The following is a 59487-nucleotide window of genomic DNA, read 5'->3' as shown; positions in this document are numbered from 1 at the left end:
TGTTTGGCTGCTAATGCTGAACACCTTCCTAACACTGATTTAGTTACTCAGTCTCCAATAACACACATATGTTTGATATTTCTTGTCATTTCCTCTTTTTGATGGAACTCTTCCCTCTAGAAACCAATGATCAGCTAAGGACAGTTTATGTTGCTGGGATGTATCTATTAAGGGATTCCAGGTTTTAATCTCCTTATCTTCTTGTTTAAAAGTTAGAGATCTTATTCCTTCTTAATCTTCCATTGCTTAAAAATCACATAAAATATTTGGGGTTCAGGGAGTACACAATCTTGGGGTATCATTAGTGTAACTGCTACAGATTTCTTTTAATGAGGTATTAATTTATATCATTCTAGGAATGTTATCTAAATGATAATGAAGTGTCTATCCCCACCACTGATATAAGTGAATACACCCTTCCTTTAAAATTACCTAAAAAATGGCATGGTACAGAAGGCCTGACACTACTAACCTCACTCTGACACAGGAGCATAGTCTTACTACTCATTGATGGTCTACAGACCAGGACCTGAAGCACTAACATCACCAGGAGTTTGTTAGAATTGCTGGAATGCTAGAGATGTTAGAACCCCTGTTTGCAGGATCTGATGCTGCAGATTATGCACTTGTTGTAGGGTCATTTCTGGTCTAGATAGTTTTTTTCACCTGCTAACTACTGATAGTTGTGACATAATAAAATAGTTTTGGGCCTGGGGAGTCTCTGTCCTGTGGATTGTAGGTGTTTCACAGCAGCTTGTCTAAAACTGTCTTATATCTCCCCCTGGAAAAAACCTATATCTGGTTGAGAACCATTGCCCAGAGTTTGAGTCCTGGAAGTATCCTCACAGAACTGCAATTAAGGGTGTTCACTTTGATGGATTTAATTTTGGGCAGATGCCTAAACCCCTCCAAGACTCCAGTCTGCCTTAGAGGATAGAGTTCATAAATGTACTTTACAGGGAATGGATGTTACTAAAATTAATTCACAGAGAACCTATATTATTCTGATGTTTGTTTATAGTGGACATATCAACCTATGTAATATATAATTAAAAAAACACTATAGTGGGGCCTCCCCTGGTGGTGCAGCGGTTGAGCGCTGGGCTGCGAAGCTCCCCATAGCCTCTGCAGCGCCGGTTCAATCCCCGGCCACTGGCGGGGGTCCCACATGGCGCGCAGACCTCTCCTGCCGTCCGCTGCTCCCCTCAGCAGTGTATTTCGTCTCTCTGCCTGTTCTGTTCCCCGCTCTGGCTCTGGTGAATTCTCTCACCCTCCCGCGCTTCTGACTGTACCCAGTGTTTGTATAAACAAACAAACAAATAAATAAATCTTTAAAAAAAAAAAAAACACTATAGTGAGGGACTAAATTACAGCAATTAACATGCCTGAAGTAGGGCCTCCCTGGTGGCACAAGGAATTAAGCACAGATTTGAGGAGCTATCCACAGCCTCTGCAGCAAGAGTTCAATCCACGGCCAGGGAGGTGACCCACATGGCACAGCAGATCTCTCCTGTCATACCTGCTGGCCCCCTCAGCAGTGCATTTCAGTCATCTTCTTTTTCTGTGCCACATTCTGTCTCTGGTGAATCCTTTCACTGCCTGCACCTATGGCCTGTGCCCCAGTTCTTCTATGCATAAATAAATAAAACTTAAAGAAAAAAACATGATAGATGTAAAACCTTCTAATTGTTTTAACAAGGGTAATGAAGCTTATGAATTCAGCGCCATGTTCTATTATCATAAGAAGTCAGCTGGTTTCCTTGATGTGAAGGATGATAACAATGGTTTGAATACCAAAGTAATGTTCCCATCACAAGCCAAAGCTTTGAAGACACTAGGGACATAATCCACACCCATTCCTCAATCTTGGACTTGGTGAGAAAATTTCAACTCAGAAGTAAGAAAATGTACCAGGAAATTTAGAGATATTAAAAAGTGGCAAGTTCATAGCAGAGTGAAAAAGTGGAATTAGTTTGCTTTTTAAACTGACCTCTTGGGAAAGCTAATAGGGAGGAAAAGAGGCAAGTCCCCATGATAAATGGGACATGGAAGATGAAAGAGCAACTCTGGCAAACTGCCTAAAGATGAAAATTGCCATAAAGAGGACAAAAAGAGAGGAAAGCTCAGAACCCTGCTATCCTCCCCCACCCACAAAGCTGGCACACTCCCATCAACAGAAAGGAGAGAAAATAAAATAAAAAAAAATAACAAGAACAAACTACAGATCAAGCAGGACTGTGAGTGGAAAAGAACTATTGCAGGCACTGTACCCCAGGAACAGGAGCTGTGGAGAACCAGGTGGGAATCACCACAGACATGTGCAAATAGCTCTGGGTGCCTTAGAGGAAGATAAGGCCTCCTCAGAGAGATCTGCAAAGGCCAGTCTGTAAGCTTGTGCGGAAAAGTGCATGCACATTCGAAAAGCATAGAGGGATCGCAGCTGCCCAGGTCCCTGTGCCCATGAACTAAGTTCATGGGGAGAAGTGTGGGAACAGTCAATGAGTTGAATGTCCCTCAATGAGTAATTAAAAACCAGGCTCTAGGGCATGGGAGCATGGTACAAAAGGTACCATTTCTGTGGATACTAAAATGGACTACTGCCCACTTGCTGGATCTGAGGGCTTCAGAACTGAGAACCGGGGCATGAAATTCAAGGCATGGGATCCCCACAATGGTGGGGTTCAGGGAATATACAACATCCCACACCGCTGAGGTGTTCCACACAACCCCCACTCAGTTCCCCAGAGACCCACAGGGAAAAACCAGTCTGGAAGGATACTAGGGAAGATCTCTGGTGCCACCTAGTGATCAGAACAAAATCACCAACTTCCTGATAGTTGGAAGCCAGGATTTCCAAAACAACATTCAGACTCTGAGAAGGGGTGGGTCAGGCAAACTGGGGGAAGAAGGGAAGCAAGGCTTGGAGCAAGACCCTATTCTGAAACTGAGAGGCAGGTGCAGGATCAGGAGCATGGGATGTGCCATAGCAGCGGGCACTGCACAGGGTGACAGCCAGCATTTTGGATCTGATAGCCTTGGACTGAGACTCCAGAGCACAGAATTCAGGATGCGGGATCCACAAAGCCACGGGCAAGGCACTGAATGAACACAGGGCAGACACAGCACCCAGCTTGAACAAGAACCCCTGTGTTGTGGTGCTCCCCTCCACCCCCCCCCTCCATTTCTCAGAGAACCACTGGGAAAAAGCACAAGTCAGCAACTATGGGTCTCTGGAGCCACCTCATGACCAGAACAATATCACCAACTAGCGGATTCCCTGCTGGTACTGAGTAAATACAGAGGGAGAAACTGTAAGAGACGGTGCCCAGCAACACAGTATCAACACCCTGGTGGAGTTTTGACCTACAGTGCGTTTGGTCTAGTAAACAGTTTCCGACACACCTGAAGGAGCACTCCAAAGAGACGCCTGCCAACATCTGTGGCACAACAACCCAACACATAGAATTAATTAGAAAGCAAACAACAGGGAGAAGGAAAATATAAATAACCAAGCAAGCCCACAGGAGGACACAGCAAAAAGAAAAACATTCACTAGAGCTCAACAATGACATAGAAGAACTTCTTGTCCTGCCAAATAGAGAATTAATGATCATCGTGATTAAAAAGCAGAAAGAAAATGAAAAGGAAAAAAAATGATTTGAGACAATCACTGAACCAAAGAATGAAGTTGAGACCTTAAGAACGGAAAGAAAAGAAACACAGGAGATTAAAAAAAATTACTAGAGGAGATAAAGAACTCTGGGAAAAGCAATGAAAATAGAATCCATGAAATGGAAGAACAGATCAGTATTATCAAAGATACAGAAATAAAAGAGCCAAAAGAGAAAAGGATAGAGAAGTACAAATGAAGGAGTATGAGGATACTCTTAGAAAATTATCAGACTCCATGAAGAGAGAAAATATAAGAGTTATAGGCATTCCAGAAGGTGAGGAGACAGAGGATCTGAGAAATTATTCAAGGAGATAACTGAAAAAAATTCCAAAGTATGAGAAAAGGAGACAAATATAGACATACAAGAAGTGAGAACACCCAATTACCAAAATGAAAATAAAACTACAGCAAGACACATAATAGTAAAGCTTGCAAGAGTCCAAGACAATGTCTTGTACAGAAAATGCCAACCAAGAATACTTTACCCTGCAAAGCTCTTCTTCCTCTATGAAGAAAAATTATGGGCCTTCTCAGACAAACAGAAACTCCAGAAATTCATTACCACTAAACTCCCACTCCAAAAATTTCTACAAGAAGTCCTAAAGCCAAAAACAGCAGAGGAATGAACAAGAACAGAATAAAGTGAGGAACAAAATCACAAAAAATACAAACAAAATGACAAATTCAGATGCCAACATATCAATATTAACTCTAAATGTAAATGGATTAAACTCATTAATAAAAAGACAGAGTAGCAGGCTGGATTAATAAACAAAATCCAACCTTCTGCTGTCTCCAGGAATCACATTTAACCACAAAAGATGAACAAACTGAAATAAAAAGTTGGACCAAAAAAGAAACCAGGAACAGCAATAGTTATATCAGATGAAATAGACTTCAAATTAGAAAAGATAGAAAGAGACATAGACGGACACTACATTATGATCAAGGGACAATACACTAGGAAGATATAACACTTATCAACATATACTCACCAAATGAAAGAGCACTAAAACATATTAGACAATTATTATCAGCTCTGAAAACAGACATTAAAGAAAATAAATATATATATAGTGGGAGACTTCAATACCCCACTCTCACCAATGGACAACAATGAGACAAAAAAAAATATAAACAAAAACACTAGAGCACTAAATAAAGATATAGAATTCATGGACTTAATAGATATCTATAGGATACTGCACCCCCCAAAAATAGAATACACATTTTTCTCAAGTGCTCACAGATCTTTCTCCAGAATCGATTACATACTGGTCCACAAGACAAACATCAACAGATATGTGAAGATCAAAATCATTCCAACTATCTTCTCGAATCATAAAGACATCAAACTAGAAATGAATCATGAAAAGACAACAAGGAACCCTCCCACTTCATGGAGACTGAAATCCACACTACTGGAAGACCACTGGACTAATGAGGAGATCAAAGAAGAAATTAAAAAATCTTTGCGTTGAACAATAAGGAGGACACCACTTTCCAGAATATATAGGATGCAGCAAAAGTAGTAATAAGAGGAAATATATATAGCAATACAGGCTCACATCAAGAAACAAGAAAGAACTCAAAGAAACAAACTAATCTCACAACTCAAAGAGATAGAAAAAGAACAACAACAACAACAACAACAACAAAAACTAAAGCCAGTAGAAGAAAGGAAATAATAAAAATCAAAGCAGACAAAAATGAAATAGAAATTAAAAAAAAATCCAAAAGATCAATGAAACCAAAAGTTGGTTCTTTTTTTTCCTTATTGAGTTTCTTCTTTTTATTTTATACATTTTTACATCATTTTTCATTTTGCACAATGTATGCATTTTATTTTTTTTAATTAATAAATTTTATTTTTATATTCCCCATACAATTGCAATCCCCCCATTCTGATCCCAATCCCTCCCTCCCGCCCCCCACCCCCCAAAAAAGTGTCTCTGGTTCATAGTTTTTGCATTTTAATCTTGGTTATAGTCCCCATACAATTCCCACCCCCTTTGTTTTGATCTTATTCCCTCCTCCCCTCCCTTCAGTGTGTCTCTGGTTTATAGTTGCTTCTTGATTTTGATTTTTACTTTATTATAATTAGGTTTATCCTGATCCTTTATTTAGGTTTTCTAAATCCCTGCTATGATTGAGACAATCTGGTATTTTTCTTTTTCTTTCTGGTTTATTTCACTGAGCATAATCCCTTCCAGCTCCATCCATGTTGCTGCAAATTGCATGAGTTTATCTTTTTGGATAGCTGAGTAATATTCCATTGTGTATATGCACCAAATTTCTTGATCCTGACATCTATTTTTGGGCATTTGGGTTGTTTCCAAAGCTTATGTATTGTAAATAGTGCCACTATAAACCTAAATAAGGGACCAGGACAAATACTAATTATAATAAAGTAAAAATCAAAATCAACAAGCAACTATAAACCAGAGACACACCACAGGGGCAAGGGGCAGCAGGGGAGAAGGGAGTTGGATCAAAACAAGGGGGGTAGGAATTTTATGGGGACTATAATCAAGATGAAAATACATATATTGTGCAAAAATTAAAAAATGATGTAAAATATATAAAATTAAATTAAATTAAAAAAATTGGTAATGAAATACAGATTTGCAAGGAGTGTACATGGAAATGCACATTTTAACACAGATACTGACAAAATAGGTTAGAGTCATAGATGGCCTTAGCTATGATGAGAAAGTTTTTAGTCATATATTGTATTACCTTGGAAAAATATTTGTTCTTTACATATATATACACATGTATATAGTCTACTATATATATATATATATACACTATATAGTCTACTACTATATATATTGTAGTGTGTATGTGTGTATATATATATATATATATATATATATATACACACACACACATACTCACTTCTAGTCATATGCCAGAGAGAAATGAATAGATTGTAGACTGTTAGAATAGAAATAGAATATGAATGAATAAAAGTAGATTATTACAGCAAGGGCTAGGTGGAGGTATAACTGTAATTAACTGGTGACAACCTATTATGCTTTATAAAACTCCCATCGGGGCCTTACCTCATGGTGCAAGGGGTTAAGTCTCAGACTATGAAGCAATCTGCAGTGACTGCAGCATTAGTTCACTCTCTGACCAGGGAGCTAACCCACATGGCCAGCAGAACTCTCCTGGCTCCCCTGCTGCTTCCCTCAGCAGTGCATTTCAGTGAATTGTCCATTCTGCTCCACACTCAGTCTCTGATGAATCTTCTCACTCCTGCACATACGGCCTATACACGACTTTTTGTATGCATAAATAAATAAATCTTAAAAAAAATAAAAAACAACTCCCATCAGCAATAGTATTTGTACCCCATCCTGGCCAACATCTGATTTTTCCAGTCATTATTTTTGTGCATTATAGTAGGAAAAAAGTTGTACCTTAGTATATTATCGTGGTTTGAATATGCATCTCATGATAATGAATAATGTTTAATATCTACTCATGTGTTTTTGGCTGTTGTCATGTCTTTTTTTTTTTTTTGTAATGTATCTTCTCAATTCTTTTGATCATTAGTTTGAATTAGGTTGTGCCTGTTTTTATGACTGAGTTCTACACATACCTTTACCATTTCTGATGTAAATTGTCTGTTAATTATGTAAACATTTCCCCAAGTTTTGGCTTTCCTTTTTATTTTCTTAGTAGCATCTTTCAGGAAAAGGGTGTATACCATTGTTATTAATTTTTCTTTAAATAATTGGGAAACTTTACCAATAAATAAACCTGGGTCTGAAGTTTTGCAAGTTGGTAGGTTTTGAACTACACTGATACTAGGCCTTTATATCAACATGGGATAATCTCTGCGAGTAAGTATTTTGGTAGTTAAAATTTTGGAGTGATTGTCCAATTTTATGTATTCATTTGTTAAATTTGTGTATATAAGATAGTTCCTGATACTCTCTTATTAGCTCTTTAATATCTAAAATTCAAACAGTAATCACCAACTTTCATTCCTAATTTGTGTCTTCCCTCCTTTTTCTTTTTTTTTTTTTTTAATAAATTTTATTGTTATATTCCCCATACAATTGCAGCCCCCCCATTCTGACCCCAATCCCTCCCCTCCCACCCCCGCCCCCCTAAAAGTGTCTCTGGTTCATAGTTTTTTGTTGATTTTGATTTTCACTTTCTTGTAGTTATTCGTTTTCCTGGTCCCTTATTTAAGTTTTCTAGATTCCTGCTATGAGTGAGACCATCCGGTATTTTTCTTTTTCTTTTTGGCTTATTTCGCTGAGCATGATCCCTTCCAGTGCCATCCATGTTGCTGCAAATTGCATGTGTTTATCTTTTTTGAATGCTGAGTAATATTCCATGGTATATATGTACCACATCTTCTTGATCCAGTCATCTATTTTTGGGCATTTGGGTTGTTTCCAAAGCTTAGCTATTGTAAATAGTGCTGCTATAAACATAGGGGTGCAGGTGTTCTTTGGAATTGATGTTTCTGTGTCCTTTGGGTAAATACCTAGGAGTGGAATTGCTGGATCATATGGAAGCTCTATGTTTAGTAGGTCCAGAAATCTCCATACAGCTTTCCACAGTGGTTGGACCAGTTTGCACTCCCACCAACAGTGCACAAGAGTTCCTTTTTCTCCACACCCTCGCCAACATTTGTTGTTGCTAGTTTTTTTAATATGTGCCATTCTCACTGGTGTAAGATGGTATCTCATGGTAGTTTTGATTTGCATTTCCCTGATGACAAGTGATGTTGAACATTTTTTCATATGCCTGTTGGCCATTTGCATTTCCTCTTCAGAGAAGTTTCTTTTAAGCTCTTCTGCCCATTTTTTGACTGGATTATTTTCTTTGTTGTTGTTGAGTCTCATCAGCTCTTTGCAGATTTTTGTGATCAGTCCTTTATCATTAGTGTTGGGTGCAAAAATGTTCTCCCAGTTGGTGGGGTTTCTCTTTGTTTTTGTTATTGTCTCTTTTGCTGTGCAAAAGCTCTTTAATTTGATGTAGTCCCAGCTGTTTATCTTTGCCTTCACTATCACTGCTTTGGGTGATGTGTCTGTAAAGATGTCTTTGATGTGCAAATCACGTAGTGTTTCGCCTATATTTCCTTCTATATATTTTATGGTTTCAGGTCTTATGTCTAGTTCTTTAATCCATTTTGAGTTAATTTTTGTGTATGGTGTGAGGTGGTGGTCAAGCTTCATTCTTTTGCATGTAGCGACCCAGTTTTCCCAGCACCATTTATTGAACAAACTTTCTTTGCTCCAATGCATATTCTTTGCTCCTTTGTCAAAGATTAGTTGACCATAAATCTGTGGGTTTATTTCTGGATTTTCTATTCGATTCCATTGGTCTGTATGTCTGTTCTTGTTCCAATACCATGCAGTTTTGATGATTATGGCTTTGTAGTATAGTTTGAAGTCTGGGAGTCTGATGCCTCCATTCCCTTCTTTTTTTTTCAGGAGAGCTTTGGCTATTCGGGGTTTTTGGTGATTCCATATGAATTTCATCAATAATTGTTCTATTTCTTTGAAGAATGACATTGAAATTTTGATTGGAATAGCATTGAATCTGTATATTGCTTTTGGTAGGATGGCCATTTTAATAATGTTTATTCTTCCAATCCATGAGCAGGGGATGTCTCTCCATTTCTTTGTGTCTTCTTCTATTTCTTTTAACAGTGTTTTATAGTTTTCTTTGTATAGGTCCTTTACCTCTTTTGTTAGATTTATTCCCAAATATTTGATTTTTTTTTGTTTCAATAACAAAAGGGATGGTCTTTTTGATTTCTTCTTCTTCAGATTTATTGTTTGTGTATAGGAAGGCTACTGACTTTTGCGTGTTGATTTTGTATCCTGCCACTTTACTGAACTGATTGATGAGTTGAATTAGCTTTTCTGTGGAGTTTTTGGGGTTCTCTATGTATAATATCATATCGTCTGCAAATAGTGATAGTTTGACTTCTTCTTTTCCTATTTGGATTCCTTGGATGTCTTTCTCTTGTCTTATTGCCCTGGCTAGGATTTCCAGTATTATATTGAAAAGCAATGGTGAGAGTGGACATCCTTGTCTTGTTCCAGATCTTAATGGAATTGCTTTCAGCTTTTCACCATTGAGAATGATACTGGCTGTTGGCTTGTCATATATGGCCTTTATGATGTTGAGGTATGTTCCTTGTATCCCCAGAATTTCAAGGGCTTTTATCATGAATGGGTGTTGCACTTTGTCGAAAGCTTTCTCAGCATCTATTGATATTATCATATGGTTTTTATATTTCTTTTTGTTGATGTGTTGGATAACGTTGATTGATTTTCGGATGTTAAACCATCCTTGTGCCCCTGGAATGAATCCAACTTGGTCGTGGTGAATTATCTTATGGATACATTGTTGGATTCTGATAGCTAAAATTTTATTGAGGGTTTTTGCATCAGTGTTCATTAGGGAGATTGGCCTGTAGTTTTCCTTTTTTGTGTTGTCCTTGTTCGGTTTTGGTATTAGTGTAATGTTGGCTTCATAAAACGTGTTTGGTATTGTCCCTTCCTTCTCAATTTTTGGAAGAGTTTGTGAAGGATAGGCACTAATTCGTCTCTGAATGTTTGGTAGAATTCATTTGTAAATCCATCAGGTCTTGGGCTTTTGTTTTTGGGGAGGTTTTTTATTACCATTTCAATTTCGCTAATTGTAATTGGTCTGTTTAGGTGTTCTATTTCTTCTTTATCTAGCTTTGGGTGATTGTAGAGTTGTAGGAATTTGTCCATCTCCTCTAGATTGTTAAACTTGTTTCCATATAACTGTTCATAGTAGTTACTGATTATTCTTTTGATTTCTGCTGTGTCCGTTGTGATTTCTCCTCTTTCATTGATGATCCTATTTATTTGTGCTTTCTCCCTTTTTTCCTTTGTGAGCCTGGCTAGGGGTTTGTCTATTTTATTGATTTTTTCAAAAAACCAGCTCTTGGTTTCATTGATCTTTTGGATTGTTTTTTTAGTTTCAATTTCATTTATTTCTGCTTTGGTTTTTATTATTTCTTTTCTTCTACTGGTTTTGGGGTTTTTTTGTTGTTCTTTTTCTAGATCTTTGAGCTTCGAGATGAGGTTGTTTCTTTGCGTTCTTTCTTGTTTCTTGATGTGAGCTTCTATTGCTATATATTTTCCTCTTATTACTGCTTTTGCTGCATCCCATACATTTAGGATATTAGTGTCCTCCTTGTCGTTCAATTCAAAAAATTTTTTAATTTCTTCTTTGATCTCCTCATTAGTCCAATGGTCTTCCAGTAGTGTGGTTTTTAATCTCCATGAGGTAGGAAAGTTCCTTGCCTTCTTTTTATGGTTTATTTCTAGTTTGATGCCTTCATGGTCAGAAAAGATGGTTGATATGATTTCAATCTTGGTGTATCTGTTGATGTTTGTCTTGTGCCCCAGTATGTGATCGATCCTGGAGAATGATCCGTGTGCGCTTGAGAAAAATGTGTACTCCGTTTTTTGGGGGTTTAGTGTTCTATAGATGTCTGTTAAGCCTAATTGCTCTAGGTCCTTATTTAGAGCTTTGGTTTCTTTACTTATTTTTTGTCTTGTTGATCTATCCATTGTTGATAGTGGTGTGTTGAAGTCTCCCACTACGTATGTGTTTTCTCTGATGTCTGTTTTCAGAGAGGACAACAGTTGTCTGATATATTTTGGTGCTCCTTCGTTTGGTGAGTATATGTTAATGAGTGTTATTTCTTCTTGAAGTATTGTCCCCTTGATCATAATGTAGTGACCATTGGGGTCTCTTTTTATCTTTTTGAGTTTGAAATCTGTTTTATCTGATATAAGTATAGCTGTTCCTGCTTTCTTTTTTGGTCCATTTGCTTGTAGGATTGTTTTCCATCCTTTAACTTTGAGCCTATTTTTATCTTTTGTAGCTAAATGTGTTTCCTGGAGACAGCAAAAGGTTGGGTTTTGTTTCTTAATCCAGGCTGCCACTCTGTGTCTTTTTATTGAAGAGTTTAGTCCATTTACATTTAGAGTTAATATTGATGTGTTAACATCTGTATTTGCCATTGTGTTTGTCTTTCCTTTGATTTTATTTATTTATTCTTTTAATAACTTTTTTTTTTTGGCCTTCTTTCATTGTTATTCGTCCCTCTGAGGTTCTGGCTTTAGGACTCCTTGTAGTATTTTTTGGAGTGGGGGTTTAGTTGCAATGAAATTCCGGAGTTTCTGTTTGTCTGGGAAGGTCCATATTCTTTCTTCAAAGAGGAAGGAGAGCTTTGCGGGATAGAGTATTCTTGGTTGGCATCTGTTTTCTTGGAGTCTGTTGACTATGTCCCTCCACTCTCTCCTTGCCCGTAGTGTTTCTTCGGAGAAGTCTGATGTCAGCCTGATTGGTTTTCCTTTGAATGTTATCTGTTTCTTCCCTCTTGCCAGCTTCATTATTTTTTCCTTGTCCTGGATTCTTGGGAGCTTTACTATTATGTGTCTTGCTGTATTTTTCCTTTCGTCGTGGAAGTTTGGTGTTCTTCTTGCTTCTTGTATATCAATTTTCAGCTCCTTCTTCACATTTGGGAAGTTCTCTTCAATTATCTCTTTGAATATTTTCTCTGTTCCTACATCTCTCTCCTCTCCTTCTGGTATTCCTATAACTCTTATATTTCCTTTCCTCATGGAGTCAGATAGTTCCCGAAGTCTTTCTTCGTTCTTTTTCCTTCGTACTTCTCTTTCCTTTTCTGTTTTGGTTCTTTTTATTTCTGTGTCTTCAATATTACTTATTCGTTCTTCCATTTCGTCTATTCTGCTTTCATTGCTTTTCCCAGAATTCTTTAGTTCTTCCATTAATTCTTTGATCTCCTGCATTTCTTTACTTCCCTCTTTAGGGACTCAATTTCTTTCTTCTGACCATTGTTTTCCCTCTCTAGGGACTCAATTGCATTCTTCTGATCTTTGATTATTTTTCCCTTATCATTGTTTTCCTTTATGACTTCTGTCAGTTTTTTAATCACGGCAATTTTAAATTCTCTTTCTGGAAGGCTCAGAAATTCTTCCAAGTTATTGTCTTTGCAATCTGGGGGCTGGCTTTCTTTTTGTGGTGTGCTTTTTCTCTGGAGAGTTGCTAGGTTGCGTGTGGTTCTTCTCCTCCCTACTGTCTGTTTTCTAATTTGCCGTATGCGTTGGGACACTGTGTTGTTGGGACTGGCCGGCATCTTGGGTGGGCTTCTCTGTTCCCCTCTGGTTCTTCCAGGAGTCATCTGTCAGTTTCAAGCAGCCTTTAATGGAGAAAGGTCCCTGTTCTAAAATGCCGATGTGGGGACACACTCCCCTGTGCGCCTGGTCTGCCCCGGCGGTGGGTTCCTGCTCCCCTCTGGGCTTGGACTGCAGGCCAGAGGGGGTCTGGCGTGGGCGAACTTCCCCCGCTCACCTCTGGCTCCTGAGGAAGCCTTCGGCAGGTAGTCTTTACTGAAGAAATGTCCCTGTTCTAAAATGGTGATGTGGGACACACTCCCTGCGCATCTGGTCTCAGGCACACTCTTCTGCACGCCTGGTCTGCCCCGGCTGTGGGTGCTCGCTCTCCCTGTGGGCTCAGACTACTTGTTCGGAAGGAGCCAGGTGTGGGCTAACTCCCCAGCTGGCCACTAGCTCCTTCAGTAGCCTGTGCTGGGGTCAAGTCGCTAGGTGGCGCCAGAGATCTCTCCTAGAGCCCTTGGGGAGCTGATTTTCCACCCCGTGGGACAGGGAGCAGAGCGGGGATGGTAGGGTACACCTCAACGGCTTTGGGGTGCTGTGTCTGCCTTGTGCCCCACCGTCGTGGGGAACCCACGCCCCTAATTTCATGCCCCGGGTCTCAGTTCCAAAGCCCTCAGTTCCAGGACGCGGGCTGTAGCCCAGATCAGTGGCGCGGGAATGGCGCCTTTTGAATCCCGCTCCCCTGCCTGGGCGCCTTGTTCCTGCTCACTCAGGGAGGGCCTCCGCCTCCGTCTCCCCGCAAGCCTAGGTCGCAGGCGCGGGGACCTGGGCAGCTGCGATCCGGTCTGGATCCGCGCCACTTTCCGCGCAAGCTTACCGGGCGGCCGGGGCTGTGTGCTGGGGCTGGTCTCCTCCTGGGCGGGGCTCTCTTTAATGGCGCCTGGCGCTCACCTCCGCGGCGGATCCTGCAGGGTTCGCCTCAGCTCCCGTTCACGGGGTGTGGTGGCTGCAATAGTTCCTTTCCACTCACAGTCCCGCTTGCTGTGTCCGTTTTTCTTGTTGGCCGTTTTGGTTTGTTGTTTCCTCCTCTCTGCCGGTCGGAGAGTGCCGACTTTGTGGGCGGGGGAGGGGAGCAGGGTTCTGCGCTTCCCTCCCTTCTCGTCCTCTTTTATGGCAACTTTCTTCTTCGGGCAGTTTGCTGGAGTCGTCCGTTTATCTTCCGTGTCCCAGTTCTCACTGGGACCTGCTGCTTTTCCTCCCTATTAACTTTTTTTAATGGGAGATCTTACTCGCAGCGTCTCCTCGCCGCCATGTTGCTCCGCCCCCCCTGTTCCCTCCTTTTTCAATGGACATTCCAGCTTAGACTAAATTCAATCATCAATCACTTCAAAGATTCAGATTTAGGTTTTATTGATTTTTCTGCTTTGCATTTCATCAATTTTTGTGCTTATCAGTCTGCTATCTGTTTAATTTACTCACATTCTGTCTTCTTACGTCAATACTTATTAATTTCAGGGTTTCTTTTCTATTTTTAGCTTTTAAAACAATAAAATTTCCTCCAGTGCATTGATGTTGTTCTCTCTCAGGACCCTGGTTGAAACAGGTGAACAAATCCAAGCAGGTTTGCCTCAACAAGTTTTCCTTAGATCAGCCATTAATATATTAATTGCCCCCAATCAAGACCAGCAGAGACACTCCAGCTAATCCACCACTTGACTATGGACTCATAAGGGGACCAACAGATATCAGAACACCTCTGGACTATATAGACCCTTTAAAAATGAAATATATTGATCTAATTAATTTTAGAATGGCTTGATATAAAGCAATAGCTAACTGATTAAATGAGCAGAGTGAATAAAATGAAAGGAAATTATAATAACCTGCTACTTATTATTAGTAGCATTTGTCCTGATATTTGAAGACAACATTCATGATTATTCTGTTACTCACCTTTCTTTCAGACAACTGTATTAAAGGTGATTCTACTGAAGTTCTCTTCTAGGTAACCAAGAAAAAGAGGAAGTATATGCATATGTGCAGGAAAACATGTGACCTTTATTCTCATGTCTAAGAAGGACTTCAGGGCCTCCCCGGTGGCGCAGCGGTTGAGCGCTGGGTTGCGAAGCTGCCCGCGGCCTCTGCGGCGCCGGTTCAATCCCCGGCTGCTCCCCGGCCACTGGAGGAGGGTCCCACATGGCGCGCAGTCCTCTCCTGCCGCCCGCTGCTCCCCTCAGCAGTGTACTTTGGTCCTTCTGCCTGCTCTGCTCCCCGCTCTGGCTCTGGTGAATTCTCTCACCCTCCTGCGCTTCTGACTGTACCCAGTGCATGTATAAACAAAACAAACAAAAAACTAAATAAATAAATAAATAACATGCAAAAAATAAAAAAAAGAAGGACTTCAACTTTTGTGTTATTCATCCTTTGATTATGAAGATTTGTGATGATCCTCAGCCTAGAGGAGATGTATAAAGGATGCATATATATATATATATATATATATATATATATATATACACACACACACACACACACACACACACACACACATATGCTGATAATGTTCATCAGTTGCCCAATAGTGGTTATGCAAATTTAGAAAATGAGAGGTATTTCATTTAGGGAATGTAAAGACTTTTTTTTTTGTATTTCTTTCATTTATTTCTGTTCTTTTTTTTTAATAATAAATTTTATTTTTATATTCCCCCATACAATTGCAAAACCCCCATTCTGAACCCAATCCCTCCCCTCCCTCCCCCCACCCCCAAAAAAGTGTCTCTGGTTCATAGTTTTTTGTTGATTTTGATTTTCACTTTCTTATAGTTATTCATTTTCCTGGTCCCTTATTTAAGTTTTCTAGATTCCTGCTATGAGTGAGACCATCCGGTATTTTTCTTTTTCTTTTTGGCTTATTTCGCTGAGCATGATCCCTTCCAGTGCCATCCATGTTGCTGCAAATTGCATGTGTTTATCTTTTTTGAATGCTGAGTAATATTCCATGGTATATATGTACCACATCTTCTTGATCCAGTCATCTATTTTTGGGCATTTGGGCTGTCATCACTGGAAATTTTCAGACAAAAACAGGAATAGAAACAGAACATATACCAAACTTTTTAGACATTTTTTATTAATTGAATTACTATTGTAATTGGGGTTGTTTTCTCTTTTAATTGTATCTTTTTAAAAATTGAGATATATTACTTAGGAGATGTATGGCCATAATGTTTCAAAAATATGTTACCACACATTACCCACCACCAAAGCACCAGTAAATCTCCACTATAGAACATTGAGTCCCCTCTCCCGTCAGTATCCCACAAACCACCCACCCTTTCTGGTAGCTTCAATTCTGCAGTGTCTTTCTAGGCATTTTTTGCTTTTGTTTTATCTGTTTCTTTATATTCCACATATCTGTGAAATCAACTGGTTTTTGTCTTTCTCTTCTGACTTAATTTGCTTTGCTGTTAGTGTTCTTCAAGCACACCTTAAAGATTTTCTGTCTGTCTGGATGTTCTACTATATATATTTAAATAGGAATAATTAAAAATATTTACATGGATATGTACCTGTTTCATAAGACTTTCTATAAAATATTCTTGCTGTGAAAATTTCTTAATAGAAGCCACAATTAGTTCTTAGCCCAACTTATTTTCTCATTGATCTTTTATTGTTATTAGACATGCCATTATTTATTATATTAAGAAAAAGTATATTCACAGCCATTTTTATAGCAGCATATTATACAATTATTGTCCCCCCAATGCACTCTAATGTACAAGAGACATTTTTGACTTTGTTAAAAATTTTTTGATAGATTGTTCAGCTTAATTAACATTTCAGGTATTATCATAACTTAATAGGAGGGGCATTTATTATCCTAACTAAATATTTTCAGTCCCAGCACTTGAGCTTAATGCATTCAACCAATATTGTTAAATGATATAACAAAAAAATGTAATTATAGGCAGGGCAAAAAACCTCACAAGCCCCATTTTTGTAACGGAGTATTTAGTTAATAATTGTACTATTGCATACAAAGGACTTTTATAAAACTTACATAATTACAGTTTTCTAACTTAGGTTGTAAGGCATTAAAAAGTTCTAAAATTATCCATTATAGTCAACAAACATTTTATAATTAAGGACCAAATGACAGCTCCTAACTTGTGATATGCATATCAAGTTTCTAGTTGTTTCAGCATCTCATGAAATGACAAAATTTCACCAAGTATTTCTATTAAGACACTCAATTATATTCTTTTTTTAAAGAGATTTATTTATTTTATTTATACAAGCACTGGGTACAGTTAGAAGTGCGGGAGGGTGAGAGAATTCACCAGAGCCAGAGTGGAGAGCAGAACAGGCAGACTGACGAAATACACTGCTGAGGGGAGCAGCGGGAGGCAGGAGAGGTCTGTGTGACATGTTGGACCCTCGCCCGGTAGCCGGGCATTGAATAGGTGCTGCAGAGGCTGCAGGCAGGTTTGCAACCCAGAGCTCAACCACTGCATCACCGGGGAGACCCTCAATTCTATTCTTTGTGGAATAGAGGAATAGAATGTTTTTTGAAATATCAGTGTTAGTGTCCCACCCCTTTCAGTGGTCTAAATTCAGAGGATCTAGTTAACACTGGTTCCTCACTTCAGTCTTAAACATTTTTTTTTAAACTTGAATTAATGGGTGTGATACACTGCTGGGGGCTTAGAACACTGGAGACAAGAAAATTCACAGAGAAGGAACAATAAAGAGTGAATTCACTTGACTTTTAACCTGATCTCTTGGGAACTGAGTCATTAGGAAAAAAAATCTGCTCTAGTAGTCCAGAGTAGAGGGAAATCATGTGCTTAATAGTTGGAGGTTCAAAAAAAATGTGACTAATGAGTTGCTACATGTAGCTGTAAATATCTCTTTCTTGCAGAACCAGAGCTTGTACCATCTTGAGGTGCACAGGAGGTGATTGCTGTGTTTGTAATCGTACATGTGGTTCAGGGACCAACATTTCATTCTTCACTTGATTTTATCTAAAAGGCCGAGAAGCGATTGCAACCAACATTTCATTCTTTCCTGCTAGTTTGTCTAGGAACAATTTCAGCCTCCATTATCAACTATACAGGGAGGAACTTGGACTTTCATTTGGAGACCTTCTTCTCAGAGACCTCATCCAGGTGGGTCAGAGAGTCTAGGACTTACTTCAGAAGTAACTCACTATGAAAGCAACAGAGAGATTTTACCAGAGTTCACCTGAGATCTTAATCAGCCTAGAGACAAGAGATTGCCATATTAATTTATGTAATTGTTAAAAGGAGAACTGTCCATTGTGCTCAGAAATCAAGGGTCATTGTTGAAAACTAAGGGATAGGAGAAGCCCATTTGGATGAGACTAAGAAGTATGTGAAGACTATTATGATCCAGTAAAGTTAGAACATATCCAAGGATTTTTACAGTTTATGATGAAAGAGAAAAATAGAGTTTTTAGGTGTGAATGGCAGGTGTTGAACTCATTTAAAAGCTCTTTTACAAGTGAGGTGTATTTGAACACAACCTGAACTGTACTGAAAGGTCTCGGCCAGTGGTGGTAGATGTTACTTAGGAAGACAGTTCATTTTATTTAATAGGTCAATAGGGATACCAAAGAGTTTTACTTTGCAGTTTTTCATTACCCTTCAGGCTGAATCTATTTTCCATTTGATAGAACTTCTATTGTGAACTAACTATGCAAGTGTTTTGCACAGATTCTTTACTGAGATCTGAGTTTTTGTTAGTGTTTTCGATGGTGCATTTCAAATGAAAGAGTTTCTTTCTACTTTGTTGCTTTGCAGATATTTACTTTATATGTGTATGGATTACTGTGGGAAATATTTAAAGTTGAAATATTTTGTTAGTCATATACCAGTCCATTGTATTGTGCCACTGTAATGTAAACCCAGTGGTTGGCTTTTCTTTTCTTTTTCTTTTTTTTTATAAGATTTATTTATGCATATAAGAACTGGGGTTCAGGCCAGAGGAACAGGGGGACAGTGAGAGGATTTACCAGAGACAGAGCGGGGAGCAGAACAGGCAGATTGACCAAAATACACTGCTGAGGGGAGCAGTAGGTGAGACAAGAAATGCCTGCTGAACCATGTGGCCGACCAGGGATGGAACTTATGCTGCAGTGGCTGTGGATAGCTTCATAGGTTGCGTCTTAACCCCTTGCAACACCAGGTGGGCCTGGCTTTTCTTTTTGAAATGCAGAAACCTCATCTGAGCTTTAATCTTGAAGTATTCTTGAAAAAGTGAACCAGTACATGCAAGTACATCCCAGCCATAGGGCTAGATATGAGCCAGACTGCCTCCCACTATGAAGGATCTTTGTTTCATTTATTTATTCATTTATTCATTCATTATTTATTTGATATTGTTGTTCATTTTCATCAAATATTTGATTTCTCCCCTCAGATGTACTCCCTACAGTTCTTTTACCACCAGGGCACCAGTGAATCAGCACCATAATCCCTCATGTTCTTTCCTCCACCCTCCTTTTTTAAAAAAAGTTTTAGTGGGCCTCCCCTGGTGGCACAGCGGTTGAGCGCTGGGCTGCGAGGCTGCCCACAGCCTCTGCAGCTCCAATTCATTCCCCAGCCCCCAGCGAGGGTCCCACCAAAAAAAAAAAAAAGTTTTAGTACTTCTAGTTATTTATTTATACATAAAAACTAGGGTTTAAGCCAGAGGTTGGGGGGTGAGAGGATTCACCAGAGACAGAATGGGGTGCAGAGCAGGTGGATCTTCTAAAATATACTGCTAAGGGGAGATTCTGGGGAGACAGGAGATGTCTGCTGAGAGACATGTGGGTTAACTCCCTGATTGGGGAACAGGCCACAGTGGTGATAGCATGATAGAGCTGAAACTTAAACCCTATGCTACCAGGAAGGTCACCTGTCCTCTGTTTTGACCCATTTCCCCCCCCACTTCCCCTGCTATATCCCTCAGACCCACAGTTTTCCTACAAGTTTTGTCTTATTGCTGACCATTTTTTCTGTTTCCCTATATTCTCCCTATAATTGAGAGACCATCTGATATTTTTCTTTTTCCTTCTGACTTATTTTGCTTAGCATAATCCCTTCCAGCTTCATCTATATTGCTACATCTATATTGCATCTATATTGCTGCATCTATATTGCTGCATTTTTGATTGCTGAGTAGCATTCCATTGTGTATACATATCACACCTTCTTGAGGCGTTCATCTGTGGGGCATTTGGGTTTTATTCAATATCTTGGCTATTGTAAATAGTGCTGCAGTAAGCATAGGAAAGCAGCTTTCCATTCAAACTAATATTTTTGTATCCTTTGGGTAGATTGCCGGGAGTGGAATCACCCGATCCAGTTTTAGTGCTTTGAGGATCCTCCACCCAGCTTTAGGAGCTCCTTTTTACTGATTCTGCAGACATAGATAACTCCTTGGGTTGTGTGTGTGTGCACATGCTGTGGTGTTAACAGTCATCAGAGCAAGGGTACCTGGGCTATTGATTGTGTTTTAGCATATATGTCATAAGAATTATCATGGAATATATGAATCCAGGTCATCTCTAGACAGGGAACTCCTTTGCAACACTATAAATAAACTCCATAAGATTTGTAGTTGGACAAGGAATTCATTCTTCCTTGAAGCTTCAGCAGTAAGAGTTGCCACTTTACTCTCCAATATATCTGACAGCATTTGTAATCATGGTCCCTCATGTTCATGCACTTTACCACAGGGCTTCACTTTGTGAACTAAAATATTTGAAACAAAAACTTTCCTCAGAACTTCCATACTGTTGGTCTCTATGTCAGGAAAAAAATTTCCCCACAGAATGTTACATCTCTCTCCCCTGTTACTTTGAGGTGCTTGTTCAAATGTCAATCTTGTTTATAGGTTTTGCCAAAATACCCATGAAATGTAGAAGGAAATTCACTTCTCCTTTTTCTTAAAACCATCTGTCTTTTCTGATAGCTATGTCACCATCAGAAATGTCACAAAAAACTTTGGTGGCTTATATATTCCTTCCCCATCAGTGAAGTGAGGGAACTTGTTCTTCAGCATCCTATACAAGTTATATCCTATACAAGTTACATCCTATACAGCATCCTATACAAGTTACAACATCAACTGAGCAATTAATTTATACTTCTGCTATGAAAAAAAATAACTTAAAAACTGTAGAGTACATGAACTCTTAATGCTGGTTAGGGCACAATTCAATATTAGAGGTGGTACTGGGATCATACAGGCGAAATAAAGCCATATACAGAATGCAAAAGCTAATTTATTAAGAGCAAAATACATAGTGCAGCATTCAGAGATGTGGTTAATGAAATTTTGCATGAAACTTTATTTTGTTTTCTTCTTTTCCAGAGGTCATTTCCACCACATGGAAACAGGCAATAATACAAAAATTTCAATATTTCTTCTGGGATTATCAGAGGAACCACAACTGCAGTCTTTTATTTTTGGGTTTTTCCTCTCCATGTACTTGCTCACTATCTTTGGGAACCTGTTCATCATCCTGGCTGTCAGCTCAGATTCCCGGCTCCATACACCCATGTACTTTTTCCTCTGCAACCTGTCCTTGGTAGACATCTGCTTCACCTCTACAATCATCCCCAAGATGCTGCTAAACATCCACACACAGAGCAAGGTCATAATGTATGAACACTGTATCACCCAAATTTATTTTTTTGTACTCTTTGCTGTGTTGGATATGTTTCTCCTGACTGTGATGGCCTATGACCGCTTTGTGGCCATCTGTCACCCCCTGCACTACATGGTCATCATGAATCCCCGGCTCTGTGGACTGCTGGTTCTGGTGTCCTGGATCCTTAGTGCCCTGAATGCCTTGCTAGAAAGCTTAATGATTTTGCGACTCTCATTCTGTACAGACTTGGTAATCCCCCACTTTTTCTGTGAAGTCAATCGGATGATCCAACTTGCCTGTTCTGACACCTTTGTTAATAACATGGTGATGTACATTGCAGCTCTCTTGTTGGGCGGTGGTCCCTTTATTTGTATCCTTTACTCTTACTCTAAGATAGTTTCCTCCATACGTAGAATCTCATCTGCTCAGGGCAAGTATAAAGCATTTTCCACATGTGCATCTCACCTTTCAGTTGTTCTTTTATTTTATTGTACAATCCTAGGGGTGTACCTTAGCTCTGCAGCTACCCACAGCTCACAATCAAGTGCAATAGCCTCAGTGATGTACACTGTGGTCACACCAATGCTGAACCCCTTCATCTACAGTCTGAGGAACAAAGACATAAAGAGGGCCCTGAAAAGATTCTTTGTGAAAGAAATTACAAAAGGGCAGTTGTCATAGTTCTGGTGAAGTGACCATAATTGTAGAGATGAAAACTTCAGATTCAGAAAATGTGACTATTTGGTCAGACTCTGGAAGTAGAATTTGCTCTTTCCATTTATTTCTTGGAATTTCCAATTCTTTCACCTCAACTTCTCTACTCAATTTATGTAGCCCTATTTTTTAAGTTTTCTGCTCTTTGTAATACCCAGCAGTTATTCCTTTTTTTTTTGGTTTCATACTTTCTCATATTTATCCCAACTGTGGTACAAATATAGTTTGAAATTCCCACTTGCCTAATGAAATAATGTGGATTTTATTTTTTGAATTACTGTCTCATTTGTCATATAAGAGACCAAATAATTTTTTTGTTTTACTAAGAGAAGTAAATAAGTTCAACTACTTCTACGGAAAAGTAACTGCAATTGATGACCAAGGCAATTTATGTAATTTTGTATTGGAGGAAATCACAGACAAAAATTTTACATAGTTGTGTACATCATTTCTTTTATATTACTTCCTGCAGACTAACATACAGTCTGTTTTATAGCTGGTCACTGGGTTTTATTCTCTTCATTAAGATCATGTATTCTTGGGCCTCCCCGGTGGCGCAGCGGTTGAGCGCTGGGTTGCGAAACTGCGCGCGGCCTCTGCGGCGCCGGTTCGATCCCCGGCTGCTCCCCGGCCACCGGAGGAGAGTCCCACATGGCGCGCAGGCCTCTCCTGCCGCCCGCTGCTCCCCTCAGCAGTGTACTTCGGTCCTTCTGCCTGCTCTGCTCCCCGCTCTGGCTCTGGTGAATTCTCTCACCCTCCCGTGCTTCTGACTGTACCCAGTGCATGTATAAACAAAAACAAACAAACCAGCAAACAAATAAATAAAGCATGCCTCTATTAAAAAAAAAAAAAAAAAAAAAAAAAGATCATGTATTCTTACCATAAAATTTTCTATAAGATATGCATAAGAAGTATGCATGAGAGACACACTTTTTTAAAATAAATCTTCATTTTTTTTAAAGATTTATTTTTTATATAAGCACTGGGTACAGTCAGAAGTGCAGGAGGGTAAGAGGATTCACCAGAGCAAGAGCGGGGACCAGAACAGTCAAACTGACAAAATACACTGCTGTGGGGAGCAGCGGATGAGACAGGAGACACATTTTGATAAATAGGTTAACTACTATTATTATAGATTCACAAGAAGTCTGCAATTACTCTGCAAAATATTTGTTTGTCATGCTCCATGTCTACTTATTGGATTATGGAGATTGGTGTCAATGTGTTTGAGTTTATACACATGGATGAATATTTAATTGGCAATTCTTTATATTTTTTATTGAATTATCATCATATTTCTCCTTGACGCTTCCAGTGCACCTATAATAATACTCCTTTCTTTGAAGGAAATATACCTTCCCTTATTAGTTTTTCATAACTAGAGAAGGGTGGTAAATGATCATTATTTCCCCTTTACACTTGGGATTCAATTCAACATTTATGGTCAGGAGGAAAGTAAATTCCAGTCTAGTCACCAGCTCATGACACAAACAGTCATATCATTTCAACTATTTTTGGCTACCTAAATATCAATCTAAGTGGAAGTTGATTTTATTTTAGATACAATTGTTAGAAATAAAGTGAAATAACAAAGCAACCCTAAATGTTTTCTTCAAACATAATAACAAATCAAAATGATAGCCAGTGACAGATTTTTATAATTGCCCTCACTTCTATTCACTTGAATTATTGTATCAGTTAATTATTACTGCATAACAAGCGAAACAAATTATTTAGTATAATGGCTTAATTACCAAAGGAGATTGCATGGTGGGGTATTTTTCTGAGCTCTGCTGCTCTCTGTCATGTGTTTTCCACTGTGTATCCCAATATCGTGTTTCTTTTTTTTTTTTTTGGCTTAGTGTCTTTTATTTATTTTTTTAAAGATTTATTTATTTATTTATATAAGAACAAGGGTACAGTCTAGATGTGTAGGAGGGTGACAGGATTCACTAGAGACAGAGCAGGTAACAGAACAGGCAGACTGTGTTTCTAAGACACATTCATGATGTTATGTGAATCATGGTACTCTTCTCCCTTGATCCAATATATGATCAGTTTGTCTCATTATCTTCTGGTTTATTTAAGGAGAGAATCGCATATGAATTTATTTAAATTTGCTTATTTTTGTCTGAATGTATATATGATACTCTTCTTTCTTCCTAGGTAGAAGAGATATCTCTTGCTACTGCTTCAATGAGAATCATGTACTGTGTTTTGAATTCTACTATGATGCATGTAGTGTTGAATATTTTGCTCCTTCTGTGAAATTTATTGGAGAATATTCCATATTAAAAATTGTATATGTTTAAAATGTACAATTTGAGCAACAAAAGTGGTTTATCAAACACTGCTATATATAGCACATATATTCTTTTGTGTTTAATTCAAGAACAATCTATTATCATGACATTTTAATGTAATGTTAAAGTTTGAATCTCTTAATTTCCTTCTGCAGTTAATTTCCTTAGAAATTAGAACCTTAATTTCCTTCTGCAGTTAATGTGGAAATAGTAAATACCGCTGCAAGGAATTTTGCAAGAAATAAAAGAAATTGTGGATTTTGTTGAGCCAAAACAATATTCACAAATAAACTTTTTGTTGTTTTTTGCATTTTTTATTTCAAATAAACTAGCATATATATGTATGAAAACATTAATTTATAGTCCCATATTTTATGTTGAAAGTAAATCTGAGAAAGTTGGACATGATAGAAATATCAAGAATGTACATTCAAATTTACAAATTATAGAATGTAGAATTTTTTTTACAGATTTCCAACTTGTTTTTTGTTTTTATTCTCTGTCATTACTTAGTGTTCTTTGTGACCTTTGGTGATTTATATCTATTTGTATATATTGCATCATCGCCAACTTCCTCTGGAATATATTCTTGTTTACTTCAGATTAAAGATCACTTTTATATTCTGTTCACATGTTTGACTTCATATATCTTTATATATGATACAATTATAGGTGGCAGGGTAATGTAGAGGGAGTCATTTCGATAGTGTTATAGCACTAGAACTTTTTTGAAGTGTAACATTATATTCCAGAAATTGTATAATAATGATCTTCTGCTCAGAGGAGCTGACCTATAAGGACCTGCTGGTACCACTACAGATTCTAACAAATCTTCAAAAAGGAAAGGGAGAGGAAATTCTTCTAAAAACATGACACCAACATTTCTCTGATATTAAAAGCATATAAGGATTTTACAGAAAAAGAAAACTCCAGGCCAATATCCCCAATGAACATAGATGCAAAAATCCTCAACAAAATCTTAGCAAACTATTTCAACAATACATTAAAAATATATTCTACCATGACCCAGTAGGATTTATTAGGTAACACAAGGAGGGTTCAACACCCACAAAATGAAAATTGTAATTCTCACATCAACTAAAAGATAAATGAAAATCATATTATGCACACATGTAGATAAACCATTTAATAAGAGTCAACATCCATTTATATCAAAATCTCTCAAAAATGGGGTTAAAAGGAACATACCACAACACAATAAAAGTCAAAAGTAAAAAAAAAAAAAACTTGCAGTCAGCATCAGACTTCATGGTTAAAAAATTAAGTTTTCTTCTAAGATCAGATACAAGACAAGGATGTCCACTTTGACCACTACCATTCAATGAGCATTGGACCACTATAGTACAACAATTAGGCATCAGAAAGTTATATAAAGAATAAAAAATTGGATAGAAGTAAAATTTATCACCATTTGTGGATAGCACACTCACATGCATAGAAAACCCTAAAGATTCAACTAAGAAATCTACTAAAATAACAAATCACTACTGTAAAGTGTTAGACTACAAATAAACACATAAACAGTTGCATTTCTATACAACATAAAGAACTAAAAAAAAAGAAGAAATCAAGAAAAGGATACCCTTAATAACTGAATCAAAGAGAATTAAATACTAGGGTTAAACATAACAAAATAGGTGAAGGACTGTAAAAGAAAAACTATAAGAGATTGTCAAGATAAATAAAACAGAATAAATGGGAAGATATCATCCATTTAAGGATTGGAAGAGTTAACATTCTTAAAATGGCCATCATACCCAATGCAATATACAGATTCAATGCAATCCTTATCAAAATTTCAATGGTATACTGCAAAGAAATAGAAAACAACATTACTGAAATTAATTCAGACCCAAAATACATTCCAAAAATCCAATGCTTCTGATGAAAACAATGGAGATATTGTGTTCCTAGACTTCAAGATATATGATAAAGCTGTAAAAATCATATGGTATAGCATTTGAATGAAAATGTACACAAAGGACAATGAAATAGTATTCAGAATCCAGAAATAAATCCCAGATTCATTTTCACAATGATTATGCCAAGGAACCTATAGTATATACTAGAGAAGGAGAGTATTTTCAACGATGGCATTGGGAAAACTGGGCAACCACAAGCAAAAATGAAACTAGATCATTAATTCACACCATACAAAAAAATAAATCATAGTGGATTAAAGATTTGGATGTGAGACATGATACCAAAAACACATAGAAGAAAACATAAGTAAAACACTATGATATACACATCTCTGTAACATCTTTAAAGATTCATTCACAAAGAAAAGGAAGTGAAGGAAAAGATAAACAGCTGGGAATACATCAAACTAAAAAGATTCTGAACAGCAAAAGAGACATTAACTAAAACAAAGAGACACCCCACTGATAGGGAGAAAATTTTTGCACTCTATACAACTGATGTGGATTGATCACAAAGATATATAAAGAACTCACACAAGTCAATAAAAACAAAGTAAGGAATCCAGTCAAACAATGGGCAAATGAACTTAAAAGACACTACTCCAAAGAGGAAATGCTAATGGCCAACTGGCATATGAAAAATTGTTCAAAATCCCTCATATTCAGGCAAATGCAAATCAAAACCATTATGAGATACCATCTTATACTAGTAAGAATGGCACATATTAAAAAAAACTAGCAACAACAAATATTAGCGAGGATGTGAAACAAAAGAACTCTACTACACTGTTGGTGGGGATGGAAACTGGTCCAACCACTATGGAAAGCTGTGTGGATGTTCCTCAGAATACTAAAAATGGAACTACATATGACCCAGAAATTAAACATTAATTCAAAAGGATACATCCACTGGTATGTTTATTGAAGCAAATAATAATAGGTAAGACTTGGAAACAATACAACTGCCTAATAATAGATGACTGGCTCAAGAGGATGTGGTTCATATACAAAATCTAATATTATTCAGCAATATAAAAGATAAACTAATGTCATTCGTCACAACATAGATGGAGTTAGACGGGATTATGCTCAGTGAAATAAATCAGAAGGAAAAAGAAAAAAAATGGTTTCTCTTATAGGAGGAATATAGTGGAATCAAATAAAGATCAAAGAAGGAATGATAACAATAAAAAACACACAAAAAAATGAAAGATAAACAGAAAACTATAAATCAAAGACATTCTGTTGGGGGGAGAGGGATCAAAGCAAGATAGTACAGTGATGGTGTACAGGTGAATTGGTGGTGGAAATTCTATGGGGACTACATCTGAGGAAAGAATTCAGTGTAAAAAATGAACAATGATTTAAAATATGCTGTACAGTTTTTTATTAAATCATGGAAAATCAATGTCAATGCCAAAGAGAAAATATCCAAGATCTACAAATAATCCATAAAACATAATATAAATAAAACAATCTTAATATAAAGAGAGCAGGGCCTCCTCTGGTGGCCCAGTGGTTGAGCACTGGGCTGAGAAGCTGCCTGCACCCTCTGCAGTGCTGGTTCGATCCCCGGCCACCAGCAAGGGTCCCGTGTGGTGCACAAACTTCTCCTGTTGCTCCCACTGCTCCCCTCTGCAGTTTATTTTGTCAGTCTGCCCGTTCTGCTCCCTGCTCTGACTCTGGTGAATTCTCTCACCCTCCAGTGCTTCTGACTGTACCCAGTGCTTTATAAATAAATAAATAAATAAATAAATCTTTAAAAAAATTTTTAGAGAGAGCAAAATGTAGAGAAGAACTAAGAAGATAGTTCTAAAAAGAAGACATACACTCAACCAATACATGAATATATACTCTTCTTCATTTACCAGGAAGAACAAAAATCAAAAGCACAAGATACCAACTGACACCTACAGCAATAACACATATTAAAAAGATGAGAAGTGTTGGTGAGGATGTGGAGAAAAAGGAATACACTTATATTGTTGGTGGCAATACAGAGTAGGTCAGTCCTGTGGAAGTAAGTATGGAAGTTTCTCAAAATGTTAAAAATAAATCTATCAGATGGCCCAGCATTTGCAGTCTTAAGTGCCTACTGAAAGAATGCAAAGATCCTAATTCAAAGGATCATGTGCACTCCTGTGTTTATTGTAGCACTATTTATAATAGCTGCATAATGGAAACAACTTAAGTGCCCAATGACAGATGAATGGATAAATAAGATATTGTGCACACATACTCACACATACACTGAAATACTATTCAGCGATAAAATGTTGAAAAATTGAGAAAATTTGAGAAAACTGCCATTTGAGAAAACATGGATGGAATAGATGAGATAATTCTAAATGAAATAAGTCAGAAGGAGAAGACAAATACCAAATAATTTCACACATGTAAAATATAGAGAAACAAAACAAAGGAGAAACCAACTGAAACAAGTCTATAGAATTCTGTCTCTAGAATTAATACTCTTACAGGGGATAAGGGTGGGGAGCAAATGAAATAAGTGGCCAGTGGGCTGTGGTGGAGGAATATGGGAAATTGGTGGTGGGTGTGATGTGATAACATGCATCTGAAAAGGTGTGAATCTGTACCATTAAATTAAATACAATGTTACAAGCCAACATCAACTCTTCAAAAACAAAAGTTTTTTTTTTTTTAAATGATGATCATGAGTGAGAGGTTTTATTCATTGTTATGAAAGATCAGTTACTGTAGCTTATGCTTTATTGCTATTGCCTTCCTGTCTCCCCCCAAACACCAGTTAAAAGCAAGGAAATGGAAATAATTGTCAAGTCTCTGGAGAGACAAAAGCACAGGACTGGGATTCACACTTTCAAATAGCTATCTTCTCTTTTCAATTCTTCCAAAATGTTGAAGATGAATGTTTGTAAACACTTATTCTGAAGCCAACATTTTTCTGATGCCAAAATGTAGGACATCACAGAACCCACCCCTGCGGCAGACCGGGCATGCCGGGAGTGCGTCCCACATCGCCATTCTAGAACAGGGACATTTCTTCAGTAAAGACTGCCTGCAACCTGCAGAAGGCTCCCAGAGGAACCAGAAGAGAGTTGGGAAGTTCGTCCATGACAGGCCCCTTCTGGCCTGCAGTCCAAGTCCAGACGGGGAGTGGGAACCCACGGCTGGGGCAGACGAGGCAAGCAGGGGAGCATGCCCCTGCATTGGCATTTTATGACAGGGACCTTTCTTCAGTAAAGACTACTTGAAACCAATAGATGGCTCCCAGATGAGCCAGAGGGAAGCAGAGAAGTTCACCCAAGATGCCAGCCAGTTCCAGCAACACAGTGTCCCAATGCATACGGCAAATTAGAAAACAGACAGTAGGGAGTAGAAGAACCACACACAACCTAGCAACTCCTCAGGAAAAAAGCACACCACAAAAAGAAAACCACCCCCCAGATTGCAACGACAGTAACTTGGAAGAACTACTGAGACTTCCAGAAAGAGAATTGAAAATTGCCATGATCAAAAAACTGTCAGAAGTCATAAAGGAAAACAATGATAAGGGAAAAATAATCAACGATCAGAAGAATAAAATGAGTCCCTAAAAGGGAAGTAAAAGAAATGCAGGAGATCAAAGAATTGATGGAGGCACTAAAGAACTCTGAGAAAAGCAATGAAAGCAGAATAGATGAAATGGAAGAAACAATAAGTACTCTTGAAGACACAGAAATAAAAAGAACCAAAACAGAAAAGGAAAGAGAAGTACGAAGGAAAAAGACCGAAGAAAGACTTCGGGAACTATCTGACTCCATGAGGAAGAGAAATATAAGAGTTGTAGGAATACCAGAAGGAGAGGAGAGAGATGTAGGAACAGAGAAAATATTCAAGGAAATAATTGAAGAGAACTTCCCAAACGTGAAGAAGGAGCTGAAAATTGATATACAAGAAGCAAGAAAAACACCAAATTTCCACGATGAAAGGAAAAATACAGTAAGACACATAATAGTAAAGCTCCCAAGAATCCAGGACAAGGAAAAAAATAATGAAGCTGACGAGAGGGAAGAAAAAGATAACATTCAAATGAAAACCAATCAGGCTGACATCAGACTTCTCCAAAGAAACACTACGGGCTAGGAGAGAATTGAGGGACATAGTCAACAGACTCCAAGAAAACAGATGCCAACCAAGAATACTCTATCCCGCATAGCTCTCCTTCCTCTATGAAGAAAGAATAAGGACCTTCCCAGACAAAAAGAAACTCTGGAATTTCATTACGACTAAACCACCACTCCAAAAAATACCACAAGAAATCCTAAAGCCAGAACCTCAGAAGGACAAATAACAACGAAAGAAGGATAAAAAAAAGTTACTAAAAGAATAAATAAATAAAATCAAAGGAAAGACAAACACAATGGCAAATACAGATGCTACCATATCAATATTAACTCTAAATTTAAATGGACTAAACTCTTCAATAAAAAGACACAGAGGTGCAGCCTGGATTAAAAACAAAACCCAACCTTTTGCTTTCTCCAGGAAACACATTTAGCTACAAAAGATAAAAATAGACTCAAAGTTAAAGGATGGAAAAAAATCCTACAAGCAAATGGACCAAAAAGGAAAGAAGGAACAGCTATAATTATATCAGATAAAACAGACTTCAAATTCAAAAAGATAAAAAGAAACCCCAACGGTCACTACATTATGATCAAAGGGACAATACTTCAAGAAGAAATAACACTCATTAACATATATTCACCAAACGAAGGATCACCAAAATATATCAAACAACTATTGTCATCTCTGAAAACAGACATCAGAGAAAATGCCTACGTAGTGGGAGACTTCAACGCACCACTATCATCAATGGATAGATCAACGAGACAAAATATAAGTAAAGACACTAAAGCTCTAAATAAGGACCTAGAGCACTTGGGCTTAACAGACATCTATATAACACTAAACCCCCTAAAATGGAGTACACATTTTTCTCAAACGCACACGGATCATTCTCCAGGATCGATCACATACTGGGGCACAAGACAAACATCAACAGATACACCAAGATTGAAATCATACCAACCATCTTTTCTGACCATGAAGGCATCAAACTAGAAATAAACCATAAAAAGAAGGCAAGGAACTCTCCTACCTCATGGAGATTGAAAACCACATTACTGAAAGACCACTGGACTAATGAGGAGATCAAAGAAGAAATTAAAAAATTCTTTGAATTGAAGGTAAATGTGGACACCAATTTCCTAAATGTATGGGATGCAGCAAAAGCAGTAATAAGAGGAAAATACATACCAATAGAAGCTCACATCAAGAAACAAGAAAGAATTCAAAGAAACAACCTAATCTCAAAGCTCAAAGATCTAGAAAAAGAACAACAAAAAAACCCCAAAACCAGTAGAAGAAAAGAAATAATAAAAACCAAAGCAGAAACAAATGAAATTGAAACTAAAAAAATCAATCCAAAGGATCAATGAAATCAAGAGCTGGTTCTTCGAAAAAATCAATAAAATAGACAAACCCCTAGCCAGGCTCACAAAGGAAAAAAGGGAGAAAGCACAAATAAACAGGATCACGAATTAAAGAGGAGAAATCACAACGGACACAGAAGAAATCAAAAGAATAATCAGTAACTACTATGAACAGTTATATGGCAACAAGTTCAACAATCTAGAGGAGATGGACAAATTCCTACAACTCTACAATCACCCAAAGCTAGATAAAGAAGAAATAGAACACATAAAAGACCAATTACAAGCAGCAAAATTGAAATGGTAATCAAAAACCTCCCCAAAAACAAAAGCCCAGGACCTGATGGATTTACAAATGAATTCTACCAAACATTCAGAGACGAATTAGTGCCTATCCTTCACAAACTCTTCCAAAATATTGAGAAGGAAGGGACAATACCAAACACGTTCTATGAAGCCAGCATTACACTAATACCCAAACCGAACAAGGACAACACAAAAAAGGAAAACTACAGGCCAATCTCCCTAATGAACACTGATGCAAAAATCCTCAATAAAATTTTATCTGCCATAATCCAACAAAGTATCCATAAGATAATTCACCACGACAAAGTAGGATTCATTCCAGGGACACAAGGATGGTTCAACATCCAAAAATCAATCAACGTTATCCAACACATCAACAAAAAGAAATATAAAAACCATATGATAATATCAATAGATGCTGTGAAAGCTTTCGACAAAGTGCAGCACCCATTCATGATAAAAGCCCTTGAAATTCTTGGGATACAAGGAACATACTTTAACATCATAAAGGCCATATATGACAAGCTTACAGCCAGTATCATTCTCAATGGTGAAAAGCTGAAAGCATTTCCATTAAGATCTAGAGGGGAAGGATTGGGGTCAGAATGGGGTGTTTGCATTTGTATGGGGGAATATAAAAATAAAATAAAATAAAATGAATATACTAGATTTAAAAAAAAATCACTATAGATTAGACTATAAATTTCCTGGTATGCTCAAACTAGAACATTTTATAGAAAAGGAAACAGTTCCTGAAAGAACACATGATGTGATCAGTCATATCAGTAATTACAGTTGAGTTTGTGTCAAATTACAAACTGGCCGTCTATGTTTGTCTGAGTATTTCTACAAGACTCGATGACCTGGAAGCTTTCATTCCTAAATTAATCATTCCGAGAGGGGTATGAGACCTTGCATAAGTGACACAGACATGTTCCATGAGAATCCATGTGAGGCCTGGTTCTAGAACCTCAGAGGAAGGAAAGTGTGTGTTTTATAGGAGACTATTGCATACCCCAAAAAGCACTGAATCTAGCTATTGAGAATGGTACCATCCCTCACTCTTTCTTTCTTGATTGCTCCCCACCAGTCCTATTAAAGAAATTGAAACAACTTTCTTTTGAGGTTTTCCTAACAAAGAAATAACTTTAGACATCCTAAAGAGCAGCAAAACCAAATTTTGGAATCATTATTCTAAGATCTATAGATCTATAGACACATATATTAGAGTAAGTCTTTCTCACAGGAAAAAAAAAAAAGATCTAGAACAAGACAAGGATGTCCACTCTCATCACTGCTTTTCAATATAATCCTGCAAGTCCTAGCCAGAGCAATAAGACAAGAGAAAAACATACAAGGATTCCAAATAGGAAAAGAAGAATTCAAACTATCACTATTTGCAGATGATATGATAATATACATAGAGAACCCCAAAAAGTCCACAGAAAAACTAATTCAACTCATCAATCAGTTCAGTTAAGTGGCAGGATACAAAATCAACATGCAAAAGTCAGTAGCCTTCCTATACACAAACATTAAAACCGAAGCATAAGAAATAAAAAAAAATTCCCTTTTATTATCGAAACAAACAAAAAAATCAAATACTTGGGAAAAAATCTAACAAAAGAGGTAAAGGACCTATACAAAGAAAACTATAAAACACTGTTAAAAGAAATAGAAGAAGGCACAAAGAAATGGAAAGACATCCCCTGCTCATGGATTGGAAGAATAAACATTATTGAAATGGCCATCCAAAAGCAATATACAGATTCATTGCTATTCCAATCAAAATTTCAATGTCATTCTTCAAAGAAATAGAACAATTATTGATGAAATTCATATGGAATCACCAAAACCCCCAAATAGCCAAAACTCTCCTGAAAAAAAAAAAAAAGAAGGGAACGGAGGCATCACACTCTCAGAATTCAAACTATACTATAAAGCCATAATCATCAAAACTGCATGGTATTGGAACAAGAAGAGACACACAGACCAATGGAATCAAATAGACAACCCAGAAATAAACCCACAGATTTATGGTCAACTAATCTTTGACAAAGGAGCAAAGACTATGCATTGGAGCAAAGAAAGTTTGCTCAATAAATGGTGCTGGGAAAACTGGGTCGCTACATGCAAAAGAATGAAGCTTGACCACTACCTCACACCATACAAAAAAATCAACTCAAAATGGATTAAAGAACTAGACATAAGACCAGAAACCACAAAATGCATAGAAGGAAATATAGGCAAAACATTATGTGATATGCACATCAAAGACATCTTTACAGACACATCATCCAACGCAGTGATAGTGAAGGCAAAGATCAACAGCTGGGACTACATCAAATTAAAGAGCTTCTGCACAGCAAAAGAGACAATAACAAAAAGAAAGAGAAACCCCACCGACTGGGAGAACATTTTTGCACACAACACTAATGATAAAGGACTGATCACAAAAATCTGCAAAGAGCTGATGAGACTCAACAACAACAAAGAAAATAATCCAGTCAAAAAATGGGCAGAAGTGCTAAAAAGAAACTTCTTCAAAGAGGAAATGCAAATGGCCAACAGGCATATGAAAAAATGTTCAACATCACTTGTAATCAAGGAAATGCAAATCAAAACTACCATGAGATACCATCTTACTCCGGTGAGAGTGGCACATATTAAAAAAAGTAGCATCACTAGTAATCAGGGAAATGCAAATCAAAACTACCATGAGATACCATCTCACACCAGTGAGAATGGCACATATTAAAAAAACTAGCAACAACAAATGTTGGCGAGGGTGTGGAGAAAAAGGAACTCTTCTGCACTGTTGGTGGGAGTGCAAACTGGTCCAGCCACTATGGAGAGCTGTGTGGAGATTTCTGAACCTACTAAACATAGAGCTTCCATATGATCCAGCAATTCCTCTCCTAGGTATTTACCCAAAGGACACAGAAACATCAATTCCAAAGAGCACCTGCACCCCTATGTTTATAGCAGCACTGTTTACAATAGCTAAGCTTTGGAATCAACCCAAATGCCCAAAAATAGATGACTGGATCAAGAAGATGTGGTACATATATACCATGGAATATTACTCAGCATTCAAAAAAGATAAACACATGCAATTTGCAGCAACATGGATGGCGCTGGAAGGGATCATGCTCAGCGAAATAAGCCAAAAAGAAAAAGAAAAATACCGGATGGTCTCACTCATAGCAGGAACCTAGAAAACTTAAATAAGGGACCAGGAAAATGAATATAAGAAAGTGAAAATCAAAATCAACAAAAAACTATGAACCAGAGACACTTTTTGGGGGGTGGGGGGCGGGAGGGGAAGGATTGGGGTCAGAATGGGGCATTTGCAATTGTATGGGGGAATATAAAAATAAAATTTATTATTTAAAAAAAATATAATGCAAAAATTAAAAAATAAATAAATAAATAAAAACAATTAAATAGTTCATATTTTAAAAGTAAATCATGGGAACTCATAGCATGATAGAAACAATATAATATTGATTATAATTTTTAATGATCATTAATAATTATTATTTTTTATTAAATGGAAAGATTGGTATGGAAAAAAAAAGTAGCAACAACAAATTTTGGTGAGGATATGGAGAAAAAGGAACTCTCCTGCACTGTTGGTGGGAGTGCAAACTGGTCCAGCCACTATGGAGAGCTGTGTGGCGATTTCTGGACCTACTAAACATAGAGCTTCCATATGATCCAGCAATTCCACTCCTAGGCATTTACCCAAAGGACACAGATACATCAATTCCAAAGAGCACCTGCACCCCTATGTTTATAGCAGCACTGTGTACAATAGCTAAGCTTTGGAATCAACCCAAATGCCCAAAAATAGATGACTGGATCAAGAAGATGTGGTACATACACACCATGGAATATTACTCAGCATTCAAAAAAGATAAACACATGCAATTTGCAGCAACATGGATGGCGCTGGAAGGGATCATGCTCAGAGAATTAAGCCAGAAAGAAAAAGAAAAACACCAAATGGTCTCACTCATAGCAGGAATCTAGAAAACTTAAATAAGGGACAAGGAAAATTAATAACTATAAGAAAGTGAAAATCAAAATCAACAAACAACTATGAACCAGAGACACTCTATGGGGGGTGGTGGGCGGGGAAGGGAGGGATTGGGGTCAAAATAAGTGGGTTGCAATTTTATGGGGAATATAAAAATAAAATTTATTTAAAAAAAGGAACCATTCAGCAGTGATGGAAATACACATAAAATGTGCTGTTAAGGTACTAAATAAATTATGAAAGAATATGTTGAAAGATAAAAAGTAAATAAAAAAATGAAACAAGATAACAAACTAATATCTACACTAAAAGTACAATAAAATGGATGGCATGAAAGAAGAAAAAGAGTGAAGTCGTTTAATAAAGCTTTTTGAGTGAATAATTGAAAATAAAATAAAATAAAAGATTTATTTATGCATACAAGAGTTGGGGTGCAAGCCAGAGATGGGGTGGTGGGGTGATAGGATTCACCAGAGATAGAGTGGGAAGCAGAACAGGCAGATCTACGGAAATACTCTACTGAGTGGAGACAGTAGAGATCTGCTTCATGCACCATGTGGGTCACCTCCCTGGCTGGGGATCAAACTCGTTCTGCATTGGCTGTGGATAGATTCATATTGTTGCGTCTTAACCCCTTGCACCACCAGCAAGGCCTAAGCAGTGCTATCTAAATGAAATAAAAAAAAGAATCTGTCATAAGCACTGGTGTATGTGAATATATTACCTTAAAAATTACATCAAAAATGGCATGGTACAGAAGGCCTGAAACTGTTACCCTGACTCTGGCACAGGAGCATATTCTTACGAATCAAGAGTGGTCAACAGACCAGGACCTGCAGCACTAACACCACCAGGAGCTTATTAGAAATGCTAAAATGCTAGAGATGTTAGAATTTCCAGCCTTACATGATCTGGTGAAACAGATTTTGCATTTGTAGTAGATCGAGTATGGGTCTTGATAGGGTTTCTCACCTTCTCACTATTGAGAGTTGGGGCAGAATAACATAGTTTGAGATTGGGGAATTGCTGGCCTGTGTATTGTAGGTGTTTAGCAATAGCCCATGTTCAGAAAAATCCCCAAGGAGAAACCTATTTCTGGTTGAGAACCACAGCCCAGTGTATGATTACTGAAAGTGTCCTCACAGAATTGCAATTAAGGGCCATCAAGGTGATAGATGGGTCTTAGTCATTTTGGGCAGATGACTAATCCCCTCCAATCCCCCTGTTTGACATAGAGGATAGAGTTCATAAATGTACTTTCTCATGGAATGGCTGTTCATAAAAAATTAAATCACAGAATCCCTATATAAATCTAAGACATGTTAGAGTAGATAAAACAACATACATACTATATATAATTAATAAACACTATAGAGAGGGACTAAATTACAGCTATTAATGTGATGGAGGTATGAAGCACCTAATTCTTTTAGCAAAGGGTCATGAAGCTTATGAGTTCAGTGCCATGTTCTATTATCGCAAGATCTCAGACTGATTCCCCACTGTCAAGGATGAAAGCAACTGTCCTGGCAAGGAGTTATATTCTCAGCAAAAGCCAAAGGTTTGAAGACACAAGAGACCTAATCCAGACCCACCCCTCAGTCTTGGACTTGGTTAGAAAATTTCAACTCAGAAATAAGAAAATGTACTAGGAAATGTGGAGATCTGAAAAGGAGGCAAGTTCATAGAGTAGTGAATAAATGGAATTAATTTGATTTCTAACTTGACTTCTTGGGAACAGGGAAATCTATTGCTGTCCAGAACAATTTTCCACAGGGGAATTGTGTGTATAGATTTTGGGTAATGAGGAAATGTCACTAATGAGCACAGAGAGAGAGAGGTTTGTAAACACATCAGATGACTCCTGGCATATATAATCTTGGGCTGGAAGGGGTATATTTTTGTTGTGTGTGTGTGTGTGTGTGTTTTATTTATTTATGCAAGCACTGGGTACAGTCAGAAGCGCGGAAGAGTGAGAGAATTCACCAGAGCCAGAGTGAGGAACAGAACAGGCAGACTGATGAAATACACTACTGAGGGGAGCCGCAGGCGTGGCAGGAGAGGTCTGCGTGCCATGTGGGACAGGCAGCTGGGGATTGAACCAGTGCTGCACAGGCTGCGGGCAGCTTTGCAGCCTAGCGCTCAACCACTGTGCCACCAGGGGAGGCCCTGGAGTCCTGTTTCTGCTTAGGGGACAGATGGTTCACTGCACCCCACTGTCTCGTCTGGGTACAGAGCTCAGGTCTGTATCACTTCCATCCAATAAGGAATTCATATCTCCACACAAGATCCTCTCCGAGAGATCTGGTCCAGGTGAGTCCAGCAATCCAGTTGACCCTCAGGAGAGAGAAATGAGGCCAAGAACACTTGCCTGCTGTCATCTGAGAGGTAATTTAACTCTACCGAAAGGCAAGATCACTGTGTTTGTAAATTTGTTCCATTAAAAAATGAATGCATGCATTTTGATGGCTGTCTAATAAGAGAAACTATATCCTCAATTCTTTCTCTTTTTGTACTTGGGTTCCTTTGCTTTGTGCCACATGACAACTTCTAAAATGGTATATATTGTGTGCTCATACATTCTCGCTCCACCAGTGGTTTGGAATTGTATGTTACAACTCCCTGAACTTGTTGTCTGATGGTGCCTAAAGCACAGTCAACATTCAATTTGTATTCCAGAAATAAAATCATCTATTAGTAAAATTGTATAGCATGTGATCTATAGGGAGAAAAAAACTGATTGGTGCAAATTCTGTATAAGAGGTGTCACTGAGGATCCCTGAAAGGAAACCATATGCATTATATTATAATAAAGCTCTTATAAAAATATAACTGGAGGGGGCCTCCCCTGGTGGCACAGCGGTTGAGCGCGGGCCTGCGAGGCTCCCCTCAGCCTCTGCAGTGCCAGTTCGTTACCCGGCCGCTGGAGAAGGTCCCACAAAAGAAAAAATAAAATTAAATTTAAATTAAAAAAATACATATAACTGGGGGCATTTCAAGTAGGATAATATCATGTTTGTGAAAATAAGTCTTGTTATTTCCCTTTTTCCTGGAGTCATCTGCACTGCATGAAACCAGTCAATGATACACGCATTTCAGAATTTCTTCTCCTGAATGAGGCCAAGAAGAAGCAGAACTCCAGCCCCTCTTATTAGGGCTTTTCACACCATGTGCCAGATCACTGTGCTTGGAAATCTACTCATCATCCTGGCCGTCAGCTCAGGCTTCCACCTCCAGACACCCATGTACTTCTTCCTGTCCAAGCTGTCTTTTGCTGATATCTGTTTCACCACTACCACCATTCCAAAGATGCTGGTGAACATCCAGACACACAGAAAAGCCATAACTTACAAAGGATGCATCAGCCAGGTGTATTTTTTTGTAGTTTGCAGCATTTGACATCTTCCTCCTGACCAAGATGTCCTATGATGGCTCTGTGGCCATCTGCCACCCCCTGCACTACACAGTCATCATGAATCCCCGGCTGTGTGGGCTGCTGGTATTGGTCTCCTGGATCATCAGTGGTACATATTCCTTAATACAAACTTAAATGTTGTTACAGCTGTCCTTCTGTACAAACATGGAAATCCCACACTTTTTCTGTGAACTCAATCAGATGGTCAAACTGGCCTGTTCTTCTGACACCTTTCTCAACAGCCTGGTGATATATTTTAAGTCTGTCTTACTGGGTGGTGGTTCCTTCTTTGGTATTCTTTTTTTTTAAGATTTATTTATTTATACAAGAACTGGGGTACAGGTCAGAGATGCGGGAGTGCAAGAGAATTCACGAGAGAGAGCGGGGACCAGAACAGGCAGATGGACTGAAGACACTGCTGAGGGCAGCCGCGGGCGAGGCAGGAGAGGTCTGCCTTACCATGCGGGTTTCTCCCTTGTGGACCGGGAATCGAACCCATGCCACAGAGGCTGTGGACAGCTTCAAAACTCAGCACTCAACCTGCTGTGCCACCAGGAGTCCCTCTATGGTATTCTTTATTCTTACTCTAAGATTGTTTCTTCCATCTGAATAATCTCATCAGCTCAGGGAAACTATAAATCATTTTAAACCTGTGCATCTCACCTCTCAGTTGTCTCTTTATTTTATGGTACTTGCTTTCGGGTGTACCTTAGCTCTGCTGCTCCCCATAGCTCATGCTCAAATGCAATAATAGCCTCTGTGACGTACACTGTGGTCACACCCAGGCTGTACCCCTTCATTTACAGCCTAAGGAACAAAGACATAAAGGTGACTCTGACAACATTCATGGGAAAGAAAACTGTGAGAAGGCTATTGTCCTAGGGTTCAAGTAGGATAATATATATAATAAGAGAAACTATATCCTCAATTCTTTCTCTTTTTGTACTTGGCTTCCTTTGCTTTGTGCCACATGACAACTTCTAAAATGGTATATATTGTGTGCTCATACATTCTCGCTCCACCAGTGGTTTGGAATTGTATGTTACAACTCCCTGAACTTGTTGTCTGATGGTGCCTAAAGCACAGTCAGACCAAATCTACTTCAGTCCATCTGCCTTTTCTGGTCCCCACTCTCTCTCATGAATTCTCTCGCACTCCCGCATCTCTGACCTGTACCCCAGTTCTTGTATAAATAAATAAATCTTGTTTCTGACCAAAACAGTCAGAAATTGGATTAATTTATCTAACTAAAAGTAGAACTTGCTCTTTATTTCACATCATGGAATTTCATTGTGGACCACAATTTTTCCATTCAATTTATATAAGTCAGCTTATTAAATTTATGCTCTTTTTTTAAGATTTATTTTATTTATACAAGAGCTGGGATACAGGCTAGATGCACAGGAGGGTGAGAGGATTCACCAAATACAGAATGAGGAACAGAACAGGCAGACTGCTGAGGGGAGCAGCGGGCGAGACAGGAGAGGTCTGTTGCTATGTGGATTGCTCCAAGGCTGGAGGGGATCAAACTGGCACTGCAGAGGCCGCGGACAGCTTCACAGTGCTGTGCTCAACCGCCTGCGCCACCAGGGAGGCCCCATCTGCTCTTTTTGATATTTAAAAGTTTTTTCCTTTGTGGTTTCCCTGTTTTCCCCAAAACAGGAACAATTAAATATTGTTTAATTAAATCAGAAACAACTGGATATTTGCATTCTCTTAATATGACAACATGGATTTCTGAAAACACTTTCTCCCAATGTCATGGAAAATACCATACACTTGTATATTTGTTGTACTTTAAAGTCATCGAGTTCTGCTACTCCTACGGCAAACAAACTACACCCAATGACCAAGGAGCTTATATAATTTTATAACAGAGGACGTACGAACATAACTTTTCAGTTTTGATTGTGTCATCCTTCTGTATTCTCTACATTAACCACCCTTTGGACAACAAAGATGCTAACATACAATGAGTTCCATAGCACACAAAGTTTATTCTCCTCTTTAGGAACTTGTTTTTCAGCTCAGTGTCTGCAAAGCCTCCCTTAGTCCAAGCCAACATGATTTTCACACATGAGTCTTCACCGAGAGACATATTTCCATAAATATGTTGACCTAATATGACCTTAGAATCACAGATAATCTTCAATATAATGAAACAAAATTTAAATCATATATTACAATGCAAAATGTTCTCATTTCATACATCAACTTCTTCAAATATGGAGGATTCATATCTATGAGTATGGGGGTTAACAGTGATGGGAACTGAAAAAAATATGTTATTGAGTTATTATCATGTCTCTTCTTGAATCCTTCCAATGCTGCTAAAGCTAGGACTGCTTTCTTAGCTCTAAAGGAAAAAAAATCACCTTATTATCATTTTTTTGGTAAATAAAAGGATGATGAGTTAATGTTATTATCACTAGCATACCATATACAAAGCATTCTATCTTCTTTTTGATGAAATGATGACTATGAGAAAACTTAAATTACTGTCTGGTCATGGAATCAGATTCACTATTTTACTACAAAAAGACCACCTCTCTTAGTTACCTGGTAATTGTCTACACCGATTTTTAAGTACAGTAGTTTGACAAATATAACAACGAATGCCAAAAACTCCCACGCCTGTGAATATTATTTTACTCTCTCTTTAATCTTTCACTTCTAGTCACTTGACTGTAGCATCAGTTAGATGTTACTAGAAGACCATCCTACATGTCAGTGATTTAATATCATTCCTTCCATACCAAGAAGAGAGTATGATGCTATGGAAAGTTGTGTGGAGGACCCTCAATTTACTGAAAATGGAACAACTATATGATCCAGCAATTCCACTCTAGAAATCTACACAAAGGACATTAAAGCATTAATTCAAAAGTAAAACTGAACTCCTATATTCATTACAGCACTACTTATAATAGCTAAAATATGGAAATTACTTAAATGCCCCAAAATAGATGACTGGATCAAGAAGATGTGGTATACACAAGGGAATACTCTTCAGCAATGAAAAAATGTAAAGTCATTCCCTTCACAGCAACATGGATAGAGTTGGAAAAGATTATGCTCAGTGAAATAAGTGAGAAAGAAAAAGAAAAATATCAGATGGTTTCACTTATAACAGGAATATAGGGGAACCAAATAAGACATCAGTATAAAAAATAATAATAACAGCACAAAACACAACAAAGCAAAAACAGACAATTATAAACCAGAGACATACTGCAGGGGAGGAGGAGGAGGGAGAATGAGCGGGAGGGAGGGAGGAGCACAGGGGACTATGGTGATGGTGCTCAACCACCTGTGCCACAAGGGAGACCCCTCCATCTACTTCTTATTGAAGGTTGACTATGGAACTCAGGTTAGATCAACTGTGTACCAATTGGTTCGGTAGCATGCAAATTAGATGAAATTTTAATTAAGTAATGAATCAGTTTCAATCCTAATTGTAAGAGTAGAAAATTTAGGATGGCAGCATCATAAGACCAGAAGTTGATGTGTAGGTAGAAATGATAATCAGAATTAAACTAGCTATAGAAATGAAAAATCCTTAGGGTCAATGGCTATAGCAATATCCAACTGCTCTGGAAATTATCTGGAGATACAGATCAGAGGTGGGGATATGGAGATTGAGGGACATAGTGGGGAATCACTGGTCCTTACAAATTATCATAATCACACCCCAAAAGTGATTAATTTAACATTAGATAACAATTAATTTAACATTAGATGACAATTACACAAAGGAATGTTCCTCTCCCCAAAAGAATACTGTGCCAGTACAATTTCTGCACTGGCAAGATGCACTTCTCCTGCCCACCTGTGAATATGCAGGTGCCTCTCTGTTCTTTTATCCTTTTCCCAATAAACCTGCCATTTTAAAATGTAACCTTTTCCTATGTGTGTCTGCACAAAGGGCTTCATCTCCTGGGCAAACTCACTGTGTGCTGCTTAAAGGGGAACTCTGATGAAACTTTTCCAGACGCAACCTATGGACCCTGTTCACGGAACCCCACACCTCATCAAATGACATTGATATGAAGAGGTAATTGATCAATGATTCTTTGAGTTTCATCATTCATGGTCTGTACAGGCTAACTTTGTTTGAGTTGGTTTCCCGAAATGGATGTGCCTGAACATGGCTGAACATGGCTGGGCATGCCCGGGGGCTAAAGCTGAACACCTTCCTAACTCTGATTTAGTTACCCAGTATCCAGCAACTCCACATTTCATACTTGTCATCTCCTCCCTTAGGTTTAGATCTTTCCTCACATTGTTTGGATGGTTCTATTCCGGGATTCCATGTATTAAATGTCTTATCTTCTTGTTTTAAGATTAGCAATCTAATTCCACCTGCTTATTCCTCCATGCTACAAAAATAACATTCAAAGTTTCTGGGGGCTGGGATGTGCACATATCTGGGGAGTGTTACTCTGCCTGATATATTTTGTTTTTCAAAAAGTTATTATTTTTCACTCAAGGACTGTTATCTATAAGAAATAAACAAAGAATTTGTCACATACACTGCTCTGAGTGAATATGCCATTCCCTAAACATTACATCAAAAATGGCATGGCACAGGCGGCCTGAAACTACTAACCTGACTCTGACACAGGAGCATAGTCTTACTACTAAGAGAGTGCTCTACACACCAAGGACCAGCAGCACTAACATTACCCAGAATCTTGTTGGAAATGCTGGAATGCTAGAAATGTTAGAATTGCTGGCCTTTCAGGATCAGGTAAAGCAGATTTTGTAGTATAATGGAGTGAAAGAGGATCCCAAAACAGTAAATTTTCAATAAGTTCATGGAGCTTCAAAAAAAGGCAATGAAGATCTTTAAGAATTATTAGAAAGCAAAATGCAGGCATATCACACATACACAGATATAGGTCCTAAAGTGACAGAGAAATCTAGAATGGTTAATGTTATTCATGTTATAATTTGCTCCAGATGTAAGGAGAAAGTTGAGTAAAATTGATCATGCTGTGGAAATGATACTTTCCGGTTATTGTGAAACGGACAGTAGGTAGGGCAGTAGGAGGCTAGGATGCCAGGGTAGGCCAGAGTGCTCTATCCACCTGCCTAGGCTTTGAATCAAGAATGTTGCTGAAAAGCCTCAAAAAGCCAAAAGGACAAAAACAAAACCAAGGGCTATAGCAATACAACACCCACACAATATGGGCCCAAAAGCTAGAACCAAACAAAGCACAGTGCCAATAAGTGGACAAGTCACATTCTGTAGGTTCTCACCCATGGACATAATTGTCAGAGACATCAGACTCCAGGAACAAACATGGGGTATGTTTTACAAAATTGGGGAAACAAAGAAATTGCTGTATCCACAAGTGACTGGCTATCTCGCATAGATAATGTCAATGATGGTCACCAGCAGTCACCAGGATTGCTGGATGGCACTGCCCAGTAGTGAAAGTCACCAACAGTCCCTCTGGCTTGTCAGACACACCAAGTGTTAGCAGCTCTTTTTGAGTTTTTGGTCTATACCAACAACAAATGGCTCTTGAGACACCAGGCCCCCGGGCCTTAGGTGGTCCTTTCAGGCAATGTATTCACAGCACCAGAAGTCCAGTCTCTGACAGAGGTTTTCAGTCTCTTTCTTCCTCAGAGATTGGCTGCTGGATGCTTCTTTCACTCTTTCTTCTTTTAGCTTCTGGTCCTTCTTCTTCTTTGGAGACTAGAATCCCCTGACCCTCAGGTCCTTCTGACAATGGCTTATATCCTCTTTCAGGGTGATTGGACCATTAACACCAATCAGCTCATAGCTCAAACCTCATTGGTCCATTCCACAAACAGGAAGTGTGCAGCTGCGTAAAAGCACCCTGGGAAGCAACTACCACAACTGACAAAAGGGCCATTGCTGGGCACTGAGAAGAAACTATCACAACTGGCCTGTGGTAGAGCAGGGTGAGAGAACACCACAGCTTCTGCTCTCTGCTGGCTTCTGTTAACTAGTGGACATAGATTTTAGAGTGTATAATGGAAGAGAGTTATGTGAAGAAGCTGTGCTTGCTTCTCGGCCTTGGACTAGCACCAAGAATTTGAAGGACAAGGAAGGAAACTCTTGAAAAGGATGTGTGTGTGAAAGACCCATGAGCAGCCTGATGATGGCAGCCTTTATCTTGATTTTGATTTTGTGCATTTTGCCCCAGACTTGCCTGGCCCCTCTGCACATTTCCTATGTATCACCGCCAGAATGTACTTAGATTGTGGAAAGGTTTTGTGCCTCAGTAGCTTTCTTTATGGCAACCCTGTTTGGCTGGACATTTACACATGAGGAATGGGGTAACTTTGGGTGCCTGATTTGTAAACTATATTCTTTTCCTCTCTTCTCTCTATTGCACATTAATTTCATTAAGTCCATTTTCATTAAAGGTATATGAACTACAGTATGTTTTGACTTAATGTGGTGGGTGGCAAAATTTATTTAGAGCAGGCAGGTTTGGGTGTCCCAGGGTGCACTTCTTCCTGCCCTGTAACAGAAGTAGGGTGAATGCTGGTCTAGATGTGTTTTCTCTCCTCCTCACTATTGAGAGTTGGGGCAGAATAAAAATGTTTGGGGTTGGGGATGTCTCTGGCTTGTGAATTGTAAGTTCAGCAACAGCCCATCAGACACTGGTATCCCCTAGTGGAAAACCAAGTTCTGGATGAGAACCAATGTCGAATTTGAGTACTGGCAGTATTTACAGAACTGAAATTAAGGGCTATCACTTTGATTGATTTTAATTTGGGCAAATGACTAAGCCCCACAAAGAACCCTGTCTGCAATGAAGAATAGAGTTTGTAAAAGTACTTTCTCATTGAATGGATGTTCTTAAGAATTAAATCACAGACTCCCTATATGATTCTAAAATCAGATTATAGTGAATAAAATAACCTATGTAATATATAGTTGATAAACATTTTAATTAGGGACTAAATTATAGCTATTAAAGTGACAGAAGTATAAAGTTCCTATAATTTTAGCAAAGGGTCATGAAGCTTATGAGTTCAGTGCTATGTTCTACTATCACAAGATCTCTGGTTGATCCCACACTGTTAAGGGTGACAAATGGATACCAGGGGTTATGTTCCCAGCACCAGCCAAAGCTTGGGATACATGAGGAACCTAATCCAGACCAAATTATCAGCCTTAAACTTGGTTAGAAAATGTAAATCAGGGTCTCCCTGGTGGTGCAAGTTGTTAAGACGCAACCTATGAAGCTGTCTGCATCCTCTGTAGCACAAGTTTGATCCCCCAGCCAGCCAGGGAGCAACCTACATGGCGCAGCAGATCTCTACTGTCTCGTCCGCTGCTCCCCTCAGCAGTATACTTTGGTCAATCTGCCTGTTCTGTTCCCCACTCTGTCCTAGGTGAATCCTCTCACACCCGTGCCCCCGCCGCCCACACCTCTGGCCTGTACACCAGCTCTTGTATGTATAAATAAAATATAAATCTGAAATCAGATAATGTACTAGAAATTTAGAGATCTGAAAAGGAGGCAAGTTCATAGAGGAGTGAACAAATGGAATTAATTTGATTTTGAACCTGACCTCTTGGGAACAGGGTAATCTTCCATTGTCGTCCAGAACAGTTTCCCAGAGGGGAGTTGTGTGCATAGAAGTTGGAGTAATGAGGAAATGTGACTAATGAGCAGATAGAAAGAGCTATAAACACATCGACTGACTCCTGCCATATATAACCTTGAGCTGGAAGGGGCATGCTTTAGTTGTGTGTGTGTTTGTGTGGAGTCCTATTCCTGCTGAGGGGACAGATGGTTCTCTTCTCCCTGATGTCTTGTCTGGGTACAGAACTCAGGACTCTGTCACTTCCATCCAATAAGGAATTCACATCTCCACACGAGACCCTCTCAGAAACCCAGTCCAGGTGAGCCCAGCAACCCAGTTGACCCTCAGGAGAGAAAAATGAGGCCAAGAACAATTGCCTGCTATCACCTTAGAGGCAATTTACCTTTACCCAAAGACAAGAGAACATTTGTTTGTTCATTTATTCAATAATGAATATAATTATTTTTATGGCTATGTAACTTTCAGTGTGAAATACAATGTTGATCATTTTTTATATTATAAATTGTTATCAGTAAATTGTTATAACAAGGCTCGTAAAATATGTGGGGATTTAGTTCAAACTGGGGTTCTTAGTGGGCAACTTTGTCCCCCAGGGATACTGAGCACTGTCCACAGACATTTTAGGCTCACAGTGAGGGGCAGGAGAGACCATAATGCTCCAAACATCTTACAATACACAAGACAGATTTCACCACAGAGAATGACCTGCCCAAATATCACTCCTGAGACACGCAGAAGCAGGACCATTTTCTCTTGTGTGTACAATATGTAAGGTATTTATCATAAGTAGTTTGTAAAATATCACTATTTCTTACTTGGACAAAAATTTGTTGTTATTCTATTATCATTTTTGTTGGGAATACAATCAGGGTTGAGAAGGCCACTGAGTTCAGTCTCTGAGGGACCACCTGGCATATTAAACATTGTTTACTCTTTATTCAGTTTGTTTCCCTTATATTTCCCCCTCTCCCTTTTCTCCCATCTATCTTCCTTGTCCTTTACTTGCTTCTCCTTCCCCACGTTCAGTAGTATGTCTTTTTGTTCTACTGATATTTTCTTTTGTTGTGCAGATGTCTTCACATTTTTTAACTTGAATATTTGACACAAGAATCATTTTCATCTGTGCTCTCACTGTTCTCTCTGCTGGGCACATACGAAGCCACACAAACTGGTCTCCCTCCCCTCTCTCCCCTGAGGTCTTTGCTCAAATGTGGCATGTCTGTACATTCCAGCTCCTATCAAAATACCAAAGAAAAACTAAATCCCCTATTCATTCTCTACTTTATAACTGGTTTCCTTCTCTTGGTCCCAACATTTACCATCTAAAATGTTATATAATTTTATTGTTTGCTGATGTATTCTTGCTCCACCATTGAATTCGAATTTTGTAATAACAATGCCTTAAGTCATTGCCTAGAAAGTGCCTAAATCACAGTCAGAATTTAATTTATTGATATATTCCTGAAATAAATCAATTTATTATTAATGCTGTCTAACACATGTTCCTATGTTCCTATAGGTAAAAGAAAAATTCACTGGGGCAAAAATTCTATATCAGAGGTATCACTGAGACCCCCTAAAGGAAACCATAAAATAATTATATTTAAATTCTTACAAAAATATAAATGAAGGCATTTTAAGTAGGTTAGTGATATATGTTTTTGAAATAAGTTTTGTTATTTCCCTTTTTCCTGGAAGTCAACTGTACCACATGAAACCAGTCAATGATACACAAATTTCAGAATTTCTTCTGCTGAGATTTTCAGAGGAAGCAGAACAGCAGTCCCTCCTATTAGGACTATTCCTCGGCATGTATCTGATCACTGTGTTAGGAAACCTGCTCATCCTCCTGGTTGTCAGCTCTGACTCCCACCTTCAGACACCCATGTACTTCTTTCTCTCCAACCTGTCCTTTGCTGACATCTGTTTTACCTCCACCACCATCCCAAACATGTTGGTGAACATCCAGACACACAGCAAAGTCATTACCTATAAAGGTTGCATCACCCAGGTGTATTTTTCCACACTGTTTGCAGGGTTGGACAACTTTCTCCTGATTGTGATGGTCTATGACCGCTATGTGGCCAAACTGTCACCCCTTGCACTACATGGTCATCATGAACCCTCAGCTGTGTGGGCTGTTGGTTTTGGTGGTCTGAATAATCAGTGCAATGTATTCCTTAATGCAAAGCTTAATGTTGTTATGGCTGCCCTTCTGCACAAATGTGGAAATCCCACACTTTTTCTGTGAACTCAATCAGATGATCAATCTGGCATGTTCTGACACCTTTGTCAATAATATGGTGATATATATTGAGACTATCCTAATCGGTGGTGGTTCCCTCTTTGTTATCGTTTACTCTTACTCTAAGATAGATTCTTTCATTCGTAGAATCTCTTCAGCTCAGGGCAAGTATAAAGCATTTTCCACCTGTGCATCTCACCTCTCAGTTGTCTCCTTATTTTACTGCACAGGCCTGGGAGTGTATCTTAGCTCTGCTGCTCCCCATGACTCAAGTTCAAGTGATGTACACTGTGATCACACCCATGCTGAACCCCTTCATCTACAGTTTGAGGAACAAAGACATAAAGAGGTCGCTGACCACATTTTTTGTAATGAAAACTACAAAATGATAATTGCCCCAGGGCTGAAGTAGCACCCATAATTTTAGACACTGGAGACAAATAGTCAGAAATTATACTTAATTGAGCAAACTAAGTAGAACTTGATCTTTTTTTTTAATTAATAAATTTTATTTTTATATTCCCCATGCAATTGCAATCCCCCCATTCTGACCCCAATCCCTCCCCTCCCGCCCCCCACCCCCAAAAAATTGTCTCTGGTTCATAGTTTTTGTTGATTTTGATTTTTACTTTCTTATACTTATTCATTTTTCTGGTCCCTTATTTAAGTATTCTAGATTCCTGCTATGAGTGAGACCATCCGGTATTTTTCTTTTTCTTTTTGGCTTATTGCACTGAGCATGATCCCTTCCAGTGCCATCCATGTTGCTGCAATCAACAGCTGGGACTACATCAAATTAAAGAGCTTCTGCACAGCAAAAGAGACAATAACAAAAACAAAGAGAAACCCCACCAACTGGGAGAACATTTTTGCACCCAACACTAATGATAAAGGACTGATCACAAAAATCTGCAAAGAGCTGATGAGACTCAACAACAGCAAAGAAAATAATCCAGTCCATAAATGGGCAGAAGAGCTAAAAAGAAACTTCTCTGAAGAGGAAATGCAAATGGCCAACAGGCATATGAAAAAATGTTCAACATCACTTGTCATCAGGGAAATGCTAATCAAAACTACCATGAGATACCATCTTACACCAGTGAGAATGGCACATATTAAAAAAACTAGCAACAACAAATGTTGGCGAGGTTGTGGAGAAAAAGGAACTCTTCTGCACTGTTGGTGGGAGTGCAAACTGGTCCAACCACTATGGAGAGCTGTGTGGAGATTTCTGGACCTACTAAACATAGAGCTTCCACAGGATCCAGCAATTCCACTCCTAGGTATTTATCCAAAGAACACAGAAACATCAATTCCAAAGAACACCTGCACCCCTATGTTTATAGCAGCACTATTTACAATAGCTAAGCTTTGGAAACAGCCCAAATGCCCAAAAATAGATGACTGGATCAAGAAGATGTGGTACATATATACCATGGAATATTACTCAGCATTCAAAAAAGAACTTGATCTTTTTTTTACATCATAGAGTTCACTCATGTACTCAATTTTTCTATTTATGTAACATTATTAAACTTTCAGCCCTTTTGGTTGTTCAACTGCTTTTCCCTTTATTGTTTTCCTACTTTCCCAAATTTATTCCAATCTTAAACCAGGAAAATTTAGACACTCCTAATTCACTTAATACAACAACAACATTGACTTCCTAGATCAATTTCTCCCAATGCCATACCAAAGACATTTTTGTTTGTTGTAGTTAAAAGTCATCAAGTTCTGCTACTCCTATGCCAAACAAACTACACCTGATGACCAAGGAAGTGTACATATTTTTATAACAGAGGGAGTATGGTAACAAAGCTTTTCAGTTTTCAGTGGGTCATCCTTTTGTTTTCACTACATTAAACACCCTCCTGACAAGAAAGACACAAACATACAGTGGGCTACATAACACCATAGGTTTTATTCTTCTCCTTAGATTCCTGTTCTCCTTCAGCTCAGTATACCAAGTGACTCCCTTAGTCCAGGCCAACATGAATATCACACAGGGGAATCTTCACTGAGATACATGTTTTTGTGAATACATTGAACTAATATGATCTTAGAATCACAAATTTCTTCAACATGATGGAAAAAAAATAAATCACATATTATATTCCAATGCAAAATATTCTGATTTCAGGTTTTACATCTACTTCAAATGTCTGTGGGATTAATCTGATGGGAATTGAAAAAGAAAATGTTTTTGAGTTATTATCCTGTCTCTGCTTGAAACCTTCCAATGTTGCTAAAGCCAGGATTGCTTTCTTTGCTCTTAAGGAAACAACTGCTCTTCTCATTTTTTCATAAAGAAATAATGGTGTGTTAATGCTATTATATTATCATACTTTATATATCTGCATTATACACAGAATTGTATAATCTTTTGTGATCAAAGGATGACTATGACAGAACTTAAATCCCTGTCTGGAAATGGAATCAGAGTCACCGTTTTCCTACAAAAAAAAAAAATCTCTTCTAGTTACCTAGAAATTAGCTGCATAGAATTTTTAAATAAAGTTGTCAGAATTAAGTGTAAGACTGAAAGCCAAACAAAACCCAAACCAGTCCAGATTATTATAACTCTCCTCACTTATATTCACTGTGACTGTAGTATCAGTTAGCTGCTACTGACAGGCCATCCTACACGTAAGTGAGTTAATATCTGGCCTTAAGGACCAGGAAGAGGGTGTGATTAGCTGCTGTGATTCACTGGGCCCTGCAGGGCTCCACAAGCAGTTTGAGTCTACATTGTGCTTCTGAGGATCATCCAGGGTGATGCCTGTTCCAGGGGTCTCTCCCTGGAATATATGCTCAGTTCACTAGATTTATGTATCTACTCTTGTCTTCTATTTTTGCAGAAACACAGTATGGAATGTGAATTTCTTTCTAATTATGTGATTCCTATTTCATATCTGATATTTCCCTTTTTTCTCAAGTAGATGTTATGGCTTTCACCACTGTTCACTATGAATCAGTCACCTGTGCTGTGAATCTTATTCTGACCCAGACATCTAAAATCTTTTTCCTTTTAAGGATTCATTAGTGTATACATGAATACTATGTCATACATATTTACAATGTACATTTTGTTGAATAGAAAGAGCTATACAAAGCTACAGTACATGTTGTATTTTTCCGTTTGTGTCTAATACAAGAAAATGTGTGGTAAGATTTAATGGAATTTTGTGAATTCTTAGAAATGTATTCTCCCAGAATCTCAGTTTCCCTATTTCTGAAGGTAATTTGGAATAAGAAATATCACTTTATATGAACGTTGCCAGCAATAAATGATATGTGTGGATATAATTCATTGAATACAAAATAAATGTTTATAGTTAAATTTTTTTGCATGTGTATTTGTGTATATATTTGTAAAAAGTTTTACTCTATATAATCATACACAGATATATGTATATGATAGACAAATATAATGTCACATTTTAAGTTAAAAGGAAAATTGAAAGAAAGTTGGCAATGTTAGAAACAAAAACAATATTTGAATTAACATAATAAAAATATATAAAATTTAGACACAGAGACATAAAGCAAGTGGTGGACATATATTCAATAACGAATTAACTTTTTATCTACTGACTATCTTATTGTCAATTTTTTTCTTATTTATATAAATTTTTGCTTTATGTATGAGAAATACTGATTTATATCATGGCATATGTCTTAAGGGTATAGGTTTACACCTCAAAAATTGCATGCTATTTCACCATACTCACCACCTAAACCCCAGGAATCCTCCCTTAGATCCCCAACTCCCCTTTGCTCCCAACCCACCACATCCCCCCTTCTGGGACCCTCACTCATAGTTCAATATGTTAGTCCCACTCCTGTTTTCACTCCTCCCCCTTCTCTTCCAGTCCTGAATGCCCAGATCTATAGTCAACTTTTAAGACTTTCTATGATCTTCCATTTGGTCTCTCTATATTCCACATATAAATGAAACTATCAGGTGTTTATCTTTCTCCTTATGACATTTCCTTTTTGTAATCCCTTCCAGCTATATCTATGTTGTCATCAATGTCATTATTCTATCTTTTTTAATCGCTGAGTATATGCCATATACATTCATTCATATGTTTTGGGACTTTAGACATTGTTTCCATACCTTGGCTATTGTAAATATCCTGCAATAAACATAGGAGTGCAGGTTCCCTTTTGATTTAGTGTTTTTCATGTTTTTTGGGTTGATTCCTAGGAGTAAAATTGCTTGGTCATAGGGCACATTCTATTTTAGTGTTTTGAGGAACTTCAGAACAACTTCCAGAAAATATGGACTTGCCTAGATTCCACTAACGGTGTCCGAGTTTCCTTTTTTCCCCACACCCTCTCCAGCACTTGTTGATAATTGGTGTTTTTATTATGGCCACTCTCACAGCTGTGAGATGGTATCTCATTGTGTTTTTGATCTGCATTTCCTTGTTGCAAAGTGATGACAAAGAGAAACATGTTTTCATGTTTATTGGACAAGTGCATGTCTTCTTCGGAGGAATTTCTAATAAGATCTTCTGTCCATTTTGTGATTGGGTTATTTGTTTAGATTTAAGGCCTCTGAATATCATCAATACCAATCCTTATCATATGGATGATATGCAAATATTTTCTCCCATTCAGTAGGTTGTCCCTTCATTTTGGTTACTGTTTTTTTGTGCTCTACAGAAGACTTTTGTTTGATGAAGTCCCAGTTTTTCATATTATCCTTTGTTTTCCTTGCTGCCTGAAATGTTTTCTTGAGGAGATTTCTGAAGTTTGTGCATGAGTGTTTTTCTTTTGTTTCTTTTATATATGTAATGGTTTCAGATCTTACATCTGAGTCTTTGATCCATTAAGAGTTGATTTTCATGTATGGTGCGAGACAGTGGTCAAATTTCATTCTTTAGCTTCGGGCAGTCCAGTTTTCCCATTACCATTTATTGAAGAAATTTTCTTTGTTCCAGTATATATACTTCATTCCTTTATTGTAGGTTTTTGTTTGTAAATGTATGGTTTCATTTCCTGGCTCTGAGTTCCCTTCCAGTGGTTTATGTGTCTATTCAGTACCATACACACTCTCTTCTTGTTTTGGAGCACTAAAGCCTATAAGTGCCCCAAGTTTGTCAGTCTGCCAGGAATGTTTGCTCCTGTTGCTAAGACTCTCCTCACCTCTCCCTGCTTTGAAACTAGTGATTGATATTGATGATATTCAGAGACCTTATAACTAAACAAATAACCCAATCATAAAATGGACACCTTAGAAAAATAAGTGAGTCAATCCAGCCATGCTGCCAATGAGCTGTTGAGATGTGTGTGCCACAATTGTTATTTTAGTTGTGCTTGAAGGAGAGTTTGCAGGTAAATGTTATTCTGCCATGTCTTTGCTCCACCTCTCCAAATTTTATTCAATATTTGTCTGTATTGGTGTAGAGTAAATGTTTTTCAGGCTTTTCTGCCCTCCCACCATTAGGATTGCCCTGCCTGATGGGGCACCTGCAGTTATTACATTGTTGTAAGCTGTCTTGTTTACTTCTATGGACCATGGGAGGAGTATTGAGATAGTCACCAGGAGAAGAGAAGCAGGAGCGAAGAAGGAGAAGATGCAGGAGAGAAAAGGGGAGAAAGAAGCCAGAGTAGCCCAGAGTGAGGCTTGCTGGGGGCTTGGAGGCCTGCCGGCCTCCTGGTGCCCCGGCAGTCCTGCCTTCTGTGTACCTGGTTGCTGCTCTACATGTAAAAGCTCAATGAAAGCATGAGAAACCCACTGAGGGCTCCAAGACTCTCCTTTACTCTGTCTTCTAGATCAAAAAACCTGCTCCATGACCTTCCTGCACTACAATTAAATTCTCATTGCTTCCCTAAAATGTGTGTACACTAAAGCAGACACGCACGTGCTCTTATAGTTGTTGATGTCAGAAACTGGAGTCTCATTGGATTAACATCAAAATGCCTACAAGACTGGGTTACTTCAGGAAGTTCAGGAGAGACTGTGACTTTTCTAACTCCAGGTTGAATTGTTGTCCTTCTATGTCCTTGATTAATGGCCTTTCCTCCAGATTCCAAGACTGAGTGTAGCATTTTCAAAACACTGATATCTGTGATTTTTTCTCTCTCTTCACGTTTAAGAGGATAATTGTATTAATGGAAAATCATGGCTAATCTTTCTTTTTATGAGGTAAAATATGATTGCATGGGGATTTATTAGGCATGTAGCTGGGATATTTTACTCATGATTATTTGAATAATATGTCTGAGCTCCCTGGATTGGGTAGGACTTATGGTGAAAACTGGTCCAACCACTATAGAGAGCTGTGTGGAGATTTCTTGACCTGCTAAACATAGAGCTTCCATATGATCCAGCAATTCTACTCCTAGGCATTTACCCAAAGGACACAGAAACAACAATTCCAAAGAGCACCTGCACCCCTATGTTTATAGCAGCACTGTGTACAATAGCTAAGCTTTGGAAACAACCCAAATGCCCAAAAATAGATGACTGGATCAAGAAGATGTGGTTCATATACACCATGGAATATTACTCAGCATTCAAAAAAGATAAACACATGCAATTTGCAGCAACATGGATGGTGCTGGAAGGGATCATGCTCAGCGAAATAAGCCAGAAAGAAAAAGAAAAATACTGGATGGTCTTACTCATAGCAGGGATCTAGAAAACTTAAATAAGGGACCAGGAAAATGAATAACTATAAGAAAGTGAAAATTAAAATCACCAAAAAACTATGAACCAGAGACACTCTATGGGGGTGGGGGGCGAGGAGGGGAGGGATTGGGATCAAAATAAGGGGGTTGCAATTGTATGGGGAATATAAAAATAAAATTTATTTTAAAAAAAAATAGTACTTGTGACCTCTAAAAAAAAAAAAGGCAGTTAGTTTTCTCTCTGAACTACTATACAAATCAGGATTGGAAGTCTCTCTCTTTCTTATTGGTGGTCAACTATGAAAATCAGGTTAGATAAACTAAGTACTAATTGGTCAAATAACATGCAAATCAGATGGAATATTAATTAGGCAATGGCGAGATGAGTTTCAATTCTACATGATAATAATAGAAAATTTAGGTGGGAGGTGTCCCAAGACCAGGCACTGGGGGAGGGGTAGAAATGACTATGCAATATAAAGCAGCTATAGAAATGCAAACTCCTTAGTTCCAACTGCTATAGCATGTATGAAAGCACAGGAGAAAGTGTCTGGATTGCAAACCAGAGGTGGTAATATGGAGATGGAGGGCCATTGTAGAGAATGACTGGTCCTTACTTATCAGTTTAGTCACACCCTCAAAATAATTAACATTAGATAACACTTCCACAAAAGAATATACCCCTTCCCTTAAAAGGATACTGTGTTAGTACAATTTCTGCACTGGGAAGATGCATCTTTCCTGCCCCCCTAGTGACCATGCAGGTACCACTCTTTCTTTTTTCCTTTTCCTAATAAACCTGTCCTTTTTTTATTTTATCTCAGATTTTTAAATAATTTTAAAAATATATTTTTACAACATTTTTCATTTTTGTACAATGTATGCATTTTCATCTTGGTTATATTCCTTTTAAAATAAGTTTTGCCTGCCTGTGTCTGTGCAAATGTCTTTGTCTACTGGAGAAACTCAACTTGTGCTGCTGAAAGGGGAACTGATGAAACTTTTCCAGCAGTAGCCCTTGGACCCTGCTCAAGGAACACAACATCTCATCAAATGACATCCAGATGAAGAGTTAATTGATCAATGATTGTTTGAGTTTCAATCCTTCATGGTCTATAGCAGGCCAACTTTGTTTCAGCTGGTTTCCAAAGATGAATGTGCCTGACAAGACTGAACGTACCTGGGCGTGCCTGGGGGTGAACGCTGAACACCCTTGTAACTGATTTAGTTATTCAGTCTCCAATAACACACACAGGTTTCATATTTCTTCTCATTTCCTCTCTTTGGTGGAATTCTTTCCTCTAGAAACCAGCGATCAGCTAAGGAAATTTCATATTGTTTGGATGAATCTATTTCAGGATTCCTTGTTTTACTATCTCCTTTTCCTCTTGTTTTAATATTAGAGATGTTATTGCATCTCATAACTCCTCCATTGCTATAAAAAACACATACAATATTCAGGTATTGGTATGTACACAAATTTGGGGACCTTTACTGTACCTGCTAGTTTTCTTTTCATGAAGGTATTTATTTTTGTCATTCAAGGAATGTTATCTGAAAGAAATAAACAAAGAATCTGTCATAGCCACTGATGTGAGCAATTACACTCTTCCTTCAAAATTACATGCAGGGCCTCTCTGGTGGCCCTGCAGCACTGTGAAGTTAAGTGCAGTGCTGTGAAGCTGTCCATAGCCTCTGCTTCGTGTTTTTTTTTTTTAATTTAAACTTTATTTTTATATTCTCCATACAATTACAACCCCCTTATATTGACCCCAAACCCAACTTTCCCCGCCCCCCATGCCCAATAGTATCTTTTTTAAAAAAAGATTTATTTATTTATTTATACAAGCACTGGGTACAGTTGGAAGTGTGGGAGGGTGAGAGAATTCACCAGAGCCAGAAGGGGAACAGAACAGGCAGACTACAAAATACACTGCTGAGGGGAGCAGTTGGTGCAGCAGGAGAGGTCTGCGCGCCATGTGGGTCCCTTGCCGGTGGCCACGGATCAAACTGGCACTGCAGAGGCTTCGGGCAGCTTTGCAGCCCAGTCCTCAGCCACTGCGCCACCAGGGAGGCCCTGCTGCGTGTGTTCTATTCCCAGCTGGCCAGGAAGATACCCACATGGCACGGCAGACCTCTCCTGTCTTACCCGCTGCTCCCCTCAGCAGTGATTTCTGTCTGTCTGCCTGTTCTACTCCCCACTCTGCCTCTGGTGAATTCTCTCACCCTCCTGTGCTTCCAGCCTGTACCCCTGTTCTTGTATAAATAAATGAATCTTTAAAAAAAACATAAAATTACATGCAAAATGGCTTTTGTACAGAAGGCCTGAAACTATTAACCTGACTCTGACACAGGAGCATATTCTTACTTCTCAGAGAGAAGTCCGCAGACTGGGACCTACAGTGTTAACATCACCAGGAACTAGTTAGAAATGCTGGAATGCTAGAGATGTTAGAATGTTTGGCTTGCAGGATCTGATGCTGCAGCTCATGCACTTGTAGTTGGGTGATTTCTCGTTTTGATAGTTTTTTACACCTGCTAACTATTGATAGTTGTGACATAATATAATAGTTCTGGGTCTGAGGAGTCACTCTCCTGTGGATTGTAGGTGTTCTGCAGCAGCCTGTCAAAAACTGTCAAATATCCCCACTGAAAAAACCTATATCTGGTTGAGAACCGTTACCCAGAGTTTGAGTCCTGGAAGTATCCTCACAGAACTGCAATTAATGACCTTCACTTTGATGGATTTAACTTTGGGCAGGTGACTAAATCCCTCTAAGCCCCAGTCTGACATCAGGGATAGAGTTCATGCATGTACTTCACAGGGAATGGGTGTTCTTCAAAATTGAATCAGAGTCCTTATATAATTCTATGTTCGGTATAGTGTACAAATCAACCTATGCAATAAATAATTGAAAACAGTATAATTAAAGACTAAATTAATGTTAAATTGATGAAAATAAAATCTTCTAATTGTTTAAGCAAAGGTTCATGAAACTTATGAGTTCAGTGTCATGTTCTATTGTCACAAGAAGTCAGCTTGATTCCTTGCTGAGAAGAATGTTTGATAAATGTTTGGATACCAGAGTTATGTTCCCAGCACAAGCCAAAGCTTTGAAGACAATGGGAACCTAACCAGCACCCATTTCTCAGTCTTGGACTTGGTTAAAAATTTCAACTCAGAAATAAAAAAATGTACTAGGAAATTTGGAGTACTGAAAAGGAAGCAAGTTCTAGAGGAGTGAAAAAAAATTGAATTAATCTGATTTCTAACCTGATCTCTTTGGAACAGATAAACCCTCTATTGATGTCCAGAATGGTTTCCACAGGGA

The 59487-nt window shown here is 38.3% G+C and overlaps 1 protein-coding gene and 2 pseudogenes across 1 annotated transcript; all 3 read left to right on the top strand.

Moving 5' to 3' along the window:
- Nucleotides 1-21229: 21229 nt before the first annotated feature.
- On the top strand, nt 21230-22174 carry LOC119242211 (olfactory receptor-like protein OLF4). Its single transcript, XM_037507962.1, has one exon. It carries the CDS (start codon nt 21230-21232, stop codon nt 22172-22174), a length of 945 nt encoding a protein of 314 aa, XP_037363859.1.
- A 17251-nt stretch (nt 22175-39425) lies between these two features.
- LOC119242209 (olfactory receptor 1571-like) lies at nt 39426-45514 on the top strand (annotated as a pseudogene).
- A 3465-nt stretch (nt 45515-48979) lies between these two features.
- Nucleotides 48980-49902, top strand: LOC119242208 (olfactory receptor 7A10-like; annotated as a pseudogene).
- The last annotated feature ends 9585 nt before the right edge of the window (nt 49903-59487 follow it).

This window comes from Talpa occidentalis, unplaced genomic scaffold (assembly GCF_014898055.3).
Source record: "Talpa occidentalis isolate TD23 unplaced genomic scaffold, MPIMG_talOcc4v2.1 talOcc4.12, whole genome shotgun sequence".
Lineage (NCBI taxonomy): Eukaryota > Metazoa > Chordata > Mammalia > Eulipotyphla > Talpidae > Talpa > Talpa occidentalis.
Note: the sequence above shows the minus strand (reverse complement) of the source record. Positions and strands in the feature narration are given on the sequence as shown.

What these genes read in the sequence shown, in the direction of transcription:
- LOC119242211 (XM_037507962.1), top strand. Translation starts at nt 21,230, where the DNA reads ATGGAAACAGGCAATAATACAAAAATTTCAATATTTCTTCTGGGATTA.